General features: G+C 33.5%; 7 protein-coding genes and 1 long non-coding RNA gene across 9 annotated transcripts; 4 read left to right on the top strand and 4 right to left on the bottom strand.

Annotated features, from left to right (window-relative positions):
- Positions 1 to 6944: 6944 nt before the first annotated feature.
- On the bottom strand, positions 6945 to 9615 carry LOC115723229 (pentatricopeptide repeat-containing protein At2g20710, mitochondrial). The gene is made up of 2 exons (XM_030652661.2): positions 8994 to 9615; positions 6945 to 8486 (listed from the first exon to the last, which is right to left on the bottom strand). The coding sequence occupies exons 1-2, from the start codon at positions 9300 to 9302 to the stop codon at positions 7212 to 7214; spliced, it is 1584 nt and encodes a 527-aa protein (XP_030508521.2). The 5' UTR covers positions 9303 to 9615; the 3' UTR covers positions 6945 to 7211.
- A 14829-nt stretch (positions 9616 to 24444) lies between these two features.
- On the top strand, positions 24445 to 25573 carry LOC133030783 (uncharacterized). The gene is made up of 2 exons (XR_009684335.1): positions 24445 to 24958; positions 25314 to 25573. It is a non-coding gene; the product is annotated as an uncharacterized LOC133030783 (long non-coding RNA).
- A 2908-nt stretch (positions 25574 to 28481) lies between these two features.
- LOC133031465 (uncharacterized) lies at positions 28482 to 29470 on the top strand. Its single transcript, XM_061104967.1, has 2 exons — positions 28482 to 28884; positions 29046 to 29470. The coding sequence occupies exons 1-2, from the start codon at positions 28482 to 28484 to the stop codon at positions 29468 to 29470; spliced, it is 828 nt and encodes a 275-aa protein (XP_060960950.1).
- Positions 29471 to 32161: 2691 nt separating this feature from the next.
- LOC115723674 (uncharacterized) lies at positions 32162 to 32608 on the top strand. The gene has a single exon (XM_030653157.2). It carries the CDS (start codon positions 32162 to 32164, stop codon positions 32606 to 32608), a length of 447 nt encoding a protein of 148 aa, XP_030509017.2.
- Positions 32609 to 41712: 9104 nt separating this feature from the next.
- On the bottom strand, positions 41713 to 44291 carry LOC115711567 (uncharacterized). Its single transcript, XM_061104122.1, has 8 exons — positions 44186 to 44291; positions 43969 to 44081; positions 43360 to 43891; positions 42790 to 43097; positions 42520 to 42708; positions 42317 to 42418; positions 42063 to 42237; positions 41713 to 41963 (listed from the first exon to the last, which is right to left on the bottom strand). The coding sequence occupies exons 3-8, from the start codon at positions 43480 to 43482 to the stop codon at positions 41865 to 41867; spliced, it is 996 nt and encodes a 331-aa protein (XP_060960105.1). The 5' UTR covers positions 43483 to 43891; positions 43969 to 44081; positions 44186 to 44291; the 3' UTR covers positions 41713 to 41864.
- Positions 44292 to 44379: 88 nt separating this feature from the next.
- On the bottom strand, positions 44380 to 46981 carry LOC133030971 (uncharacterized). Of its 2 annotated transcripts, XR_009684524.1 has the most exons (3): positions 46171 to 46981; positions 44554 to 46094; positions 44380 to 44474 (listed from the first exon to the last, which is right to left on the bottom strand). XR_009684524.1 is itself a non-coding variant. In XM_061104121.1 (2 exons), exons 1-2 carry the CDS (start codon positions 46938 to 46940, stop codon positions 45287 to 45289), a joined length of 1578 nt encoding a protein of 525 aa, XP_060960104.1. In that variant the 5' UTR covers positions 46941 to 46981; the 3' UTR covers positions 44491 to 45286. The 2 variants fall into 2 exon arrangements, 1 of the variants encoding a protein (XP_060960104.1); XM_061104121.1 differs by lacking the exon at positions 44380 to 44474 and having other exon boundaries at positions 44491 to 46094.
- Positions 46982 to 54099: 7118 nt separating this feature from the next.
- Positions 54100 to 55561, top strand: LOC133031464 (protein FAR1-RELATED SEQUENCE 4-like). The gene is made up of 2 exons (XM_061104966.1): positions 54100 to 55328; positions 55424 to 55561. The coding sequence occupies exons 1-2, from the start codon at positions 54396 to 54398 to the stop codon at positions 55559 to 55561; spliced, it is 1071 nt and encodes a 356-aa protein (XP_060960949.1). The 5' UTR covers positions 54100 to 54395.
- An 862-nt stretch (positions 55562 to 56423) lies between these two features.
- LOC133031463 (uncharacterized) lies at positions 56424 to 61130 on the bottom strand. Its single transcript, XM_061104965.1, has 8 exons — positions 60529 to 61130; positions 58970 to 59836; positions 58526 to 58846; positions 58047 to 58427; positions 57598 to 57941; positions 57375 to 57501; positions 56711 to 57231; positions 56424 to 56625 (listed from the first exon to the last, which is right to left on the bottom strand). The coding sequence occupies exons 1-8, from the start codon at positions 60790 to 60792 to the stop codon at positions 56424 to 56426; spliced, it is 3027 nt and encodes a 1008-aa protein (XP_060960948.1). The 5' UTR covers positions 60793 to 61130.
- Between the last annotated feature and the right edge of the window lie 10959 nt (positions 61131 to 72089).

Below are 72089 nucleotides of genomic sequence, written 5' to 3'. Positions count from 1 at the left end.
ACTAAAACAATAGCTATGTAAAACCAACAATGGAGATCGAATATCTTAAAACAATAAAGCTCATTATTATTTTAAAAAAAAATTATTTTCTTCTATTATTTATTTATTTTAAATCTATATATATTTATTAAATTTTAAATTTAGAATAGAATCTAAATAAAAATTAATTTAATATCTGTAAAATTAAACTTAGATGGTTAAGAAAATAAACTGAATTATTTCCATCTTAGTATTAACTTTCCAACAAATATTAAGGAAATTACTTAATTTAAGTTGTATTAATTTAAATTAATTTGCAACTCAAATTATAATTTTCTACCAATATATATATATTGTATTTTCAAAAATATACAATTTTCGAAACACATTAAAATAAATCAAACTTTACTTAGAAAAAATACTTCAAGCAAAAATATTATCTATCTAGATTTTCTTGACTAATTAATCCAATTTCTAATAATATATTTCAGTTCCTTTATTTTAAATTAATCATTAAATGAAAAGATCATTGATTTAAGTTGATTCACAATTAATTAAGATAATTAATTTACAACTTTAATCCATCTTTCAAAATAAATTCAAAATCATCTTGCATAATTAAATGCAATTTTGAAGAAAATGATTAATAAAATAAATAAAATATATTTTGAAAATTATTCAAATTTAAGTTGTTATGGAAATACCCAACTTAAAATAATTTTCTTATTTAATTAAATATCATGAAAATAAAAATACCTAAGTATCATTATGAAAATCAACTTAGATATTTAATTTTTAATTTAATTAAATGTATTAAATTCAGGAAATAAATAATTAAGTATAGAGAAGCCTTAATCATTAATTTCCAGTTTAATATAAGGAAAAATATCCTTTATTGAATTGTACCAAAATTAATTATTAAACAATTAATTTCACAATCAATGATATTTTCCTATATTAGAAATAATAATTAGTGTAGAAATAACTATCTAGAAAATATCTCAATTTAACTAAGTATCTTTTCAAGATTTGGAAAATATCTGATTTAAGTTATTATAGAAAGAATCTATAATTTACAAACTTAAAATTTTCCAAACAAAATTTAATTAAATATCAAAATTAGGTGGTAACTACCTAATTTAAAGATATTCCCTTTTTAAGTTTAAAACCAACTTAAATAATATCTTTCAAGAATCTTCAATAACTAATTCTTAGAATTCCTCAACTTAATATTATATTCAAATATATTCAAATTTAAGTTTGAAGGGAAAATTAGTAATAACTAATTCATAACTTAAATAGGAATATTTAATGAAATAATAAAAGTAAGTTTCAGAAAGAATCTAGTTAGTTAAAATTCTTTATTTAATTAAATACAAGAAAAATACAAATAGTTTATCTAGAAATGAAATCATTATACTATGTTTTTCTTAAATTAATTTCGAAGAAATTAATTATGTTGCTATTCAATTTTATTAGGTCAAACTAGTATAATTAACCTAGCACAGTTATCCAAATCAAGCAAATGGGCCTTCACAATTGGGGTTGTTCATGTGAGGGGGGGCTGGGTCCAGTATGTCGTACCCACTTCTAAGGCTCCCAACTCTCACACAAGGCCCAAAAGAGAGGAATTTAACCTTAAAATGAACAACTGTTATTAATTGAATAGGCCCATTAACTAAATGAGCCTAAATAAAATCTATCAGGTTATGACATTTTATTTAGCAACAACAACCTATATGTGTCTATAACAGAAATTAAACATATAGGCTCACACAGGCACACAGATTTGGATGGATCCTATCATGTTACTAGGTCATACACAGATGAAAGAAGAATGTAAAATTTACCTGTTACAAATTATTCACTTGATCTATCATCAATTGAACCATGGGTTAAAATCAGATCATTTGATCTATCAACAAGTTAACCCTGGCAATTTAGATCAAGCAATAATAGGTTTTAGAAAACTTACAAACAATCTAAAACACATACTCCTGCAACAAGGTTAGATTTGGATAGTTGGATGTAGGATTTATTTAATTTTAAATATATATTTCGAAAAATAAAATTTAAAAATTAAACCTACCATTTTGAAAAATTAGGTTTTGGGTAACCTAAATGTCATTTCAAAATAAATTGCTAACTTTCCCTTTAAATTTCATGTTATTTAATAAATTAAATAATAAAATAGAAAATGGTAAATACATACCTTTTTCTTGTTTTACAATTTAATTTAAGTAAAAATAACAAAATTTAAAAGTTAACAAAAAAAAAATACCTTATTTCCTCTTTTAAAATATCATGATTATTTTGATCTTATTCTAATTAAGGTCAAGTTACCAAAAAAATAATATCTGACCTTAAAAAAAAATAAAATAATCAAATTTTAAAGGAAATAAGAAAAGAGGTAAGCAACACTTGATTTTATCCTATTTTCAAATTCAAATTACACTAATATCTAAAATTAATTTTAAAATAAAATTAATTTAATTCTGATAATTAGATTTGAAAATTGAAAAACAAAAATCAAATTACAAAACTACACAAAAAATCGGAAGTCAATTCCATGAAAAAGCATGAAAAATCGAAGAAAACGAAGAAAAATTGCAGGTGGTACGAACAGCATGCAAAGCATGCTGTCCGCGCGCGTGGAAGGGGAGACACAGCCCAAAAAACTGGGCGCAAGCACTCCTGCGCATGATTTCCGCGCGCGTAGGGAAGGTGCTCACCACCTCGATTTTTTCCGATTTTCAAAAATTCATAACTAATTCAAATTAAATCGAAATCGAGTTATGTAAAAAAAGTAAATTGCTTAGAATTTTCCAAACTATGCAATAAAAATAATTCCAAATACAGACAATCAATTATTTTTCCCAGAATTCACAAACATCAATCAAACATCAATATGACACATCATGAAACCATCCAAATCACAAACAAATCGTTTTAAGTCCAAATTTCTTGCAAGCAAATCAATTACGATGGCTCTGGTGCCAGTTGTTGGAAATATATTTTACCAGGAACTTAGATCTACTCACAAGTATGTTGATTTAACAACCTAATATTGAACTTCTAAAACGATGAACTAAACACATAAAAGTTAAGAATAACTTACAGTGATGGCAGCGGAATTAAATGTCTCCTTCCACTCAGATCTCTAACCCTTGATTCCTGTCTGTAGCAGAGTATAATCAAGATCTGAGCCCGAAAGTTCTTCAGTTGGATGTGATCCTTCACAGTCTTCCAAACTATGATGAGGTACTGAGTGATGTGGGCACTTCTCTCTCACTAGGAATTTCGAAATTCTCTCTTGTTTTTCTCTCTTGATTTCGTGTGACACAATGCAAAGCAAAAGCTTGTAAAAGCATGCCAAGAGTAGAGAGAGGGGCGGCTATAAATAGGAAAAGGGAAGAGCACAACTTTCCAAATAAACAGTTTCCTCTTTTACTGTGTAATTGAATAACTGCCTTATTTAGTGTGATCCACCACTTTCCTATTTAGGCTAGGCTTTGATTAGTAATTATATGGCAATTTAAATTGAAAATAATAATTGGGAAACATGCAAGCATGTGGCCGGCCATGGTGTGTATGGGCCTCACATGGATTTTGCAGTTTCCTCAATTATATTTCTATTTCTCCAAAAATGCAATTTTTCCAATTCTAATCATTTAAATGCCAAAACTAATTATTTCATAACTAAAATAGATTTTTAAATAATATTGCCATTTAAAATAATTATTAATTTAGACATGCAAAGTCTCTTAATTAATAATTAAACCTAGAAACCCTTTTATTTACAATTTCATCCTTAAACTGTGAGAATTCACAAATTAGACACAGTCTAACTTTTAGAATTATAATTGATTAATCATAAATCAATTATAGAGTCTTACAAACAATATAGTCTCAACTAGAATGGGGACCATGGATCTATATGCTGAGCTTCCAATAAGTTGAACCGATTTACCAAGTAAATCCCTAACTTATTAATTCCTCGTTGAATCCACTCTTAGAACTTGGAATTGCACTCTCAGACTTATATAGAGCATATCATATGTTTCACGATATCAATATGCTATCTCATTTAACCATTGTTATAATCTTAATGTGATTTAGAGATCCTCTATATAAATTATTTACATCGAGATGGGACCAATTCACCGTTTACACCCCTCAATGTATTTTTCCTTTTTGAACACTTAGTTACCTGTAAATGATGCTTTAGTGATCTAATATATAGTCACTGAAACAAGAGCTCATCCATTTACTTCTATTTAACTAAGCTCAAAAGGAATCATCACTTTACTTCTATACACCAGTAGAAGCTATGGATTTCCATATTTATGTTTAGCACTCCCACTCAGTTATGCTATCATGTTCCCAAAATATATGTATTATCCTGACCCAAAGGTAGGTTTAACTAATAGATCAAAGAACATGAATAGCACTCCTGAGATTGAGCCTAAGCATATCAGGATTTAGATTCTCTTAATCTAAGATCAACTTCTGACATTGACTTGGAAAGATACAACGGTAAGTTTACAATATCTTTGACCAAGTTCAACATCGGTCCAGTCCAATGCATGCTCCATACATTCGAAACCAGTATACTTTGCCAATGTTCTGGAAAGAACATAACACTTACTCCAAGTGTAAGTATACTTCATCGTTGATTATCACATCAGTGTAAATCCAAAACACTGATGAACAGGGACCAAATCTTTTGAATCATATAATCACAATCACATTCTACTGTACTGACAATACTGTAATTGTGAATAACTATATGTTCTGGATTTAACTGATTTTGTGCATATATCAAGTATATATTAAACCATAAACATGTAACATACATGTAATCATAATTCACTTCAAAATTCTAAATTGATAACTAATCAGATTGTAATGGGTTTTATTTAGGGCACAAAACCCAACAGAAGGTAGTGTTGAAAGATTTAAAGCTAGGTTGGTTACGAAGGGGTACAACCAACAGGAGGGGATAGACTATACTGACACATTTGCACTAGTAACTAAGTTAGTTACTGTGAAATTGGTCCTTGCTTTGGCTGCTATGAAGGATTGGCATTTACATCAGTTGGATGTAAATAATGCTTTCTTACATGGAGACCTAAATGAAGATGTGTACATGTCTTTACCTCAAACATATAGACCTAAGGGTGAGTTGCCACCCAATCCTGTTTGCAAGCTACAAAAGTCACTTTATGGTCTAAAGCAAGCTTCTAGGAAATGGTTTGTCAAGTTTTCTAGTGCTTTGGCTGATGAAGGTTTTCACCATTTTGCAATAGATCACTCATAATTCATCAAACACTTTAATGGAAATTTCATTTTTCTATTGGTGTATGTTGATGATGTTATTCTAGCAAGTAATAACCTAGATGAACTTCAAGCCCTGAAAGTGAGATTGGATGACAAATTTTAGCTAAAGGATTTGGGGAAACTAAAATACTTTCTAGGCTTGGAAGTTGTTCGATCTAAACAGGGCATTTTTGTTTCCCGAAGACATTATGCCTTGCAATTGCTTGAGGATTTTGGACACCTAGGCTGCAAGCCTATGAACACACCTATGGAAGCTAACCTCAAGCTTGGACAGGATGAAAAAGAAAAATTAGCAGACCCAACTCTTTACAGGAGAATTATGGGAAAGTTGCAGTATTTGACAATCACTAGGCCTGACATCTCCTTCTCAGTTAACAAGCTAAGCCAATTCCTAGCAACACCTCGACTCACTCCCTTACATGCTGCAAAAGGGTGCTGCAATATGTTAAGAGCAGCGCTGGTCAGGGCCTGTTCTTTGCTGCATAAACAGAGATGAAATTGCATGCCTATACTGATTCTGACTGAGCTTATTGTCTAGACACAAGGAGATCTACCACGGGCTTTTACATTTTCATTAGAACATCAATAATTTCATGGAAAAGCAAAAAATAACATACTGTTTCAAGATCTTCTTCAGAAGCCGAGTATAAGGCAATGTCAAACACTACATGTGAGATTGTTTGGCTTTTATCTGTTTTGAAGCAGCTTAAAGTTGAACATGAGGGGCTTGTTCTTATATTGTGACGACAAATCTGCACAACACATAGCTGACAATTCAGCGTTCCATGAAAGAACAAAACATATTGAGATTGATTGTCACTCGGTGAGGAAAAAAGTTCAAGAAAGGATTGTGAAAACAATTCATGTTTCAACCAAAGACCAACTTGTTGATATACTAACTAAACCATTATTTCCCACTCAATTTAAGGCCTTTAAAGACAAGATGGGACTTAGAGATATCTATGGTCCATCTTAAGGGGGAGTATCAAAGATGTTTGTCTTCATTGGCTATTAGATGTTAGTTTGTTAGTCTTAGTTGTCATTTCAGTTAGTTAGTTTCACTTGTGTTTGTTATGATTGTAACTAATTTTCTATAGCTATATTAAGCTTGCTTCCTCTTGTATCAATTGAATGTTAATTCAACCTCAATAAAGTTTTCTTGTTCAAATTTTTTTCTCTGTTTTTTTGGTGTCTAAGCTGATAAGACTAAATATCATCTTAACTAAATAATACATCATACAATAAAAATATATTAAAGTATATAACAATAATTAAATGTGTGGCATACTAATTAACATATATGTATATATATATTATGTTAGCAAAATTATATATTAATATTATATATAATAAAATAAAAAATAAATAAATATTATTTTAAGATACAACTATACTATTGGATAATAAAAATTATATAACATACAACAAAATATATATTATTTCCATAAAAAAATTGACATAACTAAATAAAAATAATTTTAACAAAACTTTTAAACTAACATAGATGTACTTGGGTGATATGCTTCTAAATCTAAAATATATTATATGTATTATATAATTGTGTTTGCCAGGTCAAAAAAATATAAACTAGTCAAAAAGAATATGGGAAATATGAAAATTGTGTGTAGCAAAAGATAATATAGGTAATCAATAATATCAAAGGTTCATTTCCCCACTAATTTTAAGATGAGGACATTTAGCTCCATTATACCATGTTTTTGGCCATTTAGTATAATTTCTCATGGTTATTCTCAAACGTAGAAGCCGGGAATGAGCGCTCAGACATTAATACATGCAAACATAATGTCAAAGTGTGACTAACAGAACAAAAGAATAATTGGAGGACCTCGATTAAATCACTGGGCAGTTCCACTGCATCATCTCCGGTAACATTACCTTGTTCCAAGAATCTCATTTGTTTCATCATTAATACTAAAATCATCCGTGTTGATTTGGTTCCTTTTTGCACCATCATTAGACCCACTTACGTTTGGACAAAGAACCCCTGAAAATGATTCTCCAGCTGCATCACAAGTGCTTAACAATCTCTCAAAAGTATCCACACTAAAAACCTCACTAGTCCTTAGTAATCTTATGATTTCTTCCATTCCTTCAACATCTCCTTGATCCTTCAAGTAATCTAGACAAGCAGCCAAAGTAACAGGATTTGACATCCATCCTTTTCGACCGATCACTAGTGACTTCTTCAACATTTCAACTGCTCTAGACATTTGATTTTTCTCCACAAACCCATTCGCCAAGATACTCCATGAGCCGGCGTATGGAATTCTTCCTTCCACAGCAGCTTTGTTTAATAATGATTCTGCCTCTTCCAAAAGACCCTTCCTGCAATAAGCAATAAGAATACTATTAACCACCCTGAAGTCATAAATTGAGCACTGTGATTCCCATTCCTTAAAAATCTTCTCAGCACCCTCAATATCATCCAACTTCGAAAGACATCTTATCATGCAGGCATATGGAGCCTCAGTTGGCCCATAATTTGGTTTGTACTTGTTCCAAATTCTGTAAAGCTCCTCTCCATTACCAGTATTAGAATAGAGAGTGAGAAGAAACATATGTCCTGTTTTCTGACTTTTAGGATTCATTTTATCAATGTCCTGTTCGAGTTTCCCTAGCATTTTCAAAGCCTCCTTAGTCAAGCCAACCTTCAGATATCCACTGGCTGCCAATGCGTACACTTTCCAGTTAACATAAAGGTTGGGCTCTTCCTCCATCCTATTCATGATCTTTTTCATCCCAGCAACATCAGATGCTGCAACATAGGCAGACATTCGGTTTCTCAAAGTATACTTGTCATGAGGTATACCCTTAACTTCCATCTCTTTCATCAACATGTCAATCTTATCAAAGCTTCCATTCTTAGCATAGAGGTTGATCAATACATTGTAAGGTAAAGATGACACTGCCTCACCTAAATTTCTAATTTCCTCCATAATGGTTTCTGCTTTGTCAACAGAATTCTCTCTAACATAGCTCCTTAGAAGAGCAGCATATACATGGTGCGTTTTTAACTTTCGTGACATGTTGTTGAAGTAGTTTTCGGCACGATCAAGTCCATGAACTTTGTGGATCAATTCTAATCTAACCGCTGCATCACTTGGTGATATTTTTAAGAACCTACTGTCTGTCATCCAAAGAGATATCTAGAAAGGAAAACAAGATAATTAGTTGCAGACTTAGCAATCCTTTGAAATTAATTATAAGCAAAACTATTAAGCTCTTTAAGTATATAATATCCACCACAACATTTGAAAAAAGTTGTTGAGAGACTGATTAACCACTCTCCCCTTTATGAGATGTGTAATATGTTTGAATGTGAAATGAGCCAAAAATAAGTAAGGCGATAGAAAATCAACAGAAGTTAATATCAATTCGTATCCGCAATGAATTAAGAACAAGAGAATTTATTGTTGTTAGGAAAAATTCGGTGTCAACTGAGCGGTAGTAAGTGTAAGTTTCTAGGTCTCAATATCACACATGTCACAAGTTATCAGATATGAAATCCCTAATAATCCAACAATTAAACAAATCTCCATAGAGAACATTTCTTTTCTAGTAGAAAAAGCTACATGAGCCCATTTTCTCATTAGGCAGTACAATAACACCCAGAACATAGAAATTGTAAGGAAGGAAAGAAAATGCAAGAGAACCTCAAGAGCGTGGTTAAAGCGTCTAAAGTCCCTCATGGTCCGAACCATCCAGCCCAGTTGATCCTTGTCAACCTGTCGTCCTTCGAGGACCCATTGTCGGAGGACTGGTAAAACCGAGGCCTTTGGGTCTCGGATGTGTTGAATACGGTGGAACAGAGAGTCTGAGCCAGAAGAAGAAGAAGAAGACGAATGAGGAGGTTTCTCAGGGGTTTTAGCAGAGAAGAGGGGAGTATAAGCCCGAGGGTAGTTGTGAAGATTGTACTGGAACCGAAAGGAAGCGGGCTTGATCAGATAGTGAAGCTTCATCATATTCAATGGCTAATGGCTTCGCTTAACTGGCTCACAAACTGACACTGTTTTTTTTTTTTTTTTCTTAAACAAGATTACATTCTACCGGTGGCGGGTGTTGCAGAGTGGGTGGATTGTAATTTTTTTAAAAAATTAGACGCATATCAAAGTTTCGTAATTTCTTAAACTGCAATTGTATTTTCATAGGTTGTACAGTCATAATGTCTTTATATGAAACTTTTGGGAACATATACAAGTGGCCTCTTATGTTTTGTATTATGGTTTACCCTGATTGTTTACAGTGGGCAAGTCTCCATGGTTTCAATTTAAGAGTACTATGAATGAAGTGGTTTTGGGTTGCAACTTTAAACAGGAACAAAGAAGATTATTCGGTTGACTTATTGTTTAATGAAAATACAACATTGTATGTGTCTGCAGAAACAGAAAGTAATTCTGTTACTGCAGAAACCAGTTTTGCAGTGACAAAACAGAACAGGCAGAATATAGAAATATTTGCAGAAAAATAAATAACTTGATACAAGAGATTTATGTGTGGTATCAGTGTTCTCTCGAACACTTCTAGTCCACGGGGCCACGCCCAGAGAATGAAATCAATTAATAAAGTATCAAAATTACAAAGACAATCGACTTAAACAAGTTTAGACTCCCTCTAAAGAATTGCCGCAATCCTTTGTAATCCACTTTATGAATCTGACTTCTTGAAACACCTTCAAGCCCGAACTCCCTTCGTCTTTGAAGTGTGAGTGCTTACTTCCTCCTGAAGTAAGGGTTCAACAAGTCTTCTCCCGAATACCAAGTGCTTACTTCCTCCCGAAGTAAGGCTTTATCAAGTCTTCTCCCGAAGACCAATCTCTTGTTCAATCAAGTAGTTATTCACAACCTCTAGGACAGAGTAAGAACAGAAATAAACAACTAGAACCTAGATGAACAACTAGGTTCTCACAAAACAAAGAAACTCTCTTCTCTCAAATAAGATAAGTACAAAAAATAAATAATGGAAGAGCTAATTCAAATGACTGCTCTCTAGGCTCTATTTATAGAACATAGAAACCTTAGAGACAGTCACAAGATCGAATCTACAGCTGTACAAAAACTTTCCTAAGAAAACACGATCTGCAGCATCAGATTCGGATGCTGATGCAGCAGATCAGACCAAAAATGGGAAACTTGCTATAATCGGGTCCGATCTTCTATTAATGCTTGATTCCTGCCAAAAACAGATTAGATATTTTGATTGTATCAGGATACAATCGAAATCAATAAGGAAAAAGCAATAATCAAAGTTTCCTTAAAAAAGACAACTTTCCATAAGAGAATTGCTTCTCTTACAAGAAGTTTCCAAACAAATAAATATTCAGCTGAAAATTGCAACTTTCCTAATAAAGAAAAGAGCAACTAAAACCGAAAACACAAGGTAAGAATTAGGGTATGTATGCAAAACAATCTTACCATAAATGAAAAAATATTTTGTCAACTAACTTGCCAAAAAAGGACTTTACATTTAATTTACTTTACTTATGGATACAAAGTTTCTACTCTTAATTACGTCTTTTTGCCATACATCATAGATCTGCAGATGCTCATTGAGGAATGTGAGAGGAAATAATAACGAGACGCCTTTGCCTGTGTAAATGAGAAGTCATGGCCTGTTGTAGGCTTCTAACAGTCTGCTGCGAGTCTGTTTTTTTGCATTATCAGGTCTGACATAAATGTAAATCTTTTTTGTCTTCTTGCAATTTTTATTTCCTTCTCTTCTATTGTTTTAAGTACCAGAGTTGTCATGTATTTAGATGTTTGCAATACTTATGTCATTTGTTTTATTTGTGATAGACAGCATTAAACGTACTGCTAAAATGCTTTCATTGTTGGGTCTAACATGTATTTATTTGTGTATAATGATTTACTTATTCTAAGATATTTGGCGCAGACAACTCAATCGTACTTGTAAAGTTCTTTTTTGGCAAGTTAGGTGAAAAAATAATTTTTCCATTTATGGTAAGATTGCTATGCATTCATTTTCAATTTCTTATCTTTTAAATTCGGATTGTAGTTGCCATTTTCCTTGTTTGGAAAGTTGCACTTTCAGCTGAACTTTCCTTTGTTGGAAACTTCTCAAAAGAGAAGGAATTCTTTTTTGGAAAGTTGTATTTTTTAGGGAAACTTTGATTATTGTCTTTTCCTTATTAATTTCGATTGTATCTTGATACAATCAGAATATCTAATCTGTTATTGGCAGGAATCAAGCATTGATAGAGGATCGGACCCGATTTTAGCAAGTTTCCCGTTTCTGGTCAGATCTGCTGCGTCAGCATCTGAATCTGATGTAGCAGATCGTGTTTGTTTTTGGAAAGTTTTTGTACAGCTGCTAATTCGAACTTGTGGTTGCCTCTTTGGTTTCTATGATCTATAAATAGAGCCTAGAGAGCAACCATTTGAATTACCTCTTCCATTATTCATTTTTTGCATTTATCTTTTGAGAGAAGAGAGTCTTTCTTTGTTTTGTGAGAGTCTAGTGTTGGAATTTATTTTACCAGGATCTTAGATCTACTCACAAGTATGTTGATTAACACCCTAAATATGAACTTTCTAAAACGATGAAATAAACACATATAAAGTTTAAGAAACCTTACATTGGGTGCAGCGGAATAATATGACTCCTTCCGTTCAGATATCTAGCCCTTGATTCCTTTCTGTAGCAGAGCATTATCAATATCTGAACCTGGATCTCTTTCTCTGAATCCTTGATGCTGAAACTCCTTTGCTGATGAACTTTCTTCACGATCTTCCTCACTATGATTGAGGTATTGCTTGATGTGTGTGAGCACTACTCTAATCACTAAGGATTTCGAAATTCAAGGGAAGAAGAAAGAAGAAGTGGTAGCTAAAGATAGGGAGAGAGAAGGCTCAGTTTTTCTGATTCAGAAAGTGTCAGAAGAAAAGTCTAATTTTTCTGAAGCCTTCACTATCTATTTATAGCATTCCACTAGGGTTAGGTTTGAATTATATGGCATTAAAATAATGAAAAAATCAATTTAAAATACTACAATAGGTGGCCGGCCATACACTAATGGATTGGGCCTTGCTTTTTGCAATTTTGCAATTTTAACACCTTTTGTATCTGATTTTCTCAAAAATGTCAATTTCCTAATTCAACCATTTAAATGCCAATTCTAACTATTTAATAACTATAAATAATTAGTAAATAATATTGTCATTTATCATATTTATTAATTGAACCATACAAAGTATCATAATTAACAAATATGCCCCTATAAACTCTTTCTTTACAATTTCGCCCTTACTTAGTGAAAAATTCACAAATAGACATAGTCTAATTTGAGAATTATAATTGATTAATCAAAATCAATTACATGAGTCTTACAAGCAATATTATCTCAACTAGTGGGGGGGACCATGGGTCTATATAACCGAGCTTCCAATAAGTAGATCAAGAATTTAGCACTAAAATTCACTAACTTATTAATTCTTCGTTGAATCCACGCATAGAACTTAGAATTGCACTCTCAGTATATAGAATGCTCTATATGTTCCACCATATAGACACATCATTAGTTATCCATTGTTATAATCCTAATGTGATCAATGATCCTCTATATGAATGATCTACACTGTAAAGGGATTAAATTACCGTTACACCCTACAATGTATTTATTCCTTAAAACACTTGACCCCGTATAAATGATATTTCAGCTTATGTGAAATGAGTACTCCACCATTTATGTTCGTTTGGTCAAGCTCGAAGGAGATCATCCTTTGCTTACTATTCGCCAGATAGAAGCTATAGATTCCATGTTTATGTTAGCGCTCCCACTCAATTGCACTACCGTGTTCCCAAAATGTACGTATCACCCTGACCTAAAAGTAGGCTTAACTAACAAATCAAAGAACACGAATAGCCTTTCAAGATTGAGCCTAATCATAACAGGATTAAGAACATTTGATCTAGGATCAACTAGGCGATATTGACTTGAATAGATATTACGGTAAGTTTAATAAATCTAAGTCAAAGTTCAATATCGGTCCCTTCCGATGCATACTCCATGCATCCAACCTGAGCTTTACTTTAACCAATGCTCTGGAAAGAACATAGTATTTCTCCAAATACAAGTAAACTCTTGTTGTAGATTATCATATCAGTAAAACCCTATGTCTGATAAATCTAGGAAACTTTATTCACATAGTCATGTTTACTTTCCAATGTGTTGACGGCACAATAAACAGGATCAAGTATGTGAAAAGGGTTTCAGATGAATTTATACATTATGTACATATAATCATGAGATAAATCATGTGAACCATGCAACATTAAATGTTATTTCTGATCTATATTAATAAGTAAATCTGATTATATTGAAATGAGTTTTATTTAGGGCATAAAACCCAACATCTAGTTGTTCATCTAGGTTGTAGTTGTTCTATTTCTGTTCTTACTCTATCCTAGAGGTTGTGAAGAACTACTTGACTGAACAAGAGATTGGTCTTCGGGAGAAGACTTGATAAAGCCTTACTTCGGGAGGAAGTAAGCACTTGGTCTTCGAGAGAAGACTTGTTGAAGCCTTACTTCGGGAGGAAGTAAGCACTCACACTTCAAAGACGAAGGGAGTTCGGGCTTGAAGGTGTTTCAAGAAGTCAGATTCATAAAGTGGATTACAAAGGATTGCGGCAATACTTTAGAGGGAGTCTAAACTTATTTAAGTCAATTGTCTTTGTAATTTTTGATACTTTATTAATTGATTTCATTCTCTGGGCGTGGCTCCGTGGACTAGGAGTGTTCGGGAGAACACTGATACCACGTATAAATCTCTTGTGTCAAGTTATTTATTTTTCTGCAAATATTTTATATTCTGCCTGTTTAGTTTTGCTGTAGCAGAATTACTTTCTGCTGCTGCAAACGCTTACAGTTTTTATATTTTCTTATATACAACTGACATTTGCAAAAACACGGTTTTTCAATTGGTATCAGAGCGGGACACTAAACTCTTAGTGTGGTCCTATAACATTTTTGTGTTAAAATGTCATTTTTTGCAGAAGGAAGTTCTATTTCTAGACCACCGTTGCTTAATGACTCTAACTATCCGTATTGGAAAGTTAGAATGAGGGCCTTCATCAAATCTCAAGATGAGAAGGCTTGGAGAATGGTTCTATCAGGTTGGTCTCTTCCAGTTGAGACAGATTCTTCAGGTAATACTACTATAAAATCTGAACTGGAATGGTCTATTGAAGATGATAAACTTTCTGCCTACAATAGCAAAGCCTTGCATGCTATCTTTAATGGTGTAGGTGAGGGTTACATTAAACTTATATCATCTTGTGTTTCTGCTAAGGAAGCTTGGGAGATCCTTCAAACTCAGTTTGAAGGAACTTCTGATGTGAAAAGATCTAGATTTATCATGCTTCAAACTAAATTTGATGAGCTTAGAATGTCTGATAATGAAACTTTAACTGAATTTTATGAAAAATTATCTGACATTGCTAATGAATATTTTGCTCTTGGAGAAAAGCTTGATGATTCTGTTCTTGTCAGAAAAATTGTTAGAGTACTTCCAGAAAGGTTTGATACTAAACTTTTGGCAATGGAGGAAGCTAAAGATTTTAGCACTATGCAGGTGGAAGAATTGATGGGTTCCTTACGTACTTTTGAATTAAATCAACAGATTAAACAAAAGGACAAACCCAAATCCATTGCTGATAAAGGTAAAAGTATTGCTTTGAAAGTTGCTGATAATGAAAATTCTGATAGTGAATAAGATGATGACATTGCTTTATTAACTAAGAATTTTTAGAAATATATGAAAAAGATGGGAAATAAAAAGAATATTTTGAAAGGTTCAAAAGGTAATACTTTTATTAAACCATCTGTCTCTAACAAAAAGGGAATTCAGTGCAGGGAATGTGAAGGTTTTGGGCATATTCAAGCTGAGTGTGCAAACACTTTGAAAAAGAATAAGAAAAGTTTCAATCTCACTTGGAGTGATGATGAAACCGAAAGTGATGAAGATACAACTGAAAATGTTGCCCTAACCTCTGTTATGACTAATGTGTTTTGTGATTCACAGGTGAAAGCTAGATTGGTATGTCTGAATAATACCACCGAACAAGAGGAATCAGATTCAGATGAGTCTGAAATCTGTGAAGAGTCTCTTGCTGAATCATACAAAGTCATGTATGAAAAATGGATTCAGGTCGCTTCTGAAAATAGAGAGTTGAATAAATTGAATAAAAAATTGTCTCATCAGATTGAAATGTGTGAATTGAAAATAAAAGAGTATGAGACAAGTTTTTGTGATAAAGATGAAAAAATCACTCTCTTAAAGAAGGAACTTGAAAATTTTAAGAAAAATGTTCAAATGCTTAACCCTGGATCTTCTATTTTTGAAAAAGCTCAGAATGCAGGTGAAAGAGGTTTCGCATGCCTTGGTTCAAATGGAATGGAAAGTTCTGGAGTCACGAAGTTTGTAAAATCTAGTGTTCCAACGAATCACTTTGAGGCTACAAATTTTGCCGTAATAGTTTCACAGCCTGTTGCAGCAAGAGCAGCTTCTGATGCTCCAAAATCTCCAGGATTTTCGAAAAGAGTAAGATCTCAGGTAAAAAGATTTGTTCCCACTTGTCATTTTTGTGGTAGAAAAGGACATATCAGACCTAAATGTTTCACGTTGAACAATCTGTTTAAAACAAATTATTTTGATAATTTGGAAAAATCTCAAAAGAAACATAAAGGTATAAAACAAATATGGGTGAAAAAGAAGTGTCTAGCTGGTTTTTCTGATAAAACTGCTGCATCTCAAATGTGGTATTTTGACAGTGGTTGCTCTAGACATATGACAGGTGACAAGGATTTTTTGACTAACATTCGGCCTATGCATTGTGGAGAAGTCACTTTTGGTAATGGCCTATCTGGAAAAGTTGTTGGTATGGGAACTCTAAATTTTGAAGGGTTACCTAGATTGAAAAATGTGATGTTAGTTGAAGGACTGAGGGCTAATTTACTTAGCATCAGTCAAATTTGTGATCAAGGGTTTACTGTTTCTTTTGATAGTGATCATTGTTATGTTCTGAATGATGACAATGAATGTATCTTGCAAGGATTTCGATCCAATGATAACTGTTACACTCTAACCCCCGTGTTTACTTGTCATTCGGCTATCAACAACACCACGGATACCGTGGCATGCCAAGCTTGGGCATATTAATTTTAAAAACCTGAAAAAATTGTCAAATGCAGGTATTGTTCGAGGACTTCCCAAGCTTGGTAAGGAAAGTGAAGGTAAGTGTGAACCGTGTAAACTTGGGAAGCAATTAAAAATCACTCACAAGCCTGTGTTTGATATCAATACCTCAAAAGTATTGGAATTGCTTCACATGGATCTCATGGGTCCAATCCAAGTTGAAAGTTTGAATGGTAAACGATATATCTTTGTGTGTGTTGATGATTTCTCTCGTTTTACTTGGGTAGATTTCTTAAGAGAAAAATCTGACACTTTTGATGCCTTTAAAACTCTTTGTTTGAGATTAAGAGTTGAGAAAGGTTGTAATATTGGGAAAATTGTTCGAATTCGAAGTGATCATGGTAAGGAGTTTGAAAATTCTGTGTATGATGATTTTTGCAAGTCCACAGGTATAACTCATGAATTTTCAGCTCCCAAAACTCCTCAACAAAATGGAGTTGTTGAAAGGAAGAATCGAACATTGCAGGAAATGGCAAGAGTGATGTTAAATAGCAAGAAGTTGACAAAGCGTTTATGGGCTGAAGCTATTAACACAGCTTGCTACATAATAAACAGAGTGTTTATTCGTCCAGGTACCTCAAAAACATCTTATGAAATCTGGAAAGGTAAGCGCCCCAATGTAAGTCATTTTCATATTTTTGGATGTGTGTGTTATGTCTATAGAGATCGTGAGCATATTGGTAAATTTGATGCTAAAAGTGATGTTGGTGTGTTTATTGGATATTCCTTAAACAGTAGAGCTTATCGTGTTTATAACATGAGAACTCAAACTGTTTTGGAATCAACTAATGTGGTTGTTGATGATTTTAAAGATTTTTCAGAGTTTTCCACAGAAACCAAGATAGATAGTCTCATGGATGCTCCTCCAGAAGCAGCAAAAGCAGATCCTGATGCAGCAGAACCCATTTCTGATGCTGCAAATGACGAATCTGCTACTGCAACTGAAACTGGAGAACCAGAACCGTCTATCTTGACTCATCCAAACATCATCACTGATTCTATTCAAAAGAACCAAGCACCAGAGTCAAATTGAATCATCCAAAAGATCTCATTCTTGGAAATCCTGAAGAAAGCATGGTAACTCGCAGAAGGTATGTTAATTTAATCAGCTTTCTTTGTTTTGTTTCTCAATATGAACCGAAAAATGTCAAGGAAGCCATGACCTTTGAGGAATGGCTCAATGCAATGCAAGAGGAACTCAACCAATTTGTTCGCAACAAGGTATGGATTTTGGTCCGAAGACCAAAAGGTATAAATGTAATTGGAACAAAGTGGTTATTTAAAAATAAAAGTGATGAGTTCGGTATAATTGTGAGAAACAAGGCTCGTTTGGTGGCACAAGGGTACACACAGGTAGAATGTATTGATTTTGATGAAACTTTTGCTCCTGTTCCAAGATTAGAATCAATTCGTTTACTTTTGTGTATTGCTTGTATTTTGAATATTAAATTGTTTCAAATGGATGTGAAATCTGCCTTCCTAAATGGTATTTTGAATGAGGAAGTTTATGTTGAGCAACCAAAAGGATTCGAAGATCCTCAATTTCCAGACCATGTATACAAGCTTGAAAAAGCTTTGTATGGTCTGAAACAAGCTCCTCGAGCTTGGTATGAAAGGTTGACTCAATTTTTACTTTCTCATGACTATCACAGAGGTAGTGTGGATAAAACTCTTTTCATCAAGCATATAAAATCTGATTTTATCATTGCTCAAATTTATGTTGATGATATAGTTTTTGGTTCTACATCTAACCATGAAGTGCAGGTATTTGTTGATCAAATGAAAAGTGAATTTGAAATGAGCATGGTTGGTGAGCTTAATTTCTTTTTGGGTCTTCAAGTGAGACAAATGGAAGGAGGTACATTTGTATCTCAAAGTAAGTATGCTAAGAACCTTGTCAAGAAATTTGGCCTTGAATCGGCTAAGCAGGTAAGTACTCCAATGAGCACCACACTGAAATTAACAAAAGATGAGAATGGAGTAAAGGTAGACACTACACTCTATCGTAGCATGATTGGAAGTCTTTTGTATTTAACTGCTAGTCGTCCTGATATCTGTTACAGTGTGGGAGTGTGTGCTAGATATCAAAGTAATCCTATGGAATCTCATGTATCAGCTGTAAAAAGGATTATTAGATATGTTAATAGCACTCCTGATTATGGAATTTGGTACTCGAAAGATACTAATTCAAATCTTGCTTGTTTTAGTGATGCAGATTGGGCAGGAAATGCTGATGATCGAAAGAGCACAAGTGGAGGGTGTTTCTTTCTTGGGAATAATCTTCTATCTTGGCATAGCAAGAAACAGAATTCCATCTCCTTGTCCACTGCCGAAGCTGAGTACATAGCTGCTGGCAGTTGTTGTACTCAACTATTGTGGTTGAAACAAATGTTGATTGATTATGGGTTTGAATTGGGTGTTTTGACTATTTTTTGTGATAATACTAGTGCCATAAATATTTCCAAAAATCATGTTCAACATTCTAGGACAAAGCACATTGATATAAGACACCAGTTTATCAGGGAACTTGTTGAAAATAAATCATTGCAATTAGAATATATTGATACTGAAAAATAATTAGCTGATATTTTCACAAAGGCCCTAGATGCAAGTCGCTTTGACTCCCTCAGAAAGTCTTTGGGAGTGTGCATTGTTTAATTTTATCATGTTCATAATTTTTGTACAATAGTATTATGTGATTCTTCTCTAGCTTTTAGTCTTCTATCATTGTATTTTGACAAATCATGTTTATGCTTTTGGATTATAATCAGTTGGGATCTCATTCTGATCATACTTTGTGATGTTGTGTTAAAAGGTTCATGTTACTCTTTATTTGTGTCTAGGATTAAATAATGTACTTATACAGAGTTGAGCAATTTTTGTTTCAGTCTTGTCAGGCCCCTTGCTAGAAAAGAGCTACCCATACTGAGGTGTGAAAGCCATCTGTTGAGTAAGCTAGAACATTGTAATTAGCAACTATGATGAGGATGCACTACCATAGAAAAGGACTACCCTCAGTATGGTGTGAAAGCATCCAGTTGCGGGGTCAAATTGAAAAAGGCGAAAATGAAAAATCTTGCCAAGGACAATGATCCTATTTTCACTGCACACACTTATGTCTGACAAGTGTGTTCAAATTTGTAAGTCTCCTCTATTAAAATTAAATTGAAAATCCTGGTTCACAATTTTTAGTAACATGCATATCTTTTTCCTCAACATCAATTAAGTATGATTTGTTCCTGAGATACTGATTAGTTATTTTCTTTAAAAGCATAACATGTATTTTATTTTGTCAATTGTCAATGATATTTGATTTCTCTGCTTGATTCGAATCACATATATCTATTGTAGACACTGTATTTTATTTTCGGTTTTAATTTTAAAAAAAATAAAAATAAAAAAAGGAGGGAGGCGTGTGACTTGCTTCATGGTTTAAGGAAATCTTGTGCTTAAATGGTAAGTATCAACATTCATTCTTCTTTGATTTATTTTGATATTTTTCCAAGTAAAGATTAATCTTTATATGGTAATGTGCCTTTATTCTTGAAAGATTGATTTATTTTTGGAAATTTTGTTGGCAATTCTAGTTTCTTTTTATTTATTTTTTAAAAAAAAGGGGGGAAAGGAGTTGAGAAGTGGGCGGTTTCCTTTTATTTGTTCATGGGCTGGCGGTTACCATTTAAATTTTCAGAATTGGTTTCCTTTTCTTGTTTTGATTCCAAGGTTATATAAACCAATCTTTGACACTTAATTCACCACCTACCCGAACCCTCTTTCTTGTTTCTTGTTCTGTCACTGTTCATCCTCTCTTTCAGTTCCAAAATGGTGAGATTCAAGAATCTAGGGCACACTAAAAAGTTAGAAGAAACCGTTCCAACTCCCTCCAATGCACCCCCTGCTGCCTCAATTCATCCTCCTGCTGTTGCAAAGCCTGGAGATTCATCGCTTCCCCAGCGTGAATCTCAAACCGAGAAGCCAAAACGTCCACCCAAGCAAGTTGCTCGCAAATCGGTAAGGCCCTATCACACCTGGACTTCCTCGTCTGAATCTTCAAAGGAATCTCCTCCTCCCTTGGCAGTTCCACCTCCTGCTGCATCAATGCCTGGCTCCACTCCAACAGGCCCTTCCACTCGAACTCGAGCCCAGCAAGCCTCTGCTGAGAAGGAACTTCGAGCCTCTCAATCTCGTGAAAAGCCAGTCCCTCCAGCCAAGAAGAAACTCAAGACTAATCCACCATCGGCCTCATCAAGTTCCAGTTCGGAAGAAGAGGATCCCATGGAAGTTTCTTCAGACAAATCAGTGTCTCTTCACTCTGAGAAGGACAGTGAGGACACAGAACTCGAGCCCGAGCCTCCTCGACCAAAATCTGCTTCTGCAAAGAAAGGCCTCTCGCCGTCGCCAAAGGCAAGCAGCCCATGGAAGATCCTTCATCTGGTAATATCCCTTCCTCTCTTTCTGGTTGTCCTCGTTTTTATTATTGAGACAATGAGCGTGACTGGAATTTATATGCAAACCGTAAGTTTGAAAGTGAGAGGAATTATGATTTGCATGCCCATCGTGTTTATGGTATTGTAAAGTTCATTCAATTTCATCAATGGGAAAACACTCTTACTGGTTTCATTGGATACATTGCAAACATTGTTAAGGATTTTTATGCTAATCTCACTGATGATTTTCTTGATGAGAATTCTAGACTTTATAGAAGAGTTTATGTTAGGGGTCATTGGTTCTCCTTTTCTGAAAAGGATATTGCTCAAGCTTTGCAATTGCCCGAGAATGTATCCAATGCTGTGATGTCCATGGATCGTGAGTTGATGCACTCTGAACTCACAGGGGCTCGTTCAGCATTGAAACCAGGGGAGAGTCTTCGAATCACTCACCTCACTTTTGCTCATGCTTCTCTTATGCGGTTTGCCTTAAGCAATTGGGTTCCAAATTCTAGCAAAACCGTGGTATCTCAAGATGTGGCTTCTCTCCTTTATCGAATCACTTCTAGAACTTCCATTGATTTGGCCTCAAACATTCTGAACCAAATTGTCTCCTTCCGAAGAGGTAAAAAACCAACCTTTAAACTTGTGTTTCCTAATCTAATTTATAAGGTTTTATCTTCTCAGAAGAATGTGGCTCAATCACATGAAACACTTGAGCCTCCCATCAGTGGCCCTACATTCCAGCCCTCTGAATACTTTGATGGTGTGTTCCAAAAATGACCCAAGGCTGGTGCTGCTGCTGCAAGTTCAGGTTCTGCTGCAGCAGAACTCCTGGAAGTCAAGTCTGAACTTCAGAATGTGTATACTCGCCTTGGAGCAATGGAAGAAGTCCAGCATGAGATGTCCAGGCAACTGTCCTCTTTGATTAAACTTTACCGCGATTAAGTTGTTTCTCTTTTGTCTTTTTGGATTGAACTTATATCTATTTTTCTTTCTTTGTTTACGTTGGCACTCCGATAAACAAAAAGGGGGAGAGATATTTATTTTTAATTTGTTTGTTGCCCAACTCTGGACCCTTTTTCTAGAGGGAGTTGTGGTTGGTTAGTACTTGTGAACATATCTTTTAAAGTTAGCATGTTTTTGGTTTCTTTGTGGTATTCGATTGTGTTACTCAGGGGGAGTAGTATCTTTTGCTCTTGCTAACTTTGCCTTGTAGGTACTTTATGTTAAAAATTATTTTGTTCATCTAAAGTGCCAAAGGGGGAGATTGTAAAATCCTTTTTTGGCAAGTTAGGTGACAAAATAATTTTTCCATTTATGGTAAGATTGCTATGCATTCATTTTCGATTTCTTACCTTTTAAATTCGGATTGTAGTTGCCATTTTCCTTGTTTGGAAAGTTGCACTTTCAGCTGAACTTTCCTTTGTTGGAAACTTCTCAAAAGAGAAGGAATTCTCTTTTGGAAAGTTGTCTTTTTTAGGGAAACTTTGATTATTGCCTTTTCCTTATTAATTTCGATTGTATCTTGATACAATCAGAATATCTAATCTGTTTTTGGCAGGAATCAAGCATTGATAGAGGATCGGACCCGATTTTAGCAAGTTTCCCGTTTCTGGTCAGATCTGCTGCGTCAGCATCCGAATCTGATCGTGTTTGTTTTTGGAAAGTTTTTGTACAGCTGCTAATTCGAACTTGTGGTTGCCTCTTTGGTTTCTATGATCTATAAATAGAGCCTAGAGAGCAACCATTCGAATTACCTCTTCCATTATTCATTTTTTGCATTTATCTTTTGAGAGAAGAGAGTCTTTCTTTGTTTTGTGAGAGTCTAGTTGTTCATCTAGGTTCTAGTTGTTCTATTTCTGTTCTTACTCTATCCTAGAGGTTGCGAAGAACTACTTGACTGAACAAGAGATTGGTCTTCGGGAGAAGACTTGATAAAGCCTTACTTCGGGAGGAAGTAAGCACTTGGTCTTCGGGAGAAGACTTGTTGAAGCCTTACTTCGGGAGGAAGTAAGCACTCACACTTCAAAGACGAAGGGAGTTCGGGCTTGAAGGTGTTTCAAGAAGTCAGATTCATAAAGTGGATTACAAAGGATTGCGGCAATACTTTAGAGGGAGTCTAAACTTGTTTAAGTCAATTGTCTTTGTAATTTTTGATACTTTATTAATTGATTTCATTCTCTGGGCGTGGCCCCGTGGACTAGGAGTGTTCGGGAGAACACTGATACCACGTATAAATCTCTTGTGTCAAGTTATTTATTTTTCTTCAAATATTTTATATTCTGCCTGTTCAGTTTTGCTGTAGCAGAATTACTTTCTGTTGCTGCAAACGCTTACAGTTTTTATATTTTCTTATATACAACTGACATTTGCAAAAACACTTCTGCTTAACCTTACAATCTTTCTATTTTGCTATGTTAGACATTCCAAAATTATTTGGCATGCCTACAATGTCAAATTACTTGTACAAGCACTTGGCACAATATTGTTCCCAGTGCAGGTGACAATTTCGATCCTGATTTGATTTTCAGTAAGTTACAGTTAAGATGCGTACTCTATTAATTACCGTTTTGTTACTGTTTTATACTTGGGTTTCCTGAATATCATGTTATGCTTGCCGAAGAGTTGTCTGCATTATTGGTCTTTCAGAAGATACAGCTTGGTTATGTGTAAAAGAACTGAAGGCCTTCAAACCGGGCAGACGATAGAATAGAACAACAGGTATATATAAACTGTGGTGATAAGAGTCACAAGGCCCCTTTAACAATATTGTATTTGCGGTTATGTTCATTGTTTATGCTGATAATTCTCAAAGATAACATTCCTCTCTTAACTTTTTGGAATAAATATTAGTTCTGTTTGCAATTTTTATTTTTACTTTATTTTCTTATGCTCATTGTTCTACTTGCCATTTTCTGCATTTTCAGTTACACTTTGACAAGGCTTATGTGTCGTCATTTGCCTAATTCAAAATGTAGAGCCACAAATGGTGTACATTTCTATGCTTGATCCTAATTATTTAAGGTCATATAGCCTCATTTGTAAACGGGTTATCTTAGTTTCTAACAGCTAGATACCAGTATCTCTTCATTTTATTCAATAGAAAAGCTAGTGATAATTCTAAATCTTTTAATCTCGATTTATGTATTGTTTGGTAATGCATTGCAGCATGTGAATCTATTCTATATTTGACTTTAAATAATGGGCACTCCTGCGATGGTATTAACAGAACGACCATTTAGGTTCGACCACTTTAAAGTCTCAAAGCCGTTCCCTAAAAAAAAGACGCCTATCAGGTATTTGGGCTTCATGGGCTTTTGAATCTTAAATGGGACAAGATACAAAATCACCATAAATCTAACAATATATGTATATGTATATCTATTCTATACAAAGTGTGCCTATATAACTGAAATTCTTGATTTTTAAGAAATTTATATGGGTGACTTTTAATTTTTATTTAATAAAATAATAAAATATTATTTATATATAATAAAATAATAATAAAAGAAATCCTACTAATATTTGAACTGATATTAAATAAGTATACAATCACACCCCATTTAAAAAGAAAACCTCTCTTGAATCACCTCTGCCGTCAACTAAATCAGGGTTAAAAGCCACCATTGTTACAACCTCTTGCTACGCACAAAACTTTTCTAAAACAATCGGGAAAAGCAGAGTCTTTTTAGGCACACAAGTCGAAGTCCTTACAATCAAAATCCCTTGTAGCGATGTTGGATTACCTGAAGGGATCGAGAGTGTTCACATGGTCTCTTCACCCGAAAATAGACTCAAATTCTTCTCTTGGGCCCGAAACGTTGCTGCCGAATCTGGGATCCCAACTCTTATATTCCATTCCACACGCTATTCTTTTAAGAGACAAGGATAAGCAAGAGTTGATTTCTAGGGAGAAAAAGGATAGACGTAACTTTGAGGAAATATCTGCTTTGGCGAGCAAAGTGGGACTCTATAGGTAATAATATGTTTGTTATCTTTTGAATTTCATGTTTTTGTACAACAGTAGGGATTGAAAATCTGATTGATGGTTACACTTGGCAGCCATCTATATGCAAGAGTTCTTGTTGTTAGTAAGCTACCTCTACCAAACTATAAATTTAATCTGGATGATAAGCGTCCACAGAGAGAGGTATTTTTCATATTTTTTTTTTCTTTATTATGATGCTTGATTATCTTAATAATATGCAGTTCTATACATTATTGTAACTTTATTTTGGATTATAGATAAGCTGTAAGTGTAGTATATATGTTTAGTTTACTTTGCTCAAATTCGTATTCAAGGATTTTGAATTAAATCTTGCACTATGCAGTTAATCTCTCTAGATATCGGTTCATTGCTTGCTGGTGCCAAGTTTCGAGGGGATTTTGAGGAAAGGTTGAAATAGGGGTTCATTGCTTGATGGTGCCAAGTTTAGAGGGGATTGCAACATCTTTATTCTCTGTACTATATACTAGGAGAATGCTTTTCACATCCATATATAATCAAGCTAATAAATTCTTCTTTTCTTGGATCTGATTGTCTGAATGATACGAGCTGCTATTTTATTTTTTATCTATTTCTTATTTATTATATTTTTTGTTATTTAACTTTTGTTTTATTTTTTATCTTTTTTTATTTATTATTTAATTCGCCATAAAGAATTTAAAAATTAAATATCTATGTATTTCTTTTCCTATTATAATTTGGACATTCTTATTCTAATTTATATCATAGCTAGCTGAGAATAATAATATATGTCATCAACCCAAAATCTATTTATATTTCATCTCTTCTCTCTCTTTTTTCATTCCAATATATATAACAGAATCATATACCCTCTAATTTTTTTTGTTGGCCGTTACACTGCTTCTTTTCTTCTCTAGATTTTTCTCTCTGCTTATTCTCCCAAGTAATGTTAATATTCATCACTTTAATATCATATTTTTTTTATTTTTCTTTTGAATAAAGATAAATATGAAATTTTAATGTTAATATTCATCGCTTCTTCATTTGTTTCTTTTAAGAAGAATATATCTTCATCATGCATCTTTCATATTTCGTTTTCGTTTCTATTGTATCTATTAAATTTCAAAAACAGTAATAACATTGATTGATTGTAAATTAAAAGAAAATATAAAAAAAAAAGTAGTTGTAACAATTTATTGTGAATAATAAATATTGTCCAAATGTTATATTCAAAAATAAAACTCTATACTATATTTAATCATATAGAGTTTTTCTTTTCTGATCTAACCGTTTCATGTAAGTATGGATTTTCTGAATTATTATTATTTAAATTTAATGTCTGCAATTACTTTATTACACCATCTTTTCTTACTTGTGTAGATTGGATTCTTACAACATTTTCTGCATTAGCATAATGACACATGGTAAGATGTCATACACAAAATACCTAAAACTTAAAAATGTGTTTTGTTTAAGAGAAACTAATACATATGAAATTAATGTTCATAATTTAATTTTACAAGATCGTGACAGAGAACCTTCAAAGCGGATTCCATATAAAGATTTACCAATCGAAAAAAAGAAAGCAATATGTAAAAAACAAAGAGAGAGAGATATGCTAAACAAAAAGCATTTAAGATCAATAACATTAGTGTAAGTAGTAATCCCAGTCATATTGATCTTCACACATATATTGCCGAGAATACGGCAACGTCAAGTCAACAACAAACAAAAAGACTGCGAAATGACTCCGCTCACACTACCATAAATGAAGATGAATCTTCTTGTGGAGATAATGTTTCTACCAATGTCGATTGTGAAACTAATTTATTTGTAAATTCGTCATCTTCGAGCAATGTCAATTTCAATCAGGTTTGCATTTGTCCCATATTTTTTTTTTTCAAAACTCAGCTACTTCATTCACGTGATGAAACTCCATATGATTATTTTGGATGTTGTTTTTGATTAATATTAATATATATAATCAGAACCCAAATGAATTTGCTGGGGGACCAACCTACAATAAAAGAGCAACAAGACCTCGTAGCGGTAAGGGACACTTTAAATTTGATATAAGGGACACTTTAAATTTATAATTAAAATCGATATGTTATGTGAGTTGGAATTTGATACCTAATTATTATTTTACAATAAAAAAGGTCTACATCTTCATTCCTCACCTCGATTTCGTCAATTGCTAAAAGAGGTGCCATCTGAAGCATTTTCTCTACCATCCGTCCCTCGATGCAAACATTGCAAAGCAAAAGCGTTTCATTCTGAAACAACAGGCTTTTGTTGTGCCGATGGAAAAATTTATCTCGCAACAAACGATGTGTCGAATGAACTTTATGAATTGTTTACTTCCAGTAGCGAAGAATCTACACATTTTCGAACATACATTCGAACTTACAACGATAAATTTGCTTTTACATCAATGGGAGTTACTTACGACAAATCAATGTGTCGAAGGAATAAAGGAATATATACTTTCCGAAGCCAAGGGCAAATCTATCACACAATCAATAATTTACTACCATCTGATGGACGTCCCTCTAATCTGCAACTATATTTTTACGACACCGAGAATGAATTGGAGCACCGACTTAATGATTCAAAATGCAGACTGGATCCATCTGTTACAACTCAACTTATGAATATCCTTCGAATCAATCCGTATTCTATATTCTTTCGTTCACTTGGAGATTTTCCAGATTTGGAAACACAAATAATTCAAGTAAGAGAAGACGCTGGGCTAGATCAGTGTGTATTCAATGCTCCTACATCCTCACAAGTTGTAGCAATTTGGGTGGAAGATGATGAAGGGTATCAACAAGGAGGGCGTGACATTTTTGTGTATAATCATTATGGTGGAAAACATAAAGTTCAATATTACTACGGCTGTTACGATCCATTACAATATCCAATTTTATTTCCTCACGGAGATTGTGGTTGGCATCAACACATAAAACGAATTGGAGGACACACAACTAGATCCAATGTTCGTAGCCCAACAATAGATCCTCAACAGTCAACCACTGTAGAAGAATTACTTGCCGCTGAAGAACGAGGTTAGATTGTAAAATTTTAAATCTCATCAATGTTTTATTCACTATGCACACCATATTTAGTAACACTTCCTTCTCACTCAACTCCTGTAGTATCAAACCGACAAAAAAAGGAAGCAGTAGTTTCGTGTCGCGAATATTATTGCTTCAAGTTGCAAATAAGAGATGATGCACGATCAATTTTGCTACTCTCAGGACGACTGCTACAACAATATGCCGTAGATATGTATGTCAAGATTGAGACATCAAGATTAGACTATTACAGAAATGAGCAACAACATATTCGGTCTGAGTTGTATAAAGGTATAGTTGACACAGTAACGCTTGGAGAAAGAGATGCTTCTAATGTTGGCAAAAGGATAATATTGCCCTCTTCGTTTATTGGAGGTCCACGAGACATGAGAAAGAGATACATGGAAGCTATGGCTTTGTTTCAGTGATATGGAAAACCGGACATTTTTTTAACGATGACTTGCAACCCAAACTGGAAAGAAATTACGAATGAGCTAAGCCAACATGAAGAAGCTCAAAATAGACCCGATTTAGTTGCTCGAGTATTCCATGCCAAACTGGAAGAATTAAAAGACAAATTATTTAAACGTGAAATATTCGGCAAGGTTGCCACATACGTCTATGTTATTGAGCACCAAAAAAGAGGCCTACCACACGCCCATTTTTTAATTATCCTACAAAGCGATTGGAGATTACATGCACCCGAATCTTTTGATGAGATAGTATCAGCGGAGATTCCTGATAAAACTACAAACATGCACTTGCATAACGCTGTTGTGAAACACATGATGCATGGACCATGTGGAGATTTGAATCGATCAAGTGTTTTCATGAAGGGCAATCCTCCACACCTTTTACGTCTGTTGGAAATGATTTCTTCCCAATATATAGACGCCGAAACAATGGAACGCACGTGAAGGTGAGAGGCACACACTTAGACAATCGTTGGGTCGTCCCATACAACCCGTATTTGCTTGCAACCTTTGGCTGTCACATTAATGTTGAAATTTGCTCTACAGTAAAGGCTGTCAAGTATCTCTACAAGTACATTTATAAAGGTCATGATCGTGTTGCTTTCAACTTAGTATCTGAACCAAGAAATGACGAAGTTGATGAAATTCGCCAGTTCCAAATGGCCCGATGGATTGCAGCACCTGAAGCTATGTGGAGAATATATGGATTTATTGTTAATGAGATGTACCCATCAGTTTATAGTTTGCATCTGCACCTCGAGCATCACCACCCAGTAACTTTCAGAGTAGATCAAGACCTATCCAACATTGCCACTTCAAAACATTTTAAAAAATCAATGCTAACAAAATTTTTTGTACTGAATCGAACTGATCAAAATGCAAACGCATTACTATACAAACAAATCCCAGAAAGCTATGTTTGGAACCAACAACACAAGATATGGTCTACTCGAAAAAAAAAACAGTCATAGGACGTATTGTAACAGCAAATCCATTTGAGGGTGAGAGATATTATCTACGCATATTGTTGAACCATGTAAGAGGGTCATTGTCATTCGAAGATCTAAGGACAATGAACGGAGTTCTGGCCCCAACGTACCGTGAGGCAGCGACGATGCTTGGGCTGCTACAAAGAGACAACTGCTTGGAAGATTGTTTACATGAAGCATCTGTTGGAAGTTATTTTACCAGGAACTTAGATCTACTCACAAGTATGTTGATTTAACAACCTAAATATGAACTTCTAAAACGATAGAAAATTAAACACATAAGAGTATCAGAAATCTTACATTGTACAGTTGTGTTCAACTCTGAAGCCTTTGCCTTCTATTTATAGAAGACCACCTAGGGCTATGATTGAATTAATTGACATTTAATATTGAAAAAATCAAAGGGAAAAGGGAAGCTAAGTGTCCGGCCTAGGCATTGTGGAAACAAGGCTTGCCACTTTTCCAACTTTCCTTTTCCTACAATGATAGTTTCCTGTTTTGTCAAAAACTGCCAATTTCATTGTTCAACCACATAAATGTCAAATCTAATTATTTAATAATTAAAATTAATTATCAAATAATATATTGTCATTTATTTTATTAATAATGAAACTAATTAAAGTTTCCTAATTAATAAATATGCCCTTCAAAATCTCTATTTACTGTTTTGCCCTTAATAAGTGATAAATTCTCAAATAGACAAGTCTATCTTGAGAATTTTTAATTGATTAATTAAAATCAATTAAATGAGTCTTACAAGTAATATTATCTCAACTAGTGAGGGAACCATGGGTCTATATATCCGAGCTTCCAATAAGCAGATCTAGAATTTACCACTTAAATTCACTGACTTATTAATTCTTCGTTGAATCCACACATAGAACTCAGAATTGCACTCTCAGTATATAGAATGCTCTATATGTTCCACCATATAGACACATCATTAGTTATCCATTGTTATAATCCTAATGTGATCAATGATCCTCTATATGGATGATTTACACTGTAAAGGGACTAAATTACCGTAACACCCTACAATGTATTTTATCCTTAAAACACTTAACCCTGTATAAATGATATTTCAATTAAGTGAAATGAGTACTCAATCATTTATCTCGTTTGGTTAAGCTCGAATGAAATCACCCTTTGCTTACTATTCGCCAGATAGAAGCTATAGATTCCATATTTATGTTAGCGCTCCCACTCAATCGCACTACCGTGTTCCCAAAATGTATGTATTGCCCAGACTAAAGATTAGGCTTAACTAACAAATCAAAGAACACGAATAATACTCTTGAAATTGAGCCTAACCATATCAGGATTTCGATCATGTGATCTAGGATCAACTTATGATATTGAATTGAATAGATATTTACGGTAAGTTTCAAAAATCTAATTCAAAATTCAATATCGGTCCATTCCAATGCATACTCCATGCATCCAACCTGAGCTTTACTTTAACCTATGTTCTGGAAAAAACATAACATTTCTCCAAATGTAAGTAAACTCTGTTGTAGATTGTCATATCAGTAAAACCCAGTATTCTGATAAATCTAGGAATACTTTATTCACATAGTCATGTTTACTTTCCACTGTGTTGACAACACAATAAACATGATCAAGTATGTGAAAAGGGGTTTGGATGAATTTATAAATCAAATAGACAAGCAATTGATTAAGTGAACCAAAACATACACAAATGAATGAAAAAATACTTCTGTTACTTTATTGATATTGAATAATCTGGATTACATTGAAACAGAGTTTTATTTAGGGCATAAAACCCAACAGCATCTCTATACCAAGCGCCTTCGAGTCTGAGACGACTATTCGCAACGATATTAGTTTATTGCAATCCAACGAACCCTAGAGACCTATGGGAACGTTACGCGGAAGAAATGTCTGCCGATTTGAAATCTGAAGAAGATTCTCTATCTATTGTGAGAAATAAAGTTCTAAAGTCAATCTCTTCTACAGTAAAATCCATGGGAAAAGACATCAATTCCTACCAGCTTTTTGACGAGGACATCTCGTTCGATGACGATGAAGAATTTCGATCTAGAGAAATCAACGATGAATTGGGAGTTGAAATACCCGAAGAAGATATAACCACTTCCCACTCCCTAAACGCAGAGCAACGACAAGTGTATAATGCAGTGATGGAACATATTTCATAAACAAAGCACAAGCGTTCTTCGTAGACGGGCTAGGAGGGACAGGAAAAACATTCTTATACAGAGCTCTGTTAGCAACAGTAAGATCGAGAAACCTTGTGGCACTTGCAAGTGCTTCATCGGGTGTTGCCGCTTCCATTCTCACAGGGGGTCGTACAGCACATTCACGTTTTAAGCTTCCACTTGATGCCAACGAAACAACCTCATGTTCCGTTAGCAAACAAAGTTCTCTTGCAAACCTTCTACGAGCATCGAAATTAATAATATGGGATGAGGCTCCAATGACAAGAAAACAACACATAGAAGCATTGGATAAAATGCTACGAGACATATAAATGATTCGGACACACCTTTTGGTGGAAAGGTAATTATTTTTGGAGGAGATTTTAGACAGGTATTACCTGTTGTCCGAAAAGGAACAAGACAGGAGTAGGTAAATTCTAGCTTGGTTCACTCATACTTGTGGCCCACCTTCACCAAGTTCCACATAATTGAAAATATGAGAGCAAGACTGGACCCAATATTCTCTGATTACGTATTGTCAGTGGGCAATGGAATGCCACCGATCACCGTCAATGACACCTTACAAATCCCAAGTAATATGCTCATTCCTTATCACGACGACAACACATCTTTAAACCTCCTAATAGAAAATGTCTTCCACAACATCCATCACTACCTAGAAAATGTGTCTACCATGATGAATCGAGCTATATTAACACCAAAGAACTCTTTTGTCGATGAAATTAATTTGATGTTAATTGCACGTTTCCCGGGAGAAGCACATCACTACTACAGTCGAGATGAGGCTATAGATAGCACCGAGCAATCAGTTATGGAAGATTTCTTAAACACTCTTACACCAAACGACCTTCCTCCACATGAATTGCAGCTAAAGAGGAATTGTCCAATAATGTTGCTTAGAAACATTAATCCTTCAGATTGACTCTGCAATGGAACCCGTTTGATTTGTCGAGCATTTGAACCACATGTGATAGATGCTGAAATTGCTGTAGGACACCATAGAGGAAAAAGAGTCTTTATACCAAGAATACCATTCTTACCCAATATGGATGAAAATAGCGGCTTTCCATTTAAACGAACACAATTCCCCATAAGATTAAGTTTTGCTATGACAATAAACAAATCGCAAGGCCAAACGTTAGATTATGTTGGAGTTTATTTGCCACAACCTGTTTTTTCACACGGTCAGTTATATGTGGCATTGTCGAGGGCAAAAACATCGTCTACATTGCGTGTATTAATACGACCTGTGACCACAGGCCAACACGATAAGGACTACACCAAAAACATAATCTACACAAAGTTATTAGAATTATCAAGTTCAAACTAATTTGAAGCAATAACCCCATACTTATTTTCATCTATGCCTTTACTTGGGCTTTTTGAACCAAGATGAAATGAACATTGTTAAGTGTATCACCTTTTTTGAAGTGATATATAATACAAAAATCTTCACAATAGTTTTCTAATATAATACAAAAATCTTCACAACAGTTTTTTATTAGAATATCAACAGAGCTGAGCTCTTTAGCTGAGTAGCAAAAATTAACTTAAATAAGTATATAAAAAAAGATATTATTATAAATGGATAAAGTTAGAGTTAATCGCACTCGGCTAACTGTAACTCACACACATTTTTATTTTTCATTTATTTATTTTGATAAAAAAAATAATTAATATTTTTATCTTTTAGTTTTTACATTTATTTATTAATTATTAATACTCGTTTTATATTAAAAATAGAATATAATATATAATATGATAAATAGTAAATGAATAGAATATGATAAATCCTATTCCGAAGAGTATTATAGTATAAAGAAGACAATTTGATAGTATATAAAGTTTTGAGTGAAAAATTCTAATTTTTTAGATAAAAAAGATAAAAAAGAATATCTTTTTTATAAATAAAATAGTTAATTAGCTGTATTTTCTGGGCAGTCAAACAGTCAACATAAAAAACTGTTGTGAAGATTTTTGTATTATATAAAAGCCCAAGTAAAAGCATAGAGTTATTAGAATGAATATAACTGTTGATATTCATTAGTCAACAGTTATTATACACTTATATTCTATTTATTAGTCTTCAGTGGACGACCTCACTTGAACATGATCTGTTCTATAGGCTCGTACCTCTGTATCCTTGACTTACTAAACCTGGTGGATGAATCATAACCGTCCGATCAGAGCGTGATTAACGGCTAGATATACACTCAATTGATAATGTCTGTCAATTAATTTTAAACTTTATAAAAAAATCTAATTTAAAAGTTTGAAATATTCAACTGATATTTTTTCAAAATTTTAAAATATATCATATATCATGATATTTACTTTAAGCTGTACACTTAAATAACTATATATATATATATGGGTATGCTTTTAATGGGTATTACTCATGTATGGGTATTTTATTTTTGACCATTGGATCAAATATCTAATGGTTGATATTTATAATCATTAATTAAATATTAAAAAATTAATATTTCCTATTTTGTTATTCTCTATATTCCTAAAATAGATAAAACTATTAATAGAAATAAAAAATTTATAAATGGAATTGTTATTTAAAAAATAAAACACAACTAAAAAAATTAACAAACTATTTTTTTTAATAAAAATCATTTTAAAGATTAAAAAGAAAAAAAGTGTATATTTATCTTTTTATAAAATTTCTTCATACTAGAATTTTAAATTGCATTAATGAAAATAAAAAAAAAAAAATTTAAGCTTAAAATAAATATAACAACAAAAATAACAAAAATATATACTTTCAATTCCAACAAATAAATTAAAAAAGTAAAAAAAATTACAACAATAAAATAAATATATAAATTTTACAAAATATATTTATTTAGTATATACACTCACTAAAATTATATATATTAAATTTACATATATATAAACATAAAAAATATATATTATATATATAATATATAAAAAAAAATACATTACATTTTAAAAATATATCTCATTAATATATATATATACAGTAAAAATATATACTAATATAAAACATAAAAAATATATATATACAGTGAATATATATATATAGACAAAAAAATTTATATACAGTTAATATATAAGTAAATAAAATAATAAATACCCAAATAAATTATATAAATACACAGAAAATATATATATATCAATTAATATATATATATCAATTAATATATAATACAATACATATACACAGAAAACATAAAAAATATATATATACAGAAATATATATATACAGAAATAAAATATATAATACAATATATATATACAAAAAAATAAAAAATTAATACCCAAATGATATATACATATACACATATTATTAATTATACACTCAAATACACAATATACATATACAGATCTATCACAAAAACAAAAAAAAATCTGATGTAAACATAAATATATACCCAGATTTTAAATCAAAGATATGCATACAAATACAAATCTAAAACTTAAAACTATATACAAATGTAAAATTTAAAAAGAAAAAACTTACTAAAAAGCCGGTTGTGCGTGGGTATGGTGCTGTTGGTGCGTCGGAGTGCGTCGGGATGGTGGTGCGCCGAGGTGGTGGTGCGCCGATCGGAGTGGGGCTGATGGGGTGGGGCTGATGGTGCTCGGTTTTGGGGGGGGAAGAGGGGTTGAGGGGTTTTTAAATTTTGAAATGGAAACAAAAGTTGGGGAAGTGGGGCTGATGGGGGTATTTATAATACCTGTAGCGGCAGACTATTAGCGGCGGACCCCCGCCGCTAATAGTCTAAAATTAAAAAAAAAAATACAAAAATACTATTAGCGGCGGACCCCCGCCGCTAATAGTCCGCCGCTAATAGTTTGAAATGAATGAGCGGGAATTATCCCGCCCATTTATTAGCGGCGGAGTATTAGCGGCGGGCTCAATTGCCGCGGACTACCCGCCGCTAATACTCTTCAAAAAAAAAAAAATCCCCCATTATTAGCGGCGGACCCCACTCTCCGCCGCTAATACCTCTGTTATTAGCGGCGGAGAGTGCCCGCCGCTAATAACAGGGATTGTTGTAGTGCTTTAAACTGTAATACACAAAAAATGTATAAGATTTTTTTAATTTTAACAAAAAAAAATGAAGGAAGAAAAAAGTGTCATAAACATTATTGAATAATGGCAATTGCCAACACAAGAATTTTAGCACAAAAAATTATATTTGACCCCTAGACAAGATTATCATCTTCCAATCCTAAAAATATAAATAATGAACAACACCTCATTAGTTATTAATTCTATGAGAATGATTCATGGTAATATCAAAAAAATCATTGGATAGTAATAATATTTTTCTAACAACGATCACCTAAGTAAGAACTAAGAAGTATTATAGCGTTTTATTTTTAAGAATATGAATAATATTAAGACAATTAGATTCCACAATCACGCTCCTATTCTTCTAATAAAAAAAACACATTAATATACATGTAAATGATTTTTAGTTTTACAATAATAAATTATTAATAAACTCATAATTTCATAAAATAATAAGTAGTAATTTTAATTAATTTTTAAAAATAATTTATAATTTTTTTTTTCAAATTATTAGTTGTAATTATTATTTCCAATTTTATAAAAAATAAATATAATTTATTTTTTTAAAAAAAAATAATTTTTAGAAACTTTCCATAAAAAGGTTATTGGATTATTACCTTATTAATTTTTTTTAGTTCCCATCAATGGGTATTACCAAGATGGAAGGAAAAACATCCGGTATTAATATTTGCTAGATGCATAGAGAAAAACATCATACCCGAATCGCTGTGGGAGGTATTGACTCGAGTGTGTTTTGATCATATTTTGTAGGCTCGGTTATCAGTGTCGTCTAGGGGACCTCAGCTTCACATGCCACCACCTTATTCAAATGTAATTCAGGTTAGATAACTAATCAAACTGCTAATCAATTTTATTTTTCTTCTTTATCTGTGCTTCATAATATTTTCTTCCCTTGGGCCCCAAACGTTGCTGCCAAATCTGGGATCCCAACTCTTATATTCCATTCCAACTCTTATATATCCGCCGCATTTATGTTTTGTTTTGCAGATCAAATTGGACTTTCACCCGAGGAAGTTATTTCAAAGATCGGTCATCCAGCTTAATCGCCAGTGAGTCTCTCATACTCTAATTTATCTGAAAATTTTACTTTTTAGGTGAATTGTTATTTTACTGATTTACCTGAGAGATAAATTACAAAAAAAAAAAGTTTGAAGTTGGGGTACGATATTCTGGTAGTTTAGATATATGGGATTACATCAAGCAGTAATTTATTTATTTATATATTTTTGACAGGTTCCACGGAAGTAATAGGAAATTCTAAGAAACAAGGTAAATATTTTGAAACCTTTGTCTATTTTAATGATCTTTTTTGATTTACTTCATTTCATATTGGGTCTTGAGATGGACTGGGCTAAATAGATAATAGTATGCATCACCATTATCCATGTACATGATATTTTATGACTATATTTCTATATGAGCACTAGCCAAGATTTATTTACCAGATGCTTATTATGGATTCCTATAAACAGAAAAATTATAAAGCGCACCTACACTCAAGAGTGAGTTTTATAAATTTTCTTTGATGTTGTTTTGCATATTTTCATAGAGGATATACGTATGTATTGATTCACTACATATTTTGTTTTATAATTAATTAATTGTTAATCAATTTTTTTTATGTATCTCTATAATTTTTGTTTCTTTTATCAATGTGAAACTTTAGCCTTAATTAGTTTCCTTTTATCAATTTTTTTTATTTATTTTTTGAACAATTTTGTCGATATAGTTTTTGGACTTCAGCATTTTTTGGATTAAAAGAATATTATATAAACCTGTTTTGGTCCATTGTATTTAACATATATTGATTTGATTCGTTTCTCGGTAATAAGCTTCAGTGTGATTGAATAGTATTTGACATTGTTTAGATTATTTGTCGTGGCTTCACTGCATCGATATGGGTATGTATGATTGTTTAATTCGTCGTTAATTGATAATCACATCACAATCTCAAATATGGCTAACTCAATTGAGAAAAAATGACTTAAACTTTTGATACTTATTTTATTATTGCTTTTATGGATTGGTAACCTTACGTTAATTCTCAGCTTCATTAACGTATGTTTTCTTTATTTATGTTTAATTATTCAATAGAAAAAACTAAGATAATTTTAGAACTTCTACTGATTTAAGTACACAGTAATTTTGTTTATGGTCATATTTTTTGTTTATTTATTGTTCATGTATATGTTATATGATATAGTATAGATGCAAGTTCAATTCATCAACCTTGTGTACTGTTAAAACTTCCCACTTTATGTTTTTTTTTTTTTCTGATTGTGACTGTATATATATATATGTTTATTTATGTTTTGAAGCCGTTGGAGAAATTCTCAGTTCTCACCGATTACTAATAAAGTTGTTATAGTTATAGTAAAGGCTAGCTCATGGAGTTTCCATGCTTTGTGGCTACCATCTTCAGTCTCATGCACTACTCTTCACTAATATTATAATTAATAAGATATTGATTATATTTTATGACTCTTTTTATTCATTACGTAGTCATTACTATATTTTTTATTTTGTCTATCTACTGATTTATTTGAAAACAGTTGAATAAATGGCTACAATATCTACAACAATTAAGGATATCACCCCAACTACAGAAAGTTGGAAGATTGAAATGAGAGTGTTAGAAAAATCTGGAAAGCGGACAAGCAGGAGTTCACCACTCAAATATCAAAAGCTTATGTTAGCAGATAAAAAGGTATACAATTAGTTTATTTACCGTTGAAATTGTAAATACTCTACTAATAAATGCTATATTTTCCGAATTCTGACTATAAACGCGCTGCAACAGATTATTATTTCATAAATATATTTTTTTCCTTGAAATGAACACAGGGTAATGATGTTGAAGCAGTAATATTTGGCACTGAAATTGATGCTAGAGAAAACACTTTGGAAGTGTTCCACACTTACTACATCAGCAACGCTTATGTAAAAAAAACAGCCCCACCTTTCGATAAAAAGCGAGACTACAAATATTCTTGGACATTGAACTCAAGAACAGAAATCGAAGAAATCCAAACAGAAGACAACCAGATATCAACACCAAACTATGATTTCATTCCGTTTAGCGACCTGCATACACCTAAAGAATTCAGTAAACCAATAGGTATTTACAATTTGATTTTCATAAATATATATTCCTCATTGACTAACTATTTAATATTTCAATTTATTAAATATTTTGGCTATTGCTCTCAAAATGAACCCACCAAAAGAAGTTAACGCTCCCTATGGACTACATACAATTCAAGAGATATATTTAATTGATGAAAGATAAACTATACATTTAATCTACCACTATAAATACACCATTGTGTTCATTTTTATTGCAATATATTAAATACTATTTAACAAAATTTTTGCTAATCCATTTTTTTATTTCTTTACAAAGTTGTAGCTTCAAACCAGTATGTTTGACGATGTGGGGGCATAAAGTTAACGATGAATGCTTACAAATAGCAGAAGTAATCGAAAACAGACCCATAATATTGGGATCAAAACTAATTGTTCAAACCAAGAGAGGTTATTGCATTAATTAAACTACTGATATTTAAAAGCGAAAATTCAAAAATTCAATTAACACATACATTTTGATTTAGGGTTGTCTCTATCGTCACGTGACACGAGTACCTTCAAAATCAATCCTCAACTCCCCGAAGCAGAAGCACTAAAGGAATGGTAATACTCATAAAATCAAATACACATACTATTATAGCTACACATTTTACAAAAAAATTTAAATTTTTGTATACTATATTTATAATAATACTTACTCTATTTTAAGGGCGGAGAGTAACGAAACAGAAATTAAAAACGCAATAGCAAACTGCTTGACATATGAATCTTCTCCAAAATCTTTTGTTGGATTACACGAAATAGTGACTAACATCCAAATTTCAGAGTTGACGAAAAATCTGCAACTGAATGAGGTAAAAACTACTATAATATTTACTTTATGAAACTTTCGTTTCAATATCTTACTATTATTAACACCATTTGATTTAGATGTAGAAAAAAAAAAATTTGGATTGAAGCGGCAATAAAAATAACTGATACTCTCCAGAATTTTTATTACATGTCATGTGACGCATGTAATAAAAAAATAGATTTATACAATCGCGATGAAAAAATCATATGTGACAAGCCAACATGCGGCCAAGAAGGATTTCCTACACCACGGTATATTACAAAAAACATATGATGTTATTGAAATTAAGTTAAAATAAAAAAATATACTAACAATCTTATAATGCATTTTACAGTGCTATAGCATATGTTGAACTTGATGACAATACAAAGAGCTTATCTGCTGTCATGTTCACAGATATTGTCGAAAAAATATTTTTCGTGTAATGCTGCCCAACTAATAAACTATACTGCAGAGGTGTAGTTTTTAAAAAATTAAATAATTTTACATGTCTTTCATAAGTTGATTTTTTAATTAAATAAATTATGCACACCATGTCTAATCATCTTAAATGAAAATACATCACTGTTTGCAGGAACACTACCGCTTTGTCGACACTACCATATTCAATTTATCAAAGAAAAAATGGATAATCCAGATATATGCGGACCCGGCTAGAATGAAAAGTTCAAAATACAAAAATTACACTATTGTCTCTATCAAAGAAAATAAAGATTGAAATCCACCAATGACTATCATTAGTTTTCTTATCTACAATTTTTAGACTAATGCTATCTTCAATTATCAACAATTTAGAGATTGATTTTTAATTTTATTTTTATCTTACTCCCATTTAAATAATGTTTCTTTAAGTATTGGAACATCAATTTTTAGTTTATTTTTGGATTAACTTAAGAACATATTTAAATCATTAAACTTTCTTAAACACTAATATATTGCAATCAGTATTCAATAATAATCTCACTTTCAAATAACATAAAAAATACCTAGCATAAAATTTAATATACGTGCCTCGCACGTAATTTTTTGCTAGTATATATATATAAAGGAGAAGTATAATGGCGCTTTAGAATTACTCTAAATGCATTTATTTATTTTCTCCTTAATTCTCTCCTTTTTTTAATTTTTTATATATATAAAGCTATTATGATATTATTATTACTTATACAATTCAATTTTTTTTTAAAATATTATTATTATTATTATTATAAATTAGTTAAAAAATATAAAATCATGCATCAATCGTCTCTTAACCGTATATCTCAAGACTAACTATATAAACCTAAATTACATTCTTCTTTCTAAACTATTTTTCTTTAGGTTTAGCCATTTTAAAATTTTTCTAGACTTCTTTTTTTAGGTTTATGGCATATATATGTTTTTTGACTGTGAGGCATATGGATAGGAGATCAGTTTTATGGACCTGAATTTCTTAAGCTTTCAACAAAGTTGTGACTTGTGAGTTTCCAAATATACAATCTTAGTTTTATTTTAATTATTGTACGTAGTTTGATGAAGTGCATGTGATTTCCTTGGATTCTCTTTTTATCTTCATATTATTTGCTATGAAATATTAAAGAAGAGAGTGTAGTGCCCCGTCTCACTACTACAAAAACACCCTTTAGAGGCGGTTTTTAAGCCCTTTAGGCGTCGGTTTTCGCGAAATTCGCAACCGACGCCTATCAGGGCGACGCTAAAGGGTTTATTTGAACCGACGCCATATATACCCCTATGGCGTCGGTTCTTAGCTAAGAACCGACGCCATAGGGGTACATATGGCGTCGGTTCCTAGCCAATAACCGACGCCATATGTGGCGTAGGAACCGACGCCAAAACTCCTCAGATTTCAGTTTTTTTCATTTTTTTTAATTTAATTATATTATTTTAATTTTATATTTATTAATTTATATACATATTTATTTAATTTAAATTACATATTTATTTAAATTTTAAATTACATATTTATTTAATTTAATTATATATTAATTACATTTTAAATTAAATAGTAATTAAATTTGGGTAAAAACATAATTTGATTTCATAAAAATAATTAAATATTACACAAACATGTAAAATTAGTTAAAAATATTAATAAGTTAATAAATCTAATTACAAGTTAATCTATAAAAATTACATAATGAAGAAAAATTCTTCGACCTTTGAACCTCAATCGTCACCGTGAATCACCGCCATCAATTGTTCGATCCACTTTCGCTGTAGTGGTAAAATTTCTGTTTTTGGATCGTATTGCTTCTTACCCCCAAACTGTTAAAAAAATTAAAAATTTATATTAGTTTATGTATATGTATATTATATATTTGTTATTATAAAATTTATATACTATGATCAATAATTAAAACTTACAGCTTTTTGATCTTCTATGTAACGGTTGGGGTTGGCACGTGCGACGATGTCAGTCATATATTTCAAAACATAAAAACCGCATTCTTGGCTTTTAGGTTGTCTTGGACAGTTTGCTTGTGCAATTCCTTGCCACGGGCCAAGATACTGATGTGCGTCCCCTATATACATGAATGCCCTGTTTGGAAAAATTATATTAGCATTTCAATTCGTTAGTTAATTTAAATTCGTTACATAAGAAGTCATTAAATAATTACCTTCCGATCATTTGTTCTATTTCTTCGGGAATTGGGCGGCCTTTTAGAGGGTTTAAATGGATAATTTTCTTTGGCGCAACCACCACTAGCGTCCAATGCATCCTAGAAAATTATATTGGAATATAAGTAAGATAGTATAAAAATAATTTGAAGACATAATATAGAAATGAACAATTAGCACTAAAGAATTTAATAAAGTTTACCCGATATTCCAAGGAATAAAGAACATTTGGTGGTTGCTGTTCATTAATGATAACCAATTAGCCAATCGTCTTGCCGCATCGTCAAAAGACTGACTCTGTTCTTCATCGCTGATCCCATGCACTGTGAGAAGCTCTGGGTCGTAAAACTTGAAAATTTTTCTCAGACCGTTGATGCTCTCCCATATGTGCCTGCCAAAAAAAAGTGTTAGTGCCTTATAATAATTTAACTATAATTTGATATAAGGTTAATTAGATTAAAGAAGAGTATACATCATTCCAAACAGCATTCCCTGGTTGCCGATGTAGTTACACGTAGCAACCTGCTGCAAATCCTCTCCAGATAAAATGATCTGGGTACGCGGTGCAATGAATCCTCGGGGGACAGAAATTGTGATTATATCACGTTTATCTTTGAGCCTTAGGAATTCATGAATCATCCATTTCAGCGAATTAGGGATCAACGCCATCTTCTCTTCCGTGAACAACTCATCTTCCCGTGCACCACGGCTTTGTGGAGAAAGCATCGGAGCTTTCCCCTTTGACGCATCACGTCTTGAGGGCGGTTGAGCGAGTGGACCCTAAACAAAACAGAACATAATATATATATATCAAATTTTATCTAATTTCTACCGAAATTTCGGCAGCATAACGGTTGTAATTGAATGATCCCAAAAATTTTGAACATGGCTGTATAACGACAAATAACACATATATAACAGTAGTTTGTTCATCCATCCCACCGCAGCACATATATTCGCAGAACCTACTTCACTACGGATGAATATTGAAGATATTCAAACTCCACTAATCATTAATAATTAATTTCAGTTGAGAAGTTACCTCGGTTGTTAAAATTAAGTGTTTAGGCCAAGGAAGGAACATCTGGTACACGTCCCTAACATATCTGAACTCTTCAAGTGGGACTGGGATTTCAGCGTCCTCTTGCAGGATTTCTGAAACCATGATCCGAGCATGTGAATCATCGTAATCCTGGCAGTGAACTTTGACCACACCCACATGCTCGTACAAATACCCTCGGGCCACAATATTGTCGATGTTGTCAGAGCAGAGATGTACTTGCTGAGTAAGGGCCGCTTGGTCATCAAAATTGTATAGGATACCTTGGTCGTTGAGGGAAATGAACTCCTCAGCATAAATTTGTGGTTGTACCTCATCCTGAGGAGCGTATGGTTGTGGAACATACGCCTCACCAGCCACCTCTCCTTCTTCCTCTTGTTCGGCAGCGTTCCTCTGCTGCTTAAGGGATTGGACTTCGGCTTTTAATTGTTCAATCTCCTTCGCTTGCCGAGCCACAACATCAGACACTTCCCTTTTCTTCCTGCCGAACAGTTGAGATGCCCTGGTCAGGAACCTACAAATCATAAAATGCAAATTAGCAACGATTTCATTTGTGTAACTAAATAAATAACATTTGAAGTAATAGCATACCCAGCAGCCCTGACACGTCCAGGATGCTCTGGTGTCCCGAGCGCCTGCGTGAGGATATCGTTTTGGCCCTGGACCTGAAGTTGTCCCTGACTAAGCTTCTCCTCTAATTGAGCCTAATGCACGCATATATTCAAGCAATTAGTATATGAATTATATACACTAACTCTAATTGAATTATATATTCAAGCAATTAGTATATGAATTAATATATACTTACTATCTTCTCGGCAATTTCCTTGTCGTAATCAGTGACAAGTTTTCTACTCTTGGTGCGAGATTTAATCCAAACACGGTGGCGGGGAGGATCTGCAACTTCGAGGTCCTTTTTCTACATAACGTTATAACAATGAAATGAGTACCAATTAAATTGTATAGCACATTATAGCACATTAAATTTTTAGTATTACTTACCACAAACCTTCCCGTACGTTCACCATCCCACTCCGACCACTTCGATGTCTGGATTGAATTTTTGAGGAACGTTCACGTTGCACCTTACTCAATTCCTACAATGCCAAAAAAAATACATTAGATACATGTACTTGTATTTAAGAGTTTATCTTAGTGTTAATATAATTAGCGTACCAGAAATTCAGGAGTTAGTCTACTTTCAACAAATTTGCACCAATCAGCAGCGTCGATCTCCGGGTGCTTTTCAGGGACTTGTGCCAGTCGTCCCAGATCATTCTCTTTCAACGCGGGCATTATGATGTCTTTTGTCATCCTATTCTTGAAGTCTTTCATTAACTTCCCAGCTAGGATGAGACAATCATGTTTGAAGGTGTCCAGCACAATGAACCCCGTCTATTTTGAAGGAAAACAAACACGGTTAGAGTCAACATTTGGAGTAATAGAAAAACAAATCAAAATTCTAACAAATAATAGCTTACCTGAATGTCTTTCCAAACTTTATTTTTCAGAGTCTGGTTGACTTCTTTCCAGTTTTTATAAGCCAACCCTATTGTCTGCCGACATCTGACTCCCAGAGTGGATATGAGCTTCGCGTAGCTTTTTCCACAGTATTGACCTTTATCATTAACTTCGAGGGCCACTCTTTTGCCCTGATCCATTAGTTTGGATATTTCATTCATTTGCGTCGGCCCTCGTGTAGGTATTGTGGTTGGACACTCATTTTCTGCTCCCGAATCAGATCCTGATTCTGAGTTCGCCATGTCTACACCATTAACAAACAAACTTCAAAGTTAGCTACATATATAACAAGTAGTGTATATGAAATATTAAAAGCATAAACAAATTGTTAAGTATTCAGGACCATTCACAACCACAATATAAAGTAAGCTATATATCAAGTTACCAATTAGACACGTTTTCTTTTCTTTTTTTGTTTATGTTTGCCTGAATCACAATTGACCCATATTCCCTCATTGATATCGTTTCTAATGTATTCAGCGTCGTCTTCCTCAATGTTACGATCAATTCCCATGAGTTGCTCATGAATTGGTTGTCCAACAATGAAGTCATCGTAACATAAGTCAGCATTCTCCTCATCCTCTTCAGTCTCTAAGAACCTCCTCTCTGGTGTCGATAAAACAATAGACCATTTATCATTAGCCGGATCAGAAATGTAAAAAACTTGAGCTGCTTGGCTAGCCATGATGAATGGATCATTCTTGCTTCCTCTCTTACTTAAATCAACCAAAGTAAAACCAAGCTCGTCAGTTTTTACTCCAACGTTGTTGTCAACCCAAGAACACTTAAAAAGTGGAATTCGGAACGCAAAATAATTGAGCTCCCATATTTCTTCAATGACCCCGTAATACGTCATAGTACCTAAAACAGGGTTTCTATCTTTTGCACTTGCAAAGTGCATAGTTTCTGCGACGATACGTATACCACTATTTTGAACCTCTCGAGCATCATCTCTTGACTTTGTATGAAAACGTTTACCCCTTACAATGTACGCTTCATGCTTTGCAACCGCAAAAGTTGGTCCAAGGGCAATACGACTCAACACATCAGATACTCCATGATTCGGTTCGTTCAACTTTGCTATAATGGTATTCCTTAACCACCCAATGAAAGTTTGACGATGTTGGTCTGCAACCCATTTTTGTTTATTTTTTTGATTTCTTGGAACCATTGATTGTAACAGCTCCATATGGTCACTGTAAAACAAGTAAGATAAATCAAGTTATTGTTCATCGTGACTTAAGTAATGTTAATCAAACAAAAGGTACTTACGTTATATATGGTTGAACCTCTGCGTTATTGTTCATCACGACTAATTGAGCTTGATCTAGTTCAAGCTTGGACACTGTCACCATTGTCCCTTTGCCCCTTAATCCTCTATCAACATCATCTGGGTCAGTTCTTGGTTTGCTAATTCCTATTGCCTCAACTCCAGCCATGTACTCTGAACAAAATTCCACAGCCTCTTCAGATATGTAGCACTCAACCATACATGCTTCTGGCCGATAGTGGTTACGCACATAACTTTTAAGTACCTTCATATTTCTTTCAAATGGATACATCCATCTCGCCCACACCGGCCCACACAGCCTTGCTTCTCTCACTAGATGAACCATTAAATGGATCATGATGTCGAAAAAAGATGGCGGAAAAAACTTTTCCAGGTTGCACAATGTTTTGACTACATGTTCATGTAATGCATCTAACTTATCCAATTCTAATTCCTTCCCGCACAGCCTATTAAAGAAAATGCAAACATGTGTCAAACACTCTCGAACATTTTTTGGCAAGACTGATCTAATGGCAATTGGAAGTAGATGTTGCATTAACGCATGACAATCATGTGATTTCAGACCCATTAGTTTCAATTCAGTCTCATTCACCAAGTTTTTGATGTTAGACGAGTAACCATCGGGTACTTTCATATTTGCAAGTGATTTGCAAACTGTTTGTTTCTCTTTTTTGGATAAAGTGAAACAAGCAGGAGGCAAATATAAACGTTCACCTTTCTTCTCAGGTGCCAGAGATTGTCGTATACCCATTTCAACGAGATCTAAACGACTATTTACACCGTCCTTAGTTTTGCCGGAATATCAAGTAAGGTACCAATAATACTCTCACACACATTTTTTTCAATATGCATGACATCCAAACAATGTCGAACTAGTAGACTTTTCCAATATGGAAGACGAAAGAAGATTGACTTTCTTTGAAAACAACCATTAGTTTTTTTATTTTTTTGCGTCTTTCCATACTTAAAATCTACAAGTTGAACTTGTTGGAGAATTTGTTCCCCAGACAGTGGCAAAGGAGCCATATCACCCTCTTCAGTACCATCGAATGCTTTCTTCTTCCGTCTATCAGGATGATTTGCAGGCAAGTACCGTCTGTGACCCATATAACACATCTTGTGTCCATTTGCCAAGCGACGAGCCGATGTGTTAGTGCAACAAATCGGACAACCTTCGTAACCTTTTGTGCTTAAGCCTGATAAATTACTATAAGCAGGGAAATCACCGACAGTCCACAACAACACAGCTTTCAGATTAAAAAATTCTTTTTTAAAACCATCATAGACCTGAACCCCGTTCTCATACAATTCTATTAAATCGTCAATCAATGGTTCCAAATATACATCGATATTATGTCCAGGTTGTTGCGGGCCTGATATCATTAAAGAAAGCATGTTAAATTTCCTCTTCATCACTAACCAGGGAGGAAGATTGTACATAACTAGGAAGACAGCCATGAACTATGACGACTACTTAGAGATCTATGTGGATTTACTCCATCCGCGTACGTACCGAGACGAATGTGTCTTGGTTCAGATTTGAATTCAGGGTTTATGTAGTTCACTTTTTTCCAAGCTTGGGAATGCGGGATGTCTAAGTTTTCCATCTTTCACTCTCTTGGTCTCATGCCAAATCAAATTTTCAGAATGTAAAGCACTACGATATAATCGTTTCAGTCGCGGAATCAAAGGCATGTACCACATCACTTTTTGGGGGATAAGTTTCCTATTCTCCTTACTCTTGTTTACTTTATGGCGGGATAAACCGCAAGTCGGGCAATAATTCATGTCTGCATATTCCTTACGATATAAAATGCAATCGTTCGGACATGCATGAATTTTTTCATACTTCAATCCTATAGAATTTAACGTTTTTTTCACTTCATAAGTAGATTCCGGAAAGCAGTTGGCAAATGGTAAGATATCTTTAAAAGCAGCTAAAAATTGAGTAAAACATTTATCGCTCACTCCATTTTCTGCTTTTATGTTGTAAAACTTTACCATTGTTGGTAATCTTAGTTTTTTACAACCATCGAACAGAGGTTTATCAGCATCACTAAGAAAATTATCGAATTTCTCAGGATCATTAAGAAATTCCTCCTGTGCTTCGTTAAGCAAGTCCAATGGATAATCATCCAAATCATTACCCTCGATATCATCTACCCCCCGCTTTCCTAATGGATATGGATCATTAGGTAAATGTTCGCCATGGTAATACCAATTAGTATAACTTCTATTGAAACCTCGTAAATACACATGGTCCTTAATCATTGTAATATTCCCTTTAGATACATTACAACAATCTACACACGGACAATGAATACGATCGTGATTTGTAGAATTCTTTAAGGCAAACTCTAAAAATGCATCGAACCCTACTTGAAATCGCAGTGTGTCTCTCTCCTCACGCATCCATGATTTATCCATAACAAAAATCCTATCCAAAAAAATTCAGTATTTAGTAACTACTTATAGCTAGTTACTAATTACACAATGTAACTAACTAAGTTTCTCACAATTTATTCATATTAATTTATAAATTACTTAAATTCTCGTTTTAGATTAGTTCATATTATTAGGTTGTTTTGTTGATTAGAATGTTATTAAAATGTTAAATATTTCTAATAAATAAAATTGAGGGGAAAAATTTTTGGTAAAGCAATAAAGGTATTAACTAATATTTTCCCCTTTTAATTAACTTTTGCTCTTTATTTTCTTTGAAAAATAAAAATCCACATTGAACCTCTCAAATGAAAGAAAAAAAAAATAAAAAAAGAAGGATTTTATATGTTTATTTTGTTAATTTATTTAGTAACTAATTATATCTAGTTACTAATTACACAATGTAACTAACTAAGTCTCTCACACAATTTATTCATATTAATCTAAAAATTACTCAAATTTTCGTTTTACATTAGTTCATGTTATTAGGTTGTTTAGTTGATTATAATGTTGGTAAAATTAAAAAGTTTTCATAAATGTGAATATTATTATTTTTTATGTGACCTAACTTCTTATTACTATGTTATAATTAACTATATTATGAATGGTTTTAGTAAGATTTATCCTAATTCTACCGAAATTTGGGCAGCATAACGGCTGTAATTGGACGTTCCCAAAAATTTTACAAGTGCCTAAAATAACAAACAAAACAGATAAACAATACAAAATTAATCCACCCATCCGACCGCAGTACATGTATTCGCAGAACCTACTTCACTACGGATGAATATTTAAGATATTCAAACTCAACTAACATGCATTGATAATTAATTATATATTAAGAAAAAGTTAGTAAAAGTATATACCTATAATTGCAAGCCCAAATACGCTACACACAAAATTATGCCGAACCCCTATAATATAAAGAAATACAACGAAATTACAAAATTAATTATTTCATAACTTATAACTAGTTATAAAAAATTGTAACAAGTTACTTAGTTACTAAATTATACATACATATATATAATCAATTATATCTCACACTATTATCTCAAAAAAATAAAATTATATCACACACTAATTCCATTTTAAAATTTTTATTTCTAAACTATACACACACTAATATATACACACAATATATACACACATTTTATACACACATATTCAATAAAATATAAAAATACATATATATACTATATATTGAGGTTTAAATTTTTACCTAATAATCGCAATCCGATGAGCAATTCCGTCAAAACTCCGGGCACTATACACATACAACACAACATTAATATTACTAACAAAATTAAAAAACCCAAAAAATAATTTACAAAAACCAAAAATAAAACAATGTACATTATAAAAATGAATTGAAACTACATTTATACCTTAAAGGAGGATGAGATACAATTTTTTCTCAACAAAAAATGGTGGCCGGAGTTATATATACCCACTATTTTTGTATAGGTTCGGATGACAGTTATATAGGGAAAAAAATCAAAACTTTTTGGGTGTATAGGATTAAGTATCGAAAATAGAAGATTTTGCAACAGAAATGGGCTAAAATGGTTGAGATATGGAGGAGAAAATGGCTGGCGGAGGGGTGGTTGGCGAGGGTTTTCTCTTCTCTCTGTGGTGGCTGAGCTCTCTGGTTTTCGCGTGAGGGGAAATGAGGAAGACGAACATAGGGTTTGTTTATATAACCCTATGCCGTCGGTTATTATAGAATAACCGACGGCATAGGGTACACGTGTCAAATTTCACGTGTACTCTATGCCGTCGGTTATTATATACCAACCGACGGCATAGGGTTATTTAATAAAACCCTATGTCGTTTATTTCCAAACCGCCTCTAAATGTGATACCCCAATTTTATACTTACGGTTTTTATAAAAAAACCGCCTCTAAAGGTAAATTTTCAATAGGCGGGTATTTTCAGACCCTTTAGCTTTCCTTTTTATAAAATGGGTTAAAAAAAGGGAAGCTAAAGGCCCATATTGTAGTAGTGTCTAAATATTTAATGTATTACGTCTCTTTTATGAAGTCTATTTATATAATATGCCAAATATCATATACTTTTTTTTTTTGTGGTTGAAGATGCATGATAAATGAGTTTAAAGGTCATGTTATTGTTCTTCAATCACTCAAATCTTCTTGCTTTTTTATTTTAATAAAATAAATAGCTTTGGTTATATAAATATATATTGATAATTTTACCCCTCAAAAAAAATATATTGATAATTTTAAATATGTATTCCTAAATATATGATATAGTTAGTTTTATGTGGTTTTTCTATACTTAATTTTTCCATTCACAAATGAATTTATTTATCTCAAGCATTAATGACAAATCTATGTATACAAACCTATGTATGCAAGTGTTAACGAGCTTATTAGAAAGTTATATTGAGATTTTATACACGTATAACATTGATTCTCATAATTTTTTTTTTTAATTATGTGTGCTCAGTTTGCAACAATTATAAATCTCTACAAATTAATCCTTCTTTTTATATAAAAAAAAAAGAGTAAATATTATATTTTAGATTTTGTGTTTTAAAAAATAGGGTCTTTATTTTATCATTTGATAAAAAAGAGAGTAACTTTTGTAAAATTGTCTAAAATAGTATTACCTTATTAAAAAGTAAACTCTATAACATGGCTGATATTTTTTAAAAACAAATTATTATTATTATTATTATTATTATTATTATTATTATTATTATTATTATTGTGATTATTATATAATAACAACAACCTGGGCTGATTTTTTTCTAAAAATCTATCTAAACAAAAAAGAAAGAAAGAAAGAAAAACAATATTTATATAATAATGTCTTTATATGCATAACAAACTATAAAAATGATCACCATAAAAGTAATTATTTTGTGAGGTCCATATAAATAAATTAATAATTAAACAAAAAAACTTAAATATCTACAACTAATTTTTCAAAATCAATTAACTATTCATTTTTCAATTTATAATTATTGTTTACTATAATTTTGAATATAGTGATGAGTAATGACAATGAATACGAATACGAATATAGAACTATAAATGATATGCGAAGATGATAACTTTTTTGAATTTAGTAGTGATTATAAATGAGATACGCAGTAATGACAACTTTGAATAGAGTAATAACTATATACAGTGGTGATAATGACTTTGAATATAACGATAACTACAAATGAAGTATAGTGATAACAATTTTAATTTTTTTTTGTATTCCAATTTACATAGCTAAATATAGTTTTTTCCTTAATTATATTATAATTTCATTAATTGCACCACATAAATTTTATACTTTATAGTTTTCAACACATTTCTAATAAATCACATCTAAGAATACTGATTTTTTATTACAATTTGTTTGGTATCTTTTTTTAATTGTAAATTAAGGTAAGGAAAATAAAAAATTATTAAAGTGAACTGGATTTAATATATATTAATTAAAATTATTTATGATAATTATTTAAATTTCACAATAAAAGTCTATTAAAAATATTTAAATAATTTCTACTAATCTCATATTTATTTCAATTATAAAATCAATATATTCTATTTTTGTAAAACTTATTCTATAAATGAATCTAAACTTTAAATACTACCAGAAAAATTTTAAATTTGATTTTTATTTTATCCTTTCAAAATTTTATACGACTTTATTTATGGGAAAAAAACAGGAATATTCTAAAAAGGGAAAAATATTACAACAATACTGTGGGCCGGCCCAATGAACATTTGTACAGCCCAAAAGGAAAATATTACAAAAATACCACTTGCCCTTACCTTCAGCCGCACGTCACAAACGGAGAGGATGAATGAAGCTCCATCGATGCAGTCGGCCACGCAACCATAATGAAACCAGATCGAACGTAAAACAGCTGTAAATCCCGTCGAATTTCAATAGGAAACGATCAAATCCAACGATCTAAACATAAATTTTTTAAAAAAAAGAGCAGGACAACCGTGGAGAAACTGAAATTCAACATTTGATTTCGGTTTTTATAGTGCAATATCACTCAAACGATCGTCGAAAATTCAGATTGAAGCAATGTAAATCTGTATTGAACAGATCTGGAGCTCCCCCTCAAATCCAAAAAAAAGGTATGAACTGAATTTTTTTTTCAACAATGATACACAGCATTTTTAGTTGCATTCTGGTTGATTCAATGTTGTGCAACAGGCAATTCATATGGTAAAACCAATAAACAAGAACTGATTCTGATTAAGGAAACAAGGGATACTAATAACTTTTTTTTAATTTTTTTTGCGTTGGCTTACAGTTGCATTATCGTTTGAAAATGGTTTAGAAATCATGAAGAAGGGTTATATGACAAGTACCAAGAGCTAGCATATATACAAGGTAAGATGTATGTTAATGGTAGCAAATTAGTTTTATAATAGTTGTAAATCGATCTGATTCGAATAAACATGATGAAAAATGACAATGCGTAATAACTATGTAATTTTGGGGATATAATTGTGGTTTTTCAGTTGGTTTACAGTTGCATAATCATTTAATAATAGTTTCATTACGTTTTTTGCAGGAATTTATTGTGGAAAAGATAGAGGACAGAACAGTTTGAGAAATTGTTAGTTTCCCAAAATTTAAATGAAGTTTCTTAATAGTTTTATTCTCGTTTCTTTGTAGTTTATTAACAACCAAAAAAATGGCAAAATCAGGAATCAGGACAGGAAATACAATGCTTGAACAAAGGAACAGAGATAGAAGTAAGTTTGTACTCTATTTCATAACATAATAAAACCAGTTTTAAAATTCGTTGCCTCGGACTAATAACCATTGCAAAACACAGGAAAGGAAAGACATTCCATTCCTAGTCTTCTACAATGGAAAATTCGATGATCGAATGAATTATGAAAATTATGAAGCCAGTGGACACTACATTTCTGCCAATTGTAACTATGAAAGATTTGCAACAGAAACTCAAAGATGCCCTGGAATGCAACCAAGAAAACACTGTTTTGCAACTGAAATATCAAGTGAAGGAAGGATACCAACCATTGAGGATAAAGGATGATCAAAGCCTGCATTTCTACATACAACTCAAACTGAAAGACCCCGACTTCACAACATACCCAATGTGTGTGAATGTCATCAACAACCCAACAACAACCATCGATGCAACATTCTTTGGAAATGACAATTCATTAATTACACATAGAAGCGCCTTCCAACCAATCGAATACAATGCAGCAACAACAGAAGACTCAACAAATCAACAACATATAATTGAAGCAAGAGTACTGGAATTTGGGGAAGAAAGTTTTGACTTCATGGACTATGCAAAACTTGTGGCAGAGGAAATGGTTGAGCAATTGGAAAACAACAAAAAAGGAACCGTAAATCACAGATTATGACGAACTACTAATCACGGATCCGCATCATCCAAATAGAAGAAGCACAAATATACAAAGACAAAGAAACACCGCGAGTGTGCTTGGTTTCTATGCAATTAGGAACAACTTCCAATTCAGAGTTAAAAAATCATGTGCAAGAACATACAAGATTTGTTGTTTGGATCCAAAATGCAAGTGGGCACTAACAGCATCCAGAAACGGGCCAACAAAGTCATTCATCATTCGAAAGTACGACAGAAAGGTGATACACACTTGTGATCTAAACATCAGATTTGCCGACAAGAGACAAGCTACAACGAAATTGATTGGAAACTACATCAAGCCACGGTTCACCAACATAAAAACAACTCAAACGCCACAAGACATCAGAGGAGAAATGAAACACAAGTATGGGGTCAGAATGAACTACATGAAAGCATGGAGAAGCAAAGAGCACGCGCAAGAAGAATTACGAGGAAAAGCCAACGAATCATACAGGTTGCTGCCCGGTTTTTTGCACATGTTGCAAAAAACTAATCCCGGAACAATAGTGCACATGGAAACAGAGGATGACAACAGCTTCAAGTACTTGTTTGTCGCACTGGATGCATCAATAAAAGGATGGAAGAAATGCAAACCTATAATAGTTGTTGACGGAACTTTCCTTAAATCAACATATGGAGGTACACTGCTCTCTGCTTGTACACAGGATGCAAATGGGCACATTTTTCCACTAGCTTTTTCTGTTGTGGATTCAGAAAACAACAACTCATGGCAATGGTTTTTCACAAAAGTGAGAGAAACATATGGGATTAGAGAGGATCAGTGCTTGATCTCAGATAGACATGAGAGCATAAGTAAGGCAGCTTGTCAAGTATTTCCAGAAATCACACATTGCTATTGTGTATACCACCTGTTAAGCAACCTAAAAGCAACCTTCAAGAAGAATGCAAGCAAGCTGGATAAACCATTCTTCGCTGCAGCCAGAGCATACACAGAGAGGAAATTTGAATACCATATGAGCGAGTTGGACAGCTTGGACATCCGTGTAAGACCATATTTACAACAAGTTGGATACCACAAATGGTCAAGATACCACTGCAAAAACAACAGGTATTCAACTATGACTTCAAACATTGCTAAATCTCTAAATGCAGCAAACTTGGCAGCTAGAGAGCTACCAATCACAACACTGATGGAGTCATTGAGAGCATTGATTCAACAATGGACATACACAAACAGGAAAAAAGCACAGAAAACAACAACATTTTTAACACCTACAGCAGAAAAGAAATTAGTCGACAACTTTGTGGAATCATTGACAGAAAATGTAATGACATGTTAAATATTTTAGTTGCATTTTAGTTTCTTTATAGTTTGTTTTTCGTTGTTATACATATTAACAGTTTTACACTTAATCCGCAGGTAAAACCAATAAACGAGACCATGTTCGAAGTCATTGAACTAACCAGATCATGGGTCATCAACCTCAAGGAGAAAACATGCGGTTGCAACGATTCCAACTTGATGAGTTACCGTGTGCTCATGCGCTTGCTGTTATAAAAGAGATGAACTTGAATGTTTACAACTACTGTTCGGGTTATTACACCACGCGAACATGGCTTGAAACATACAGCGGCTCAACATATCCGGTACACAATCACACAACTTGGGATGTGCCACAAAACATAAAAGATATCATTGTTCTGCCACCAAACCAAAAAATAAGATCTGGAAGACCAAGGAAACGAAGGTTTTTATCTGAATGGGATACAAAAAAACATAACAGGTGCGGCAAATGTGGACAACACGGACACAATCGAAAGACATGCAACAATCAAGCAATAAAATAGATACATATGAAATATTTGAATTGTTTAATTTTGTGTGCAAATTCAAACAGGTTGATCTGTGATGCTCTAAATACATGGGATTTCATTTTTATGAAATTTGAAACAGTTTTTTAATAGTTTCAAAATCGTTTTGTTACAGTTGCGACCCTTTGTAAAATATTAAGTACCGGAATGACTTATTCTTTACAGTTTTAAAGGCAGTCAGTCAATAATTGATAAAACATAACTTGAATAAGGGAAAAGAGTTAATGGAATACGAAGAATAAATATACATTCATAGCACTATTTAGGAAAAATGAAAACATAGTTTGTATTTAGTTGGTTAATAGTTTCTCCATAGTTGTGCGACCGTATATAAGAACTTGAACAATTAAAAAAATACACAACTTTGGGAAATACAAACCTATACAATAAAGATATTATAAGGAGTGAATGTCAAATATCCTAAAAGTTTTAAACCAGCTACATAGTATAAAATCAAATATAATACCTACATTGAAACAACAACACTAAAACTTGTCAAGTAAATAGATTCAACAAATAACATAATAGAGCCACCAAATTAAAAGATCCTATTTCTTCAATTTAGATGCCTTAGAAGACTTGGTTTGCTTCTCATCCTCGCTGTCAATACTTTCGTCAATTTTCCTTTGTCCGTACGAGTAGAAAAGTGAAGCAAGTCGGGTTCGATAAACTTCGATGTCAAAGTCTGCAGGGACATCCTTTCCGTGTATAAAGAATTCAGCAAAGGCAGCAACATATGCTCCACAATCACTGTTAAAAAACATAGAGAAAAAATAAACAGATTAGAAACTAAAAAACAACATAAAAAAAGAAACTTAAAAGAAACAACTTTCACTTCTTCTGCAAAGGACGCTTGAGACCCGCACTAAGCTCCACGATTCTGAATGGAGCTGTAGGGTCAGAAACTGAGGCAGGAACTTGTGCTCTATTCTTCCAGAACCCAAGTAAATCGAAAAACAAAGGCAGCAACACGGAATAAGCCTTCATCGCATTCCTAGCTGCGGCATTCATCTTCGCGGTTCTCAAAGAATTGTACAGAAATAACGTCCTTTCGTGCACGTCAAGACGCCCAAAAACCCAATGACTTTCCCTTCTTAAATTGATGATGAAAAGCACGTGATCGGCTTCATACCAAGGCTTGGAACAGGGAATGCGCATACCTCGGATGTAATGCGCAATTGGGTGGGCAGCGTGAATGTGTGACATCTTAGTCTTCATTGACTTGGCCTTGTTAAATTTGTGGTACAATGCTTGGATGGAATCATCAAAAAGACAATCAGTAGTTGCGAAATTCAACGTCACAGCGGAAGAATACTTACCTTTTTTCCGAAGGTAATAGAATATGGTGTTCATATGCTGAGAAAAAAAAACAACACAGAAACACAAATGAAAAGGTTTAACAACTGTAAAAAACTGAAATGTAGTATCAAAACTAAAAAACATTTATAAAGAAACTAAAAACAAACTACCATAAGTACAATATAAATTGGAAACTTTACCGAGTCGTTCATAAACATGTCGCATGTGGCCAAATGGTAAAACCAAGTTTTATCCTCAACATAATCAACACCTAGCCTAAAACCCGGGGTAAATTTCTTTGCGCCGTCTTCATAACAATTATAATGCCTACAACAACAAAAAAACAGCAAAAAAATAGCATTAAAACAGGAATAAAACTGGAAAAAAAATAATACAAAAACAGATTTAATAAAAAACAGTCACCTGGGATGTTTAAGCAATCCTTCACCAATCCAAGAGTCAAATTTTGCCTCAATCTCGGTAGATACGGGATCAGCAAAAGCATCATTAAGAGCATAAAGGCCCTTCACATAAGTCACCATTTTGAAATCCCTATCATCCCCAGCTGATTGAGAACCTGAGGACATAAGCTCCATTGGAGTGCTCCCAACATCAGCAGACCCGAAATCAACAAATGGAGATTTCAAGGCCGGAGCACGCTTCCTCTTATCCAACAGAGGTGTATCAGAGACAGTATCCTCAGTTTCTTCATCAGTATGAAGGGCATCTGACTTTTCACCAACAACATCTGGATTGGGTGCGGGGACCTAAAAAATAAAGAATGCATTAAAACAGTTGCAAAACATACTAGAAACTAATGAGCAACCAAAAAGAAACCTAGTTTTTTTGAAAACAATTAAAAGTAAACTTACATTGATTTTAGCAACAGCCTCCAAGCCAGCCAACACAACTTGATCATCATCTATTACAAGCTGGCTCAACCCATCAAAGAAATCGTCCCCCTTCAATCGAGACTCATCGCCCTTCGGCTTCTCAACATCCTTAACATTTTTATCACTCCCTCCAACATCCTCAGAAGGATTCACATCAGCAGAAGGAACAGCAGTAACAGCCTTGTCAGCATCATCAGCATCCCCACCAACTTTAACCAACTCACCACCATCGTCGGAGTCGGAATCAATATTTTCTGGATCAGGCAATTGCTTCTCATCATCCTCGGCATCATCATCATCATCATCATCATCAGCATCATCATCAGAATCTTGAGTTACTAATTCATCCGATGACTTTCCCTGTATCAACCAACATAAATGAAACTTAAATAAAACAGTAAAGAAACTATACAAAAAAAAATATAAAAAAACCTAAACAATAAAATAAGAATAAATACCTCGTCAGAAGGACGACGATGAATGGCATTAACCTTCTCTTGGATATCCTTAATTACAGTCATTACGGATTTGAAATTAAAATCAACAAAACACCTCAACGAAATGAAGTCCTCGGCCAATGATGATTGATTCGAACTGAGCATCTCCAGCTTAGATTTCATCCAATCAATATCTGCTGAATCAGACTTCTTTGAAGATGAGCCACCCTCGAAGGATTGCTTCGCTACACCACGTTCATCAATAGATTCATCGAGAAATAGACCGTCAAGTTGAAGCTGCTGCCTCTCTTCATCAGTAGGACGCATGTTTTTTATCTTCAACTGAACAGCATAATCAAACATAATATGAAAAAAAAATTAAAACAATTGGAAAAACCAAAAAACAACAACATATATAAAACTGAAAAGAAACAGGAAAAAAACAGTAAAGAAACTGTAAAGTACCTTCTCCAAAGGTAAATCAAAAATCTTGCCCTTCAAGTCTCGAAGGGTTGGATTTTTGGTGACGATGGTGTTGCTCCAGTTCAGAATCCTGAGAATAGAAGATGAAACTCTCTTACAGAAAGAGTTCACCATTGCAGGACAGCATTCATAAAACCAAACAGTGAAAACCCAAGGACATCCCAATGCCCTATACCAGCCATCATATTGGCCTCCCTTCTCTGCCTTTCTATTTTTCATAATGATCCCATGCTCAATCCTACCTTTGAATGAGTCAATTGTCAATTCAAATGATTCCCTACCCCAACAATACTCATCCCACCGACCGCTATCAACTACATCTAGAACAAACCTAGACACTTCTTTGTCAGGAGTATTGCTAAGAAGAAAACACTGAATGAAATACAAAACAGCCATTTTCAAACCAATAGACTCATCCAAACCCCACCGACTACCCAAAAAAGCATCCTCGATGGCTTTGTTGTCAATAGTTTTTACACCACGGAAACATGTTTCTACCAATTGATTTGTTTCCTGTGAAAACAACAACTTGTTGCAATCACCGAAACAATCTAAACCAGAAATCAGGTAAAATTCTTCGGCACTAAACCGTATGCAACGGCCAGCAACCTTAGCCCAAAACTCCTTAGGATTAGGCTGTAAAACTTCCCTTAGTAATAAACTATGAACGACTTGTGGATGAAAAACAAACTCAGGCATATCCAGAAAATGCCCAAACTGAGTTTGACGAAACAAAGAAAGCAAATTAACAGATAAAGTGTTTTTAATATTATTTATCACAGAATAAACACTGGTGCATACACACTTAGATCTGTAAAAATCAGAAGGACTAAATTTACAGTCCCAAACCTGCAACATAACAAAAAAGGGCCAAGATAAATTATAAATCCTGAATAAAACAGTATGAAAACTGTAATACAACTACAAACAAACTAAAAACAAACTATCAATGGCAAACAACTACACAGAAAATAACAGCAAAGACCTTAAATCGTTTGGAAACATAAAAAAAACAGTAAACAACTAACCCTAAAAGAAATCGAAAAATGCAGTATAAAAAGAACAACAAAACTATATTAAAACAACAAACAAACTAAAAAACATATACAACTATAGAAAAATATAGAGCAAAGATTTGAAAATCGTTTTGAAATCTAAAATATAACAGCAAACAACTAAACCTAATGAAAATCGAAAACACATCAAAACATACCAAAAGAATAAAACTATTAAAAAACTGAAAAGAAACTACCGAAGAATGATTGAAAACACCAAAAACGAAAACAAAACACATAACCTGTAAGCACAAAAAAACACTGAAAATAAAGAAAACAAAACAAAATTAAAGAACAACACCCAGACCAGAATCAAATGAAATGATCAAAAGCAACAATAAATAACTAAAAAATTTAAAAACATAAAACAAAATGCGCAAATGAAACCCTAAAATCACACAAAGCATAATGAACATGAAAACGCCAAAATCTGGGTAAAGCATAAATGGAAGAAAGGGGGAAACGAAAATAAAACTAAAAACCAACCTCAGTCCGATCTTCAGCATGTGTAATAGATTTTTGAAATTTTTTCCCAGAAATTTCTGGAAGCGTGGGCTCCTCCAAGTTCAGCTTCGATTTCTTCGAAGAATGGGGTCTCACACGCTTCGGCATGGGAGCTTCAAAATCAGAATCAAAATCATCAATGATTGGGCGTTTACCCTTGGATTTGTTGGCCAAAGATTTCTTGCCCATTTTTGATTTCTTTTTGAGAACTGGAGAAGGGGATGAAGATGACCGAGTGATTGCCATGGTATAAATAAGATTGAAAAAAAATGAAACAGAGAGGGAAAAACAGTTGCTAAATCGTGGGCTAAGAGGAAGTTGAAAATTCGTGGATGAACCAAAAATAAGAGGGAAAAACGTGATAAATTATGGGTGGTTAATGGAGGTTACTTGAATTCAAAATGAACTTAGAGAACAGAAATGAAGAATAGAAAATGAAATGAAAACAAAATGAAAAAAGAGAGGGAAGAGAGTATGATTTGATTGATGATGCATGGGGAGAGCACACGTGTATGCATGGTATGATGAGTAAGTGGTAAATGTGTAATAAAAATAAGTTTGTAAGTAGAAATGTAGTAATAGGCGTGTGAGGGTGATTATGTAATAAAGTGTGTAAAAGGATTTTTCATGTAAAAATTTCTTTATTTATTAATAATAACTCAATAAAATAAAACAAAATATTTAAACTATAACACGAAATTAAATATTTAAAACCAACCGCACGAAGGGCGGCTATATTGCCTAGTTAAGTTAATAAATGTCCATTTTTTAAAAAAAATTAACAAAATGTCCATTCAGTTAAAAATTTGATGATAAAATTACAATTATAACCTTGAATAATTAAATGTTTTGTATATTTATTTTGCACAATAGTATATCGTTTTTATGTGCAATAATATATTAAAAAAACTTGAAAGATAATATATATATATATTTTGAAATAACTGAAAGGTAGTATATTAGTTTAAGATTGTAATATATTATTTTAATGTGCTATGGTATATAATGAACGAACGACGGAAATTAAAAAATGTGGAATATTAGTTTAAATTTGAGGTATAGATGTATTTCACTTTAGAAATATTGTCTTTATGTTCATTAGTATATCATGAAGGAAAGAAAAAGAAAGAAAAACATGTGGAATATTAAATTAAGTTTTTGGTATATATATATATATATATTTTTTCTAATATACTGGTGGTATATTAATTATTCACTATAGTATTTATGCTTATGATTGCAAAATATAGTTTTTATATGCTATTTTATATCGTGGAAAAAAAATCATTTAATAGTATATTAGTTTAAGTTTATGGTATATTTATATTGGTCAAAGGTATATCGTTTGTATGTGATATGTATATCGTGAAGGATAGAAAGAAAAAACTATTAAATATTAATTTAAGTATGAGGTATAGTTATATTTGACTGAGATATATTGATTTTATGTCCATTGGTATTTCATGAAGGAAAGAACAAGAAAAAAAAAACTTGTGAAATATTAAATTAAGTTTTTAGTATATTTTTTTTTTCACTATGCTGGTGGTATATTAATTTTTTACTATGGTATATTTGCTTATGATTGTGGTATAAGTTTTTGTATGCTATTGTATATTGTAGAAAACAATTCATTTAATAGTATATTAGTTTAAGTTTGTGATATATGTATATTAGTTTAAGGTATATTGTTTGTATATTATACGATATATTAATAAAAAAAACTAATTATATGCTTGAATAACATATTAGACAGCAACAACAATAGCAAAATCTAAAAGAATAAAACGTATAGTACATTTTATACAATGAAAAAATAGTTGACAAAAATTCAGTAGAGAGGTTTTGATCTATTGTTTTTCATAATTTCTATTAAAGGAATAAAACATATAATACCTTTTATATAATGAAGAGGGTATTTTAGGTATTAAAAAGTAAAAAAAGACATTTGCTTTATTATTTTAAAAGGGGGACATTAATTATCTATAAAGTTAGAAATAGGGCCATTCTTTCATTTCTCATCTTAAATCTGGGCAGTCCTGTTGCTGTTTCACTTTCATTGTTTGTTAAGTTAGTTTGCCCAGTGTTAGCAACCAAACGATATTGCATAAAAAAAACTGCAATTGTATTAAGAGATTTTAAAATTGTAAAAAATACACCATAAAAATATAATATGGTGCAGTGCGATTTTAACAGTTTACACTATCATTATTATCAAATATTATAATAAAAATTCAAAAATCAATCTAATAAATTTTTAACAATACAAAAGAAAAAATAATTAAAATTTTAACAACATAACTGTTCACGGTCAGAACTCGTTAACGATATAGATAACTATTTCAACTAATAATATTGATAAACTTTAATGGAACTTTGACTTTAATGCCAAGAAAAGAATTTAGAATCTTTAAAGTGTTTGAAAGTTGTATCTCATAAATTTTCTTTCAATGATACAAGTTTTTCCCTCTAGAAAATCCCCCTACAATGGATGGGAGAGTCTAATTTATAGCCAGCTCCTTTTCTTTACCCCTTCAGGTTCCCCCATGCACCCTATGACCAGTTGCTTTCACCTATTATTACATTGTCCCCTAATCAACCTGCTGTGTCTAGAATCCTAAATTACACTAAAAAAGCTCCTTTCATTTTGTACCTCGAATGAACCAAAATTTGTTCTTGTTATATAAGCAAGTTGAACTGTCGTTATCCCCCTGACACCTTCTCAGTAATTCTGCCGATGTCAGAGAGGAAAGGCAGATGGGCGGAGCCCTGAGACTGTGTACACGGGTGCAGGGCTGGCTAGGCGCGCGGGCAGGCTGGGTGCGGGCATGCTAACTAGCCAGCTAGCTGCTGGGCGAGTAGGTTAGTTGGAAATTTAATTTGGCCTGTAATGCCGGGCGGCGGGGCCCCGCTTTTGCCCTCTGTGCGGAAGCTGAGCGCGGAGTAGGCCAGGCCCCGGGCACGTGAGCAGGCTATCCGCAGGATGGTTGGGCGCGCGGGTAGCATGGAGCTCCCCTTTGCGAACTTTTCAGGCATAACACTAATGACTCTAAATATTACACTTAGTAATCTTTTGGGGTCAACACTTGCCCCCTAGTCTATAAGAATTCTTTAAGTGTTCTTGTAGACTAAGTTTGACGAGCTTTTATCTTGACGACTTAATTTTTCCTCTCTTCTTCCTTTTGTTACCCTTCGCGAGTGGCGTAGGCCTTATGATTTATCTTAGCCCCTTTTGAAGTTTGTGTTTACCGTAATGAAGGAGTTTTAGCTCGTTGAGCTTTCTCAACCTTTTATGGGTCACTCGTCGGGTATAAGGGAGCTTATGTCTCCTTAGGTCACATATGACCTTTTTATAAATTTAAGACCGTATTGGGAGAACTTGTGGCTTTTTATGTAGCGTTCATCCCTTTACGTTGCATTTGTGGTACTTAGAGCACATTTCGAGTGTTAGAAGATCGGTACTCCTTTTAGAGAGGCGTCCCTCTCAGAGTCGTATCCGATTCTTCTTTTCCTTTTAATATTTTAAGGGAGATGATGGTTCCATGAACCGACTCGACCTTTTGTTTTCAATGTTTTTAATGAGAATGATGGTTCCATGAACCGACTCAACCTTTTGTTGTTGACATGTTTAAGGGAGATGATGGTTCCGTGAATTGACTCGACCTTTTGCTTATTTAACTTTTATTCGTTTCCTTGCACATGCTTCAGGGCTAACTTTGAAGAGGCTCCTCCTCATCATTGTGAGGGCCCTTTCTTGTTGAACTACCTTCAGGCTTGTACTCTCTTCCTTGACCGTTGGGTGTAGTCCATCCTTGCAGTCCTAAGAGTTTTTTTTTTTATTTTTTTTTTTTTTGTTGCTAGGAGCACTTTCCTATTGAAAATATTTTATCAGGATCTAGATTTACTAACAAGTATGTTCCATTAACATCATAATATGAATTTCTAATACAATGAAATAAACACATAAGGGTTTAAGAAAAACCTTACATTGGTTGCAGCAGAATATAATGACTCCTTCCGTTCAGATATCTAGCCCTTGATTCCTTTCTGTAGCAAAGCATTATCAAGATCTGAACCTAGATCTCTTTCTCTCCTTCTTGAGCCCGATTCTCCTTCCGTGCTTATGGAACTATATTATTATATAGTATGCCTGTGTTATCTTTTTCAAGTGTGTTCTGACATGTTGGCGCGGTATAGTCACAACTCGGTATTTCGGGCCCAAAATGCAATTTGTATTTTTTATTACTGGCATTTTATTTATTAACGAGAAATCTGAAAATTAGTTTAGTTTAAATTTTTGTGAAATGACTTAAATGCCCTTAAGTGTTTATGTTTGTGCATTTTGGCCCTAGGGGCAAAATGGTCTTTTTGACCCTTGAATTATGTTTAATAAAAGAAATAATTTTTTTAGAAATTGAAAGGAATTTTCTGATTTTTGCCTCCCCCTTACCCGAACGCGCTCTCTCTCTCTCTCTCTCTCTCTCTCTCTCTCTCTCTCTCTCTCTCTCTCTCTCTCTCTCTCTCTCTCTCTCTCTCTCTCTCTCTCTCTCTCTCTCTCTCTAAACCTAGTTCAAAATTGAGAAAAATTGCTTGGGAGCTTGCTTAAATCAGGCTTGATTGTTGTGAAGTTGTTTTTGGAGGCTTGGAGCTTGAGTGTGAAGGAATTGAGGCAGTTTTTACAGCTTTAATTTTGGTTGTTGTTGTTGAATTTAATGGTTGAATTCATGAAATAGGTATATGATAATCTTGAGTTGCATGTGGATGTTCTGTTGTTGATTTAAGCATATTTGCTTTTGAACTACTTTTAGGTCAGGGTAATACGTACATTTTGGGAACACGGTAGTGCAATTGAGTGGGAGCGCTAGCATAAACATGGAATCTATAGCTTCTATCTGGCGAATAGTAAGCAAAGGATGATCTCCTTCGAGCTTGACCAAACGAACATAAATGGTGGAGTACTCATTTCACATAAGCTGAAATATCATTTGTACGGGGTCAAGTGTTTTAAGGATAAAATACATTGTAGGGTGTAACGGTAATTTAATCCCTTTACAGTGTAGATCATTCATATAGAGGATCAGTGATCAAATTAGGATTATAACAATGGATAACTAATGATGTGTCTATATGGTGGAACATATAGAGCATTCTATATAACTGAGAGTGCAATTCTAAGTTCTATGCGTGGATTCAACGAAGAATTAATAAGTAAGTGAATTTTAGTAATAAATTCTTGATCTGCTTATTGGAAGCTCGGTTATATAGACCCATGGTCCCCGCACTAGTTGAGATAATATTGCTTGTAAGACTCATATAATTGGTTTTGATTAATCAATTATAATTCTCAAATTAGACTATGTCTATTTGTGAATATTCACTAAGTAAGGGCGAAATTGTAAAGAAAGAGTTTATAGGGGCATATTTGTTAATTATGATACTTTGTATGGTTTAATTAATAAATATGATAAATGACAATATTATTTAATAATTATTTATAGTTATTAAATAGTTAGAATTGGCATTTAAATGGTTGAATTAGAAAATTGGCGTTTTTGAGAAAATCAGATGCAGAAAAGGTAAAACTGCAAAATTGCAGAAAGTGAGGCCCAAATCCACTAGTATAGGGCCGGCCACTTATGTAGGAAATTTAAACTGATATTTTCATTATTTTAATGCCAAATAATTCAAACCTAACCCTAGTGAAATGCTATAAATAGATAGTGAAGGCTTCAGGAAAATTACACTTTTTCTGACACTTTTGATTTAGAAAAACCTGAGCCTTCTCTCTCCCTATCTGGCCGACCACTCCCTCTCTCTTTCTTCCCTCTCAAATTTCAAAATTCTTAGTGTATGAGTAGTGCCCACACACAGCAAGTGATACCTCAATCATAGTGAGGAAGATCGTGAAGAAAGACTTTCAGCAAGAAGGAGTTTCAGCATCAAAGATTTAGAGAAAGAGATCGAGGTTGAGATATTGATAATGCTCTGCTACAGAAAGGAATCAAGGGCTAGATATCTGAACGGAAGGAGTCATTTAATTCCGCTGCACCCAATGTAAGGTTTTCTAAACTTTATATGTGTTTATTTCATCGTTTTAGAAAGTTCATATTTAGGGTGTTAAACAACATACTTGTGAGCAGATCTAAGATCCTGGTAAAATAAATTCCAACAATGAATATATTTTATGAATGTGGAATCAGGGGGTTAACCCTATTTGTATAAATCCTAAAATTTGTGACTAGGATTACCGGCACCTGGTTAGGAGCACCCGGGGATTTAGAATCTCTTTTATTGTGGGACATCAGATAAGATAGTAGTTAGCACGTAGAGATATGCGCGGTGGCACTTATTTTGGAAATAATATATGTGAGTAATTAGTAACCGGGATTAGGATTATTACCCTAACATGACCGGTTTAATAGCCTATGGTTATTACCCTAGTGATATATGTTGTGTGAATGCTATGCCATGTTAAATATAAGATTATATTGAGATTCAGGGTTATGTGTTCAAGGCATAACCAGGTTGGACTCGGTAACTAGAACCGAGATGAACCGTTCTAAGGCCTTATTGTATTTAGACGTGTGAGCGCAACATGTAGGTCTACGTTACGTAGACATAAATAGGCATGTGAGCGTAACATGCAGGTCTGTGCCATACAAGCATATGAGAATGACATTAAAGTTTATATAGTGTGATAAATATGTTGTTGATATATTATATTGTCTTGCTGGGCTTGGCTCACAGGTGCTCTACTGTGTAGGAAAGGGTAAAGCTGTTTCTGATCAGCCATGAGTATGGGAGGTGGACGGTGCATGTACATATTCGGGCGACACTAGACCAAGCGGGTTGGAGTGTACCAGTGATGCATTTTGTGACTCTATTTTGCCGCCTAGGTCGGCCAGTGAAAAAGGACTTGTAATAGTGTTTTGTAACACATTTTTGGAATCCCGACACATGTAACTTTTAGTTTGTAAAGTTTAAATTATTACAAGTTTATTTTCATTCCATTTGTTATTAAAGTTTAATTTCCGCGCTAATTTTATTAGTAATCCCGTTTTAAGGGATTAGGGTTTCTTAAGTATCTTGGGTAGCGGGCCTAATAGTTAGGGCTTTACAGCATAACTCTAATGACTCTAAATATTACGCTTAGTAATCTTTGGTGGTCAACAATGACATATATATTAATCATCAAGTCATTATATTGAATTATCTATAAGAAAAAATAATATAATATACACATATATTACATATATTTGTTCTTATATGAAAAATAAAATAAAAAATTATTATAAAAATTCATAATTTTGTAACATATAGTGTGGTGCAGTTTGAACTGCCATTATTAGTTTCAAAATAGCAATCTGCACCGCAAATGATTTCAAATTATTTTTTTATGTGGTGTGGTGCGGTGTAGGTAGTTTGTGTGGTGTAGGCGATTTGATGAACACCTCTACTATAGGAACACACTTATCAGTTGACTTGGAAACTGTTGACTGTGGATTTCGCCTACCGATGCAGAGTTTGACTAGGATCGTTGCTTATGACTGCCTCATGAGGAACGATAATAAATGTAAAAAACACACGGATTTATAGAAGTTAGACCCCTTTTATTTATGTAATGACATACTTCCCTTTTAGTTGTATTCATTCTTGAGATAATACCAAGCATATTATAGGCTAAGACCTTGTAATTTCTAGCTAGGCTCTTTTCAGCATTACAAAATGTTTGCCAGGTGAGAAGTATGACTTATTACTATAGTACTTTTGAGCGTACTTGCATCGTAAGTTCTAAGTATGGATCTTGCCCTTTATATAGTAGTAGGACTTACAAGCTGTACATAGAGATATCCCTTGAAAATAGGGAAGTTGCAACGTATATGTGAAATACAAAGTAAATAAATAATTAATCCCTATGGAATAGGGTTGTTATTTGTTGACGGAGAGTCCCTATCTTTGTGGGATATTTGAACAGATCCGAAGTTGTGGGAATGCTGAAGGCGAGTTGGAAGGCTTGTGAGAAAAACACAAGTGTTGGTGTGTTTCTACACCTTTGGTCGGCCAGTCTTGTTGAAGGCTGCCCGGTGCTTGGAAGCTAGCACTCTTGGTCAGCCAGCTATAGGTCCGGCAAAGACCTTGCTGGTAGGGTCATGGATTCCATTTTGCTTGTGTGCACCGTCCAGCATAAAATCTCAGAGGTTGAGAGGCTACTCAGCACTAATCTTGGCAGGTTAGTATTTACTTTCTTAAATATATTTTCTTTTTTTTTTTGCCATGTGGAGAGCCACATTAGGTGGAAAAAAATTGGGATAATATTTTCCCCCAAGTCCCTATCTGAATGTCTGGTCGGGTAGGGACTTTTTGCTCTGTCTTGTATAGCTGCTCTTTACCGTGCAGGTATGCACAACCAAATGTTAGCCTCTTCTCACTTTTTCATTCTTTAAGCTTCTGCCATTGTTGAGTTTCAAGCTTTTAAACTCTTGATTCTCATTTCTTAGGATTATAATCTATTTAGGACTCAGGCCGGTGCTTTGGTTTAGTTAGAGACCTTGCCCAGTGCTTAGACCTATCCAAAGCTCTTGCCCAGTACTTAGATCCCTTTCAGGAACTTTGTCTGGTTCTTCTCAGACTGCACAGTTCTTGTATGGCCCTAGCCTTATGCATTTGAACCAACTTTTTTGTTCTTGCATGGCTCTTAGGCCTTTTGCATTTGAACAAATGACCGGCCCGACAATCTTTTTTTTTGTTCTTGTATGGCCTTAAGGCCTTTTATTTTTGAGCAAATGATCGGTGAGGCTGTCTTTAATCTTAGCTTTATCTTCCTTAGGTTCTGAACATGTAGCTGATTGGGAGCCTTTAATTACAGGTTTATGCATTTTATGTTCACCTTGAAGCATGCCATTTGCACATACTTAGCTGTTAATTTCTGACTTTGCCGAAGCTTCAATTTTTTTTTTGCCTAAGTATATTTGTGCTTGTTAGATGATGTGTGTGGGTGTGTCCCAAGTATCGAGTAGACTTATGGTCTCTTAGTCACTTGCAATTCACCAAGTATATAGATCATTTGCATCTGTATTTTCTTGGGAGAACCATTTTACACACACGTTGAACTAAAAATAAGAATTAACTTTAAAAAGCTAAATTGTTAGCAAGTTATTTAATACAATTTGAACTGGAGAAAAAAAAAATTTCATTAATTGGTTTAAAATATGTGTTGTTGCTATGCAACATGTATTTTTTGTGTAATAAAAGCTTACAAATCAAAGTCTGCCTTTAAAACCACGTTTTGGCTACTCCTGCACGGAATACCGGTGAGACGTTATAAGAACCACTACTGAAGAGTAGTGTTTTGTACAAGTGGGCTACTGGTAGTACTTTTTGAGATGTTCTCCGTTCCAATATCTTGGTAGGAAAGCCAATTCCATCTTCTCATTGTACCGGCCAAGTTTGTAAACACCTTTGCTTGTAATTTCTGTCATTTGGTACGGTCCTTCCTAGTTAGGTTCAAACACTCTTGCTACAAAATCTTTAGCATTCAGGAATACTCTTCACAGTAGTAAGTCTCCTACAAAGAATTTCCTCTCCTTGACTTGCTTATTGAAGTACTCAACAACTTTTTTGCTTATAGGAATGTAGTTTTAAGTTGGCTTGGTCTCTTCTTTCTTCTATTTCATCAATGGATTTTGCTAACAAAGTGTGGTTTGTTCCTTGGCCATAGGTTATCCTCCTGTGAGACGGTGATTTCAATTCAATGGGCAGAATTGTTTCATAGCCATAGGCTAATGCAAAGGGTGTCTGTCTAGTGGCTGTCTTCTCAGTAGTCCTGTGTGACCAAAGTACCTCTGGGAGGAGGTCAGGCCAACTGTCTTTTACCTCTTCTAGACACTTTTTCATAGTGTCTTTGAGGGTCTTGTTTATAGCCTCTACATGCCCATTTTCTTGAGGGTGTGCAACTTCGGAAAAGCTTTTAATAATGTCGTGTCTAATACAGAAGTCAGTGAATATGTTGTTATCAAACTAATTCCCATTGTTATATATAATCTTCTGAGAGAGTCCGAAATGACATATGATGTTCTTGACAATAAAGTCGAGGACTTTCTTTGAAGTTATAGTTGCCAATGGCTCAGCTTCTATCCCCTTAGTGAAGTAGTAAACTGCGACTACAACACATTGTACCCCCTCCTTTTCATTTAAGAAGTTGTTCGATCAAGTCTCTACCCCATATAGCAAAAGGGATAAGGAAATTGCATTTGTGCGAGCTCATTTGGTGGAGCTCTTGAAATCTTTTAGAATCTTTGGCACTTGTCACATTTCTTAACTTAGTCCATTGAATCCTCAATCATGGTATGCCAAAAGTACCCTTATTTGAGTATCTTTTCGGAAAGGCTTTGCCCCCAGCGTGATTTCCACAGAAACCTTCATGGACTTCAATTAATAGTCGTTCAACTTCTTCCTTGGTGACACATCTCAGAAGTGGAATTGAGAAGCCACATCTGTACATAACCCCGTCCAAGATGAGGTACCGGGCAGCTTTCCTCCTCATTTTTCTTGCTTCATTCCTATCCTCTAGCAGAACTCTTGTTTTAAGGTACACTGTTATTGGTGTCGTCCATATAGGACTATCATCCAACATGTCTATTTCTTCTAAAATAGTGATGCTTGAAATATCATCCTATCAATCACAAAAAAAATAGTGATGCTTGGATCTTTCGGGAACTAAATGGGCACCATGTTGGCCTTGTCTGTCAAGGTTCTACTAGCTAATCTGGCAAGTGCATCGGCTATTGCGTTTTCTTCTCTGGGGACTTACTAAATGGTGTACCCCTTGAGCTAACTTAACAAGTCTTGAATCTTGCTTAAGTAGGCCATCATTCTTTCTCCTCAGGGAGTGTTCTCACCTAGGACATGGTTAATGATCAGCTGAGAGTTATATGTTGGGGATTATTTTATCAGGATCTAGATTGCAAACATGTATAATTTTTTAACATCCTAAATATGAATTCTCTAAAATAATGTAATAAAACACATATAAAGTTTAGAAAACCTTACATTGGTGACAGCGGAATAATATGTCTTCTTCCACTCAGATCTCTAACCCTTGTTCCTTTCTGTCGCAGAGTAATAACAAGATTTGAGCCCGATTCTCCTTCAAGTGTTGGATTCTTCACAGTCTTCCGCACTATGATTGAGTACTTGACTTGATATGAGTGGGCATGTACTCTATCACTATAGGCTCAAAAATTATGAAGAGGAAGACATGGGATTTCGAAATACTATAGGAATGAGGCTCTCAAAATCTAGTTGTCTGAAAAAGTTAGAAAACTAGGTTATTAGGTTGGATGAGAATGAGAGCCATCTTATTTCTTATATAGGATTTCTCCTAGGGTTAGATTTAAATTGGCAAAAAATTCTCCTTAAGTGGTCGGTCATACAATGGGTCTTACTAGTTAGAATTTTGCTATTTTATTCAATAACTTATCTTTTCTTTCACTAATGTCATATTTTTCAATTTTAATTCTTTAAATGTCAAAAATATTTATTTAATA

This window comes from Cannabis sativa, chromosome 9 (genome assembly GCF_029168945.1).
Source record: "Cannabis sativa cultivar Pink pepper isolate KNU-18-1 chromosome 9, ASM2916894v1, whole genome shotgun sequence".
Lineage (NCBI taxonomy): Eukaryota > Viridiplantae > Streptophyta > Magnoliopsida > Rosales > Cannabaceae > Cannabis > Cannabis sativa.
This window is presented reverse-complemented; position numbering and strand designations above follow the sequence as displayed.

Excerpts from the sequence above, each read along its gene's own strand:
- LOC115723674 (XM_030653157.2), top strand. The coding sequence starts at position 32,162 with ATGAGAGCAAGACTGGACCCAATATTCTCTGATTACGTATTGTCAGTG.
- LOC115711567 (XM_061104122.1), bottom strand. The coding sequence starts at position 43,482 with ATGGTTTCAGAAATCCTGCAAGAGGACGCTGAAATCCCAGTCCCACTT. Across the intron at positions 43,098-43,359 it reads ACTTAATTTTAACAACCGAG|GGTCCACTCGCTCAACCGCC; the intron begins GTAACTTCTCAA and ends TGTTTTGTTTAG. Across the intron at positions 42,419-42,519 it reads TTTATTCCTTGGAATATCGG|GATGCATTGGACGCTAGTGG; the intron begins GTAAACTTTATT and ends ATAATTTTCTAG.
- LOC133031465 (XM_061104967.1), top strand. The coding sequence starts at position 28,482 with ATGACTTGCAACCCAAACTGGAAAGAAATTACGAATGAGCTAAGCCAA. Across the intron at positions 28,885-29,045 it reads CAATCCTCCACACCTTTTAC|TAAAGGCTGTCAAGTATCTC; the intron begins GTCTGTTGGAAA and ends TTTGCTCTACAG.
- LOC115723229 (XM_030652661.2), bottom strand. The coding sequence starts at position 9,302 with ATGATGAAGCTTCACTATCTGATCAAGCCCGCTTCCTTTCGGTTCCAG. Across the intron at positions 8,487-8,993 it reads GCTTTAACCACGCTCTTGAG|ATATCTCTTTGGATGACAGA; the intron begins GTTCTCTTGCAT and ends TTTCCTTTCTAG.
- LOC133030971 (XM_061104121.1), bottom strand. The coding sequence starts at position 46,940 with ATGGGTATACGACAATCTCTGGCACCTGAGAAGAAAGGTGAACGTTTA. Across the intron at positions 46,095-46,170 it reads GAGGTTCAACCATATATAAC|TGACCATATGGAGCTGTTAC; the intron begins GTAAGTACCTTT and ends CTTGTTTTACAG.
- LOC133031463 (XM_061104965.1), bottom strand. The coding sequence starts at position 60,792 with ATGGCAATCACTCGGTCATCTTCATCCCCTTCTCCAGTTCTCAAAAAG. Across the intron at positions 58,428-58,525 it reads ATCGTCGTCCTTCTGACGAG|GGAAAGTCATCGGATGAATT; the intron begins GTATTTATTCTT and ends TGGTTGATACAG. Across the intron at positions 57,942-58,046 it reads AGGCTGTTGCTAAAATCAAT|GTCCCCGCACCCAATCCAGA; the intron begins GTAAGTTTACTT and ends TTTATTTTTTAG.
- LOC133031464 (XM_061104966.1), top strand. The coding sequence starts at position 54,396 with ATGAAACACAAGTATGGGGTCAGAATGAACTACATGAAAGCATGGAGA. Across the intron at positions 55,329-55,423 it reads TGGAATCATTGACAGAAAAT|GTAAAACCAATAAACGAGAC; the intron begins GTAATGACATGT and ends CTTAATCCGCAG.